The sequence below is a fragment of the Bidens hawaiensis genome, unplaced genomic scaffold, assembly GCF_021521415.1.
Source record: "Bidens hawaiensis isolate Kalapana, Puna unplaced genomic scaffold, B.hawaiensis_p1.1 tig00025587_1, whole genome shotgun sequence".
Lineage (NCBI taxonomy): Eukaryota > Viridiplantae > Streptophyta > Magnoliopsida > Asterales > Asteraceae > Bidens > Bidens hawaiensis.
This window is the reverse complement of record NW_027494093.1, coordinates 144,142-216,230: the sequence shown is the minus strand read 5'-3', so window position 1 is coordinate 216,230 and position 72,089 is coordinate 144,142. Positions and strand designations below refer to the sequence as shown.

The window sequence follows — 72,089 nt, the reverse complement described above, 5'->3', positions numbered from 1 at the left end:
ACTTGCATTGAGTTTGCTAATAAAAAAAATTCATTTTCAATATGTATTAAGATTGAACGAAAAATGTAGCCAAATTCATTATGTATGAATAGTTAACCCATTTTAATCCAATTTTTTTAACCCGACTTGTTTTGACCATACCTATTTATTGTCCGTATCACAAAGACGTCTGGAACCGTCACCAGATTCATATATTATTCACTGTTAACAATTAACACGTGTAGATTCAATATAATTAATTTTTTTATCTACTCTTATACAAGTTTGTTTCTCTAGTTATGCCCCCAAGCATCATGTTGTTAGAGAATATTGTAGAAGAATATATTATTAGAGTTTTAGTATAATAGTGTTACCATAATTAAGAGATTGTATTTGATTATGTTTCTTTGTATTTATCTAATTGTACACCTATATATAGTTGATCAATAATACATTACACATCACGGTTTATATGCTAAGTATAATGCTACACATAATAACTGTTTATGGCAAAAGTCAAATACTAGCAGCTTTGCATCCTTTAAAAAGAATAGTGAGATGTGAAGATGATCATCATCAATATTGATAATGAAGTGGTTCTTCTCAGCCTGCAAAGCAACCCAATATATTCTCATTTCTAAACAATGTCATCTTCATGGTGGGACTTTCCCTGCTTTCGACCCAATCCGGTGTTCGAAATCCTTATATTCGGGGAAATATTATAGCACCTCGAAAATACTAGATGCCGATGGTACTGAATCCTCATACAGGTTAGCAATGATAAACTGATTATTATTTTGTTATCTAAATATGAACTAGTTTGAGTCTCATGCATATGTTGTGGTTTATAACTTTTATTGTAGGTTGCGGAATGGTGATCATAAGATTGAACAGCATATTAAGAGTGTAGATCTTGAAATAATTTCAACAGAATCCATCAAACCATCTTCACCCACACCCCATCATCTAAGAACCTTTAACCTCTCTATTATAGACCAATATATGTCAGATGTGTACACCCCTTTAGTTTTATTTCTACCCAACACTAGTGTCATGGATGCTGTAACCAAAAGATCAAAACATTTGAAAGAGACTTTATCCCAGATTCTAACAAGATTTTATCCCGTTGCTGGAAAAGTTAAGGACAACTTGCAAATTGAGTGTAATGATGAAGGAATCTATTACACTGAGGCTCGAGTCAACCAAACACTTCAAGATTTTTTAGGAAATCCAGATGATGAAAGAGTGAGACAGTTGATGCCCAAAAAACCTTGCACCGCAGAATCTTCAAAAGGAAATTATGTTATAGGTATCCAGATATGTTAGTTATACCATCACCACTACCATAACTATAAGTGTAGTCATCAGTTAATATTTAATTAGTCTTGAATAACTTACACTTGTGTAAGGCCCCGATCCCGTTGCCTACTTTAGCGTTGGATTTACTTATAAACACAGTTCTAAATATTAGAGTGAATTAAAACTTTTCACGGAATAGATAAATGCCAACCATTCGTTACATAAGTCTTAAAATTTAAACAATATAAAACGTGTCTTTAAGTTCAAACATCATAAATTAAGTCTTCATATGCCAGCTTCTTTATTCTTCTGTCATGTGCCCCTCTTCAAGCCAGCTATCTCATCCTACTCACCTGCGTGCATACTAAAAGTCAGCTACGCTGATTGAGTTCTAGTTAATCAGGCAACATACAATGCGTTCACATACTTATATACATACTAGAAGATATGTGTACTTTCATACTTAACCTGTTCACCTTACTTTCATGTATACATTCATACGTCATTCTTTCATACTTTCTTTAACTATAAGTGTAGTCATTAGTTAATCTTTAATTAGTCTTGAATAACTTACACTTGAGATATGTTTGCCAGGTGAATGTTTTCAGATGTGGAGGGATTGGGCTTTCCTCGAGCGCGTCACACAAGTTCTTTGACGGACACACATTTTATACGTTTATGAAAGCATGGGCAGCAGCTGCTAGAGGTTCACCGGTGACAGTTTCACCAAGTTTTATTGCTTCTGAGATCTTTCCTAACAATCCTTACTTAAAATACTCAGTGCCTTCCAAATTATTTGCCACCACCAAAATGCTTAGTACAGAAAGATTTGTATTTGATTCTAAGGCTTTGGCTATGCTCAAGGCACAACTAGTTTTTGACAACTCAGCTAAATCACCAACTCGCACGGAGGTCACAACTGCTGTAATTTGGAAAGCTGTTGCCCAAGCGGCATCAAAAGTAAGACCATTTGGCCCAGGGTCACCTCATGCTTTATTTTCAATGGTGAATATCCGGAGAAAGGTATCACCTAATTTACCTGAAGAATCCGTTGGAAATCTTATTGATGAAGCATGTGCAATCTGCTTTCCTGGTGGCCACCTGGATCTACAAACCATGATGGGTCAACTGAGAGAATCAATAGCAAAAATAGACTCAGTTCACATCTGAGTCCATGAAAGGGGAGAAAGGGCACGGGAAAATCAATGAGTACTTGCAGAGCTTTAACCAACTAATGGATGTGACAGCCGAAGGAGACTGCTTGGTGGCTTCAAGCTTGTTGAACAGTGGAATGTATGAGTTGGATTTTGGATGGGGAAAGCCGATATGATTTTATAAGATGAATGCAGGATTCGCCAGGTTTTTGACTTTGAATGACACGCTGAAGGTGGTGGTGTTGAAGCGATAGTCACACTGACTCCAGATGAAATGGAGATATTCGAACGTGATCCAGAGCTTCTGTCCTATGCCACTGTCAACCCTGGTCTCTTTGATTAGTTATTTGAATGATATGGATTTCGTTTTACTGGTTTTGCTTTATTATAATTGTGATGTAAACGATATACGTAGCATTCAAGTTTTAATTATACCACGATATACGTAGACAACTAGCTTTTAGCGCCCCCCCCGGTATTACGGTTTTTTTTTTTAATTTACGTTTCCATTTCTGATAATAATAATAATAATAATAATAATAATAATAATAAAATAATTGAATTTTAGACCATGTAGAAGAAGGAAAACTCCAAATTTATAATATTATTATGAAGCCGACCTGAATAATATCATGACACATGGCGGTGTATTGATTCCTAGTTTGGTGACAACGAACTGGGAATTCTGCACAACAATTGAAAATTGTGAAACCATGTTGCAAGTAGTGTCAAATGCTCAATAAACACAAAGTATAACTTTATTGCAGAAATATACCTCTGCATCTATTTTAATAAACTTTAGATGACTTGTTACAAGTTTTTAAATGCTTGTCCACTATCTTACAAGATACATCATTATTATCATCTTGAAAGAAATCATAAAGTAGAAACTTTTATCATCTAAAAATTCTAAAAAAAAATATCACTTAAAGCGATAGAACTCGCGATGATAAAGTGACAAATCAACCAACACAGCTAAATGGTGTCAGATCAATGGAGAGAAACCGGTCTTAAAACAGAAAACGTACCTCAGCTCGGCTAGATTTTAAGCATACCCGTGTACTAGGCATGATCAGTTTATAGCCGAAGTAACAAATAACACCTGCAATAAAACCAAAAACCGAACTTCAATAAGAACTTGTGGCCTGCTCTCGCCATTAACTTATGTAACTAAGTTAATGGCAATATGGAGTTATGTGGAAAGCCTGCTGCTTTCACTTTAAGAAAGACAGAGGAAACAGAGAAAGAAGTTGTTGCAGGTGAGATGTGTGCATGCCGGTTTGTAGACATCATTATACAACTGGTCAACTGATCAAAGTGGCTGCAAGAACTGTTCTTCAAGCACACAAGGTTCGTGTGGCGCATTGTCATGAATCGGTTTTACTTGGCTACCCTTTTGTAGGCTGCCTTGTGTTATTATGTTACTGATGGGAGTTTGTGTAAAAAGAATATTGGCTTAAAGTTAAGTGTATGTTTATGTGGTATTTTCTTGTTAGAGGGACATGTCAACTTTTTTTTCACAATTGTCATGAAATGGCCACAAAATTTTTGTTTCGATTTAGGCCTCCAAAATCGTTGAACCGACCCTGCTTTCACTATCACCTTCATGAAGACTTAAGGAGTGAAATACCTTACGATTGAGGACTCTTTTGACCTATGGAGAACCTCAAAGATGGATTTGGCAACTATTGGTTGGTCCTAAAATTTTGCTATGAACATCTCTAGATTTTGAGAAGGCTAGCGAGTACAACTCCACTCTACTCTCAGTTGAAACTATGCGGAAAAAACATATCCAAATTTGACATGTTAAAAAAGATGTTCTCCACGTTCCACGCTTCTGATGTAGGTTGTGGACTTGTGAGTGTTGATGGAACCATTAACGGAGGTGGGGCTCATGATCCAAATCCTGGCATTAGCGGTTCAAACTAACATAGCAAGTTGCGGATATAGATAATAATAGATGGGAAGATCTTTCATGTTGCATAGAATATTTAAAACAAATTATCAGAGATTGATACAAAAATACACGATATATTCTTTGAAAAAGAAAATATCATTTCAAGTTTTGTATTATTCTAACCCGTTGGTTTAGGCGTTTAGCATGGTATAAATGTTTTTAAAAAAGTTGTTTAGCATGTTATAATTGTTTTTAAAAAAGTTGTTTATAACGTTATTAGTTAAGTTTTGTATATAGATAATTAAAGTACTCGTATAATATATTGGAGCTTTTATTTTGTAATATATATGAATACGGTCTGATATATCAATATTTATATTTATAGAATAATGCATCGACACTACTAATAATAACAATAAAAAAATAGTAATATTGCAATATATTGCATTAATATAACAAGGGGAGAGGTACATTAATTAGTGCAACCCATTAAGATTTGTTTAAAAATGTTTAATCACTCATGCAATGTCTTTGGTAAGAACAAGGAAAAAAACGTTACTAACCACAATTTTTTTTTCTCGAATAATAATTTTACTTCCATCTAAAATTCCGATAACTTTGCACTTAAAAAAAATTTAAACCCATCACCTCTATTTTGTAAGGGTGAACACCATACCACTAGACTATGTTACTACTATGTTTAACAAATAACTACTTAAAAGCCGAAAGTTAATTAACAAAATGGAGTTTAAAGACTTTAATAAAAATGAAGGTATACAATCTTTTATATAAATCCAAATAACATATATTCATATTTATTAGCAATAGTATTAATTTGTAGTGATAAATATTTGAACTTCGTAGAAATCATCTATGAATTTCCAGGATGTTGTAATGGAATTTCCGATCCTTACAATTCATAACTAATAACACACAATGCAATATATAAAAACTTAATTAGAAGGGTGACATATATGAAGCTTCCGTTTATTTCATGGATGAGAACGTACAACGCCTTTAATTTCACGTTACGCGTATTGTAAATTTGTAATTGTAACATATATGCACAACACGTTTGACCGAGTCATCCATGCAATTTGTTCCAACTTGAAAGTTCAAGGCAAAAATTTAACAATTAAGGTGCAACTACCTATACATATAGAACAACTTCAAAAGAACACACACTCCACAATATATAACCAGGGTGTGGGATCGTGCACCAAAAGAGCACAAAATGTATATAGTTACAAAACATGTTCATGTTGGCCTATATAAACCAATTTGAGTTTTGTAACACGTTAAACGAGGTGTCTCACAATGCTCTTTTCTTTCCACATGATAATAAGGTATGACCTGCCTCAAATAAAATGTGTTCCAAGCATATTACGCGCGGATGAGAGATCATGAAAACCTTGTACTTGAACGTGCTTGAGTAGGACCAATTCTTCACGCATTAGTGAGTGACCTCCTATGAAGTTTCTACGCACACAACATGGAAAAACATGGAAAAAGTAGGGGTCATATATAGAAGGCAAAACAATAAAACAGTATTACTTGGTTTGAGATGTCAAGTATTACAAATGGTATCAGCTGCACTTATCTTTTTGTTGTTTACGATGGTGGGGCAAACAATATCAAGGGCAATAGTCATAAGGGGTGTTTGTGGCACCTTAACGTGTTTTCTTATCCTTCTATTTTGTCTACACAATGGCATTGGGTTATAAGAAGCGGTCTAGCTCAAATATCGTGAACTTGTTTTCGTCATTGAAGAAACGTGGATCGACTTACTAGTAGACGATCAACTTTCATCGGGTATGAGTGTGCTATATCACCGATGGTTTTCCGGAGTATGAATTCTTCCACCTACAAAACGAGCAGCACCGTGAACTTACCCCTCAGAAAGGGACAGAGGGGTCCTCTATGGGGTAACCCTCCGGTGTGAGAATAAGATATTGTAGGAGAAGATAATAATAATCTGAAAGTGAGTAAGGATTTAGAGTGTATTTTCTTGCTTACCTCCCATTGTGGAGGTGGTGTGGTATTTATAGTGTTAGGGTTTCCAATGATTGGGCTCAGACCCAATTAGGGCCTTTTTGGCCTCCTCCTATTGCTTCGCGCCACGTGTCCTTAGGACACCTGGTGCTTTTTCATTGATTATTCTCTGACCAAGGTATTTCACCTGACCCATGTGCAATCACGTGGTAGCACATGGGTTTTGCTGAGTTGTCCACCTTTCATTGGCAGCTGTCAACATCAGCATATTCTTTATTCCTTAAAGGATACCTTCTGGAAGGTTGTCTGATGAGCACAATCATGGTTGTCCTTATCCTGATTTGGATAAGGATGTGGTTGATTATGTGCATGTGTGATATGCGCCTATCCTGGGGATGCGCGAGGTCTTCTCTTTATTCTCACGCGCAGATGTTTCATGCGCAGATGTGATATGCGCAAGCATATGTAATATGCGTGAGCATATGTGATATGCGCCACACGCAGATGCGCCACGCGCAGATGTGATATGCGTGAGCATATATGATGCGTGAGCATATGTGATATGCGCCACACGCAGATGCGCCACACGCAGATGTGATATGCGTGAGCATATATGATGCGTGAGCATATGTGATACGCGTGAGCATGTGATACGCGCCACACGCAGATGCGCCACACGCAGATGTGATATGCGTGAGCATATATGATGCGTGAGCATATGTGATACGCGTGAGCGTATGTGATGCGTGAACATATGTGATATGCGTGAGCATATGTGATATGCGCCACGCGCATAGTTTTGGCTTTGTGTCTTCATGACATCCTGATTTCAAGCCTCTTGTCTATATCTTGTGGGTTGACCCGCCTCGCTCGATGTTAAGGCGGGTGCATACCTCTTCAAGCACCCCAGTCTAATGTGTGTCTTGTCTCGCGCGAGCGAGGTAAGATAGATATTAGACTTAATAGTTTGCTCTTTTAATAGGGTTTGTCTTTTCTTTTTTATTTCTCATATGTGCGTTGCGCGAAATTCTATCCTTTTGGTTGAAATGAATCGTCCATGTACGTGGTTGGTTGGTGCTGACATGCGTCAGAGATGGAGACGTTATGTGTCAGACTTTTCGTGTGCTCAAGGTGCTACAGTGGCCTTTCATGTCTCCTCATACAGTGTCAGGAACACGTGTCGCGCTCATGTTGGCCTGCACCTGCGAGTGGGGGCGCGTGAGCGTAACTCTGATCAGTACCTGTTTCTTTCTCTCTCCTGGGCCTATAAAAGCAAGCCTTTTGAGTTGTTGTTCTTCATCTTCATTGTTATTTTCAGAGCTCTTTCTCCTTCACTTTTAATTCCGATTAAGAGCCCTTGATCTTTTGCATTCAGATTTCCGTGCTTAAAGTAACCGCTCTTTGATTCACCATTGTATGTCTGATAACCCAGACACCACAATTTCCCCCAGCAAACGCCGTGTAAAATCATTAGTTATGTCCACTTTGAAGAAGACCGGCAAGGGTAAACGGGCTGCCGAGGCCTCGTCGGAGGAGGTGGGGAAGAGCAAAACAGTGAAGAGATGGGATGAGATTCCTGCAAATTGAAACAGTCTGACTTCGATAACCTCGTCGCCTCTCAGGGTTTTCTCCCTGAGTACAGCTGTCTGCTCCCGGCGACCGGGCAAACGGCAGCAGATCCGCCCACCGGCTACATCTCTTTATACTTTCACTTTTTCACTCACTGTAACATTCGTCTTCCGATGACAAGGTTTATGGGTGCGCTCCTTCAGTTTTATGGGATTCACATATCCCAAGTCCATCCTTGTGGACTAGTGCGCATGACTCATTTTGAGTTCATGTGCAAAGCTCAGCGCGAGGAGCCCACCCCTCGGCGCTTTCAATATTTTTACAAGCCAAAAATCCAAGATTCTTGGTTCTCATTCATACCGCGCAGTCAGAAGGTTAAGTGCTGCACTGTTTCCTTCAAAAACCTTCATGACTGGTCTGAAAATTTTTTTATATTAAGGCTGGTGTGATTCCCATCCGCATGACCATGCGCGCGATCACTTCTGCGCCCGCGGATGAGAATGTTCTTAAAAACCCAACTGGCACATGGGTTAACAAGTTGACTGCTGAACCATCCCCCGCCAAGAATATTTGCGAGGAGGCGCTGGTGGGGGTTGGTATGAGCAAGAGGTGGACCGACAGCGCGACTGAGCCTGTCGTCCAAGTTGATGGCTTAGGTGAGTTATTAGCTCATTGCATTATTTCTGCGCGAATATAATTCGCTTTGCTGATATCATTTGTCTTGTTTTATGCAGTAAGCAAGGAATACGTCCATGCCGCCTATGACGAGCATATGGAGGGCGGCTCTGTCGCGCTGAGCGCTGGGGAAGTTGCTTTCCCCGATCGCTTCGATGATATGTTCATCCCTGTCGATTTAGAATTTTGCTTTGACAGCGATGCGCCTGGTAAGCCTTTGTACTTATGCTTATGCCTTTAGAATACCAAATTTGGTTAACATTTCTGTTGCACGTATTGTAGATGCGCTTGAGAACTATGAGTTGGAGCTTGCGGAAGAAGAGGTGGAGGAAGAAGCTGAGGCGCCTATTGGTGCATAATGTCAGTAGTTCATAGTCTAGTGTCTGTAATCGAGTCTGTAATGTTTAATTATGTTTTGTATGTTTAAGCGAAGTTACTGACAAGTTCGCTTAACATGCGAACTTGTTAGTCAAGCGAAGTTATGGACAACTTCGCCTGAACATGCCAGGCGAAGTTGTCGTGTATTTATATACCTAGCTTACGGCTTGGTTAGGTGAATCGTGAAGTTGTTCGTTTCAGTAGTTTATCAAGTTCATTGTAACGTGAGGACGAGAGTCTGTAATAGTGATATCGTATCACGTGTTTGAGTTATTATATAACGTGTGTTCGTTTCGTGTGTTCGTGTGATTCGTGTTCTATACTCGTAACGATCTACGCAGGGATTCCGCACCTGAGTTGATCGAGATATCTCGTGCGATCCGTCCAGGGAACCTACAATTGGTATCAGAGCATTTGCTCGATTGTGTGGTTCGGGATATTCACGCGGGTGTAGAAATCGTCCCGTTTCGACTATTCGCGGGACGTGTTTTCTGTGTTTTTGAGTCAATCTTACCTCCTACCATCGTAATCAAGCCTTTGCACCGTCAAAAACCTCGTAAAATCCAGATTTCAGATCTGCAAAAACGTCCGTGTTCATCAGGCGAAGTTGCCGTCAGGATACGTAGGGTTTCGGCGAAGATATAAGGTTAAGCGAAGTTATCCACAACTTCGCCTACCTTCTCAAGTTCGCCTAACTCAGCGAAGTTCTCTACAACTCCGCCTACCTCCTAAGTTCGCTTACCTTAAGCGAAGTTAATCATCTGCGAAGTTCTTCAGCGAAGTCAATCAGCGGCGAAGTTAAGGCTTAAGCGAAGTTATCCGTAACTTCGCCTACAGTACTTTTCAGAAAATTTTTTGATTTTTTTTCGGGTTTCTTACTTTTCGGGAAAGATGTCGTCGATTAACATCTCTGAGTTAGTGAAGATGGAAGTTGAAGCAGGGTCAGCTACTAAGGCCCCAAGATTGCTGAAGGGAACCGATTTCGTTGCATGGAAGGATCGGTTCATACAATATGTCAAGTACCAGGATGCGAAGATGTGGGTATGCATCCAGGATGGTTATATTCCACCAGTTATGGAGTATGAAGGTCGTGATCAAATCAAAAAGTATAGCAAAATGGAAGAAGAAGAGAAAAAGATGTATGAGGCCGAGAGCAAGGCTCATGCTGCTATTACTATGGCTCTTCCACAAGAGATCCTTCATACGTTTAGAAAGTACACGTCAGCAAGAGAGCTTTGGGAAGCTCTTGAGAACAGATTTGAAGGGAATGTAGGAATCCGTGCTTCAAAGATAAAATTGCTCAAAACCCAGTTCTTAGTCTTCAAGTATTTGAAGAATGAATCTTTAGATGATATTATCACTCGATATTACCATCTGATGACTGAATTGAGCAACTATTCAATTTCCTACCGAGAAGAAGAAATAGTTGAGAAGCTTCTAGATGCTCTCCCACCAAAATGGGAGATGTACACTGTGCTAATGAGGGAAGACAAAGACTTTCTCACATATGATCTAGAAACGACAGTTAACAAGCTCCGAACCTTTGAGCTTAATATGGTCAGAAAGGAGACACCTATGGATCAGGTTCAAGATCCAGGTATGTATGGAGCTAAAGTCAACACTAGCTCAGGATCGAAGACTGAATCTGCTGCCTACTACTCGAAGGGAGAGTCGGGCGCAAACTCATCACATGAGGGTCATGTGTCAGTCAACACAAATGGTGATGTTTGCTATGTAGCAGGTGGATCGAGTGGTTCTCAACCCCAGGTAAGCAAGAGTAGTTGCTCTCCATGTATTCCCAGCAACAACTACTCCAAGATGCCTATCAGTGTCAAGTCTGCTGAAGAGCAGTTTGGTCTCTATGCTTCTTTTATTGCTTCCTATGAGAACTACATTCAAGGGAAGGTTGTTGATCCAGCTATGTTGGATGAAGACTATGACCAGATTGATGCTGATGATCTGGAGGAAATGGATCTGCAATGGCAGATGGCTATGATCGTAAGAAGAGTGAAGCGGTTTATGAGAAAGACCGGGAGAAAGTTTGTCGGTGGAAAGCCAGGGTTTGACAAGACGAAGGTGAGATGCTACAATTGTCAGCAAAACGGTCACTTTGCAAAGGAATGCAGGAATGAGCGTGTGGAACGAAGTCAGGGCAGGTCTCCACAGCAAAGTGGGGGTTCTAAAGATTATAGTGCAATGATGTCCAGAGAAGATGGTGAATACAACTGGAACCTGCATTCTAAAGAAACTTTTGAGCAGGCAAATTTGGCGAAGGTTGAAACTGAAGAAAATGAGAAGGTTACCGGAGAAGAAAAAGCTCTTATGGCAGATGTTAATGACCAGCTCTCCGAGGTATGTTCTAAACCTACATGTTCTAAATGTGAAAACTTGTCTGAGCAATTAGCAACTATAACCGATCAGTATGTTAGGTTGGATGCTGAATTTAAAACCCTAAAAGAAGATCATCATTTTACAAAAGCAAGAGAAAATAGCTATAAAGTCAAAATAAAAGCTTGTGAAAAAGATGTTAAAAGTCTAAAAACAAAACTTGCTGAAAAAATTGAAGTGATTGATTTAAGCTATGAAGTTTTGGAAGAAAAAACCAAACTAATTGCTGATAGAGAAAAACAGATTGCTGATCACCAGGTAAAAGTGGTGGAACTAAATAGAAAACTAGAGCAGTTCAGAAATTCCTCTGCTATTCTTGATCACCTTGTTAGTGATCAAGGTTCCTCTGCTAAGAGAGGAGGAATCAGTTATCATGAGGTTCCACCACCTTATAATCACAATTACACTTTTAACCCTAGTGTTCAGAAATCTGTTGACTTTGAGGTTGCTCAGACAGTACCAGTTAAAGTAACTTGTAAAGAACCAAATGTTAGTGGAGGCGAAACAAGTTCGCCTGTTTCAAGTGTTAAAATTTCTGATCCAAGTCCAGTCTCATCGGATTCGGATAAGTCATCCGAGTCTGGTAAGGCAAAAGAGGAGGTGGTATTACCCAATGGTGGAGAGAAAGATAAGACGAATAAAAAGAGTACTCCACTAAACCCGTACGTCCCACCATATGTGAGACGAACGGGCGGTAATAAAGCCTCGACATCTAAAACACCGGTTGATAAAAAGGTTGAGCATAGGTGTTGTTTTAGGTGTAATCAATTAGAGCACCTAGTTGCAGATTGCCCTTTGAAGCAGCGATTCAGAGGTGTAAGGCCTACTAAAACTGAGAATAAGCCTAATAGTAATTATCATGCTGCTAAAAATGAAAACCATTTAAAATTCAAAAATGTGACTAATTCAGGTTTTCATCTAAACAAATCTCAGTTTTACACTGCTAATAACCAAACCACAAGCTATAATTCTTTCAATTCACAAAGTTTTGGAAGGCCTCACAATCAATCTTCAAGGAGGTATCCTAATAGGACTTACAGGAATTATCGAGATACTAACTTTGGAAAGCCAAAGTTTGGGATGTATAGATCCAAGACCAATTGGTCTTGGGTCCCTAAATTCTAATCTTTTGCTTTATTGTGCAGGAACAGTTGAACAGGGCTGCCAACAATCTTTGGGTTGTAGATAGCGGCTGTTCCCGGCACATGACGGGTAACAAATACTTGTTACATGATTTGAAACCTGTTCAAGGAGGGAGAGTGAGCTTTGCCGGTGAAAGTGGAGGCAAGATTACAGGAATGGGAACGGTGTCGAACGGAAAGATGACATTGGAGAAAGTTAACTTTGTGGAAGAATTGAAGCACAATCTGCTGAGTGTGTCGCAGATCTGTGATAAGGAGTACACATTTCATTTTACAAAGAATGAGGCGATTGTGTTGCAACCTGGTTTTCAGATACCAGAGGAGTGGATTGTGATGAAGGCTCCACGTGAAAGAAATACGTACATTATGGATATGAGGTCGACTGAAATGGCCACGGAAGAATCATGCCTTATGACAAAAGCGAGCGAATCGGAGTCCGAATTGTGGCATAGGAGAATGGGGCACATTCATCTTCGGAAGATGAACCATATTGTCAAGAATGGACTTGTGCTGGGCGTTCCCTTGAAGAGTTTCAATTTTGAAGATAAATGTATAGCGTGCAAGAAGGGAAAGCAGCACAAGAAATCCCATCTCACCAAGAAAGTCAATTCAATTGCCAGTACCCTAGAATTGCTTCACATGGATCTCTTCGGTCCTGTGAATGCAAAAAGTCTAGGAGGTACTTCTTACTGCTTGGTGATCACTGATGATTACTCACGATATTCGTGGGTATATTTCCTGAAATCAAAAGATGAAACGGCTCAGATGGTGAAGAATTTGATTACCAAAGTTGAGAACGTTATGGATAAAAGGGTTAAGTTCATCAGGAGTGACAATGGAACGGAGTTCAAGAATTTTGAGATGGAGATCTTCTGCCTTCAGAAAGGGATCGAACACCAATACAGCGCTCCGTATACACCGCAACAGAATGGAGTGGCTGAAAGGAAGAATAGAACATTAATTGAAGGAGCCAGAACTATGCTGGCTGATTCAAAGCTTCCTGTGGTGTTCTGGGCTGAAGCTGTTGCTACAGCCTGCTATATTCTCAATAGAGTCTTGACGGTTAAACGACTTAATAAAACGTGTTATGAGCTTATGCATGGGAGGAAGCCCAACTTGAGTGGTCTTGAACCATTCGGGTCCCCTTGTTCGATTTTAAAGACAAATTCTAAATTTGGTGAAGTAGCCGATGAAGGAATCTTAGTCGGTTATGTTGTTGGGACACCCAACAGACGTGTCTTTAATACATCGACCAGCAAGGTTGAGGTGGTGTGTAACACCGATATCACAAGTTACCAACCGCCAAAACCAAGCAACGGACCTGCTGAGTTTTTCGACTATGTTAAACTTTTTAAGTCTTTTAACATACCGTATTTGGATATTGCTGAAGAAGAAGAGAGAGTTGCTACGAAGATGATCCTTGATGAGGAAGAAAATCTATTGCAAAGACAGCTGATCGATAAATGTCAACCTTCCTCATCAAATGCTATCGATACCCCTGCTGCCTCGACTGAAGAAGAATTTTTCAATCCGTTTCACTCTCAGCATGAAACAACCATTGACGAGCTCTCTTCTAACTTGGAAGACAATTTGCATGTCGGTTCTGTTCCGACCACGAGAATTCATAAAGATCACCCTTTGGAGAATGTGATTGGTGATGTGTCCTCCGGTGTACAAACAAGACGTAGCTTGAATGAGCACACCTGTGTTTACACAAGCATCAAGGAGACAGGCATAATCAACGAATGCTTGTACACCTGCTTTATCAGCCAGATTGAACCGAAGAATTATCAAATGGCTCTCAAGGACAGCTCGTGGGTCGAAGCCATGCAAGAAGAGTTGGCTCAATTCAAGAAAATGGAAGTTTGGACTTTGGTTGAAAAACCGAAGCATGTGCATGCGATAGGCACAAAATGGGTGTTTAAGTGCAAGAGAGATGAGAAAGGAATTATCATAAGAAACAAGGCGAGGCTAGTCGTTAAAGGTTTTAATCAACAAGAGGGGATTGATTATAATGAAGTGTTCGCTCCTGTCGCAAGGTTGGAAGCCATTAGATTGTTTTTGGCGTTCGCTGCTTATAAGAAGATGAAGGTATTTCAGTTGGATGTGAAAAGTGCGTTTCTGAATGGGAAAGTTGATGAGGTAGTGTATGTTGAGCAACCTCCGGGTTTTCCTGACCCAGACTTTCTAGACCATGTGTACAAGTTAAGCAAGGCATTGTATGGACTTCATCAGGCACCTCGTGCCTGGTACTCAACTTTATCAGATTACTTGCTTGAAAATGGGTTTGAAAGAGGGAAGATTGATAGCACGTTGTTCTTCAAGAGAGAAGGAAGCGACTTCCTGCTGGTGCAAGTCTACGTGGATGACATTATTTTTGCTGCATCAAAAGTCTCCATGTGTCAGGAGTTTGAGTCTGTCATGAAGAAAAGGTTTGAAATGAGTGCTATGGGTGAACTAACTTTCTTTTTAGGATTGCAGGTTGATCAGAAGAAGGAAGGGATGTTCATTCATCAGACCAAGTATGTCCATGATGTGCTCAAACGCTTCAAGATGGAGGACAGCACTCCATTCGACACTCCAATCTGCATCAATCACAAATTGGGTGCTGAGTCAGACGGTGATGCAGATGTGGACCCAACTCAATATCGGGCTATTATAGGTTCTTTAATGTACTTAACTGCTTCTAGGCCTGATATAATGTTTGCTGTTTGTCTTTGTGCACGCTTTCAGGCAAACCCAAAAGAATCTCATCTGAAGGGTGTGAAGAGGATACTGAGGTATCTCAAGGGCAAGCCGAAGCTGGGGTTGTGGTACCCGAGAGGAGGAGACTTGGAGCTAGTCGCTTACACAGATTCTGATTATGGAGGGTGCAATCAGAGTCGGAAGTCAACAACTGGAGGATGTCAGTGTCTTGGTGGCAGATTGGTGTCGTGGCAATGCAAGAAGCAGACTTCAGTCGCAATTTCAACCTGTGAAGCAGAATACATGGCAGCATCCAACTGCTGCTCCCAGGTTCTTTGGATTCAACAACAGTTGCGCGACTATGGTCTGAATTTCTTACTTACTCCTATTTGCATTGATAACACAGCTGCTATCTCAGTAACTAATAATCCCGTGAAGCACAGTAAAACTAAACATATTGACATACGTCATCATTTTATACGGGATTGTGCTGAGAAGAAACTGATTGTGCTTGAAAAGGTGGATACGCTTGATAATTTCGCTGATCTTTATACTAAAGCGTTTGACAAAACAAGATTTCAAAACCTTATTGAGTTGAATGGGATGATCAATCCCGAGTAACCATGCTTTTTATGTTTATTAAAAAAAAAAAAAGGTCACTATCGCTTAGAATTATGTCGGTTACCTCAGTTTGAAGGACATGTCTTCGGATATGTTTTGGTCCTCATTTTCTACTTGTAGAATTTGAGGATAGCCATTAACCAAAGGACTGAAAGTGACCGGGGCGGTTTATGATGAGTTTTCATTCTTTCGCTTAAAATTAGTCGATCATACTTAGTTAGAAGGACACATACTTGTATGTGGTCGGTCCAGCTGATCCATTGGATCTTCGGGATAGCCGTTTACCTGAAGACTTTGTTTTGGTCGGGGCGATTAATGTTAAAATTTTTTTTAGGGAAATGAAATTATTTTTCAAGTCTGCTACTTCGTAAGAAGTTCGTTTGCTATGTTTAACAGAAAATTGATCCAACCTTGGAAAATGATAAATATACTGATTCTGTGTGCTTAACTAGTGAAGTTATTAGGCTTAAAAGGCTTTAGGACAGTTATTGTATGTCATGGTAGCTTTTTATGGTGCGTAAAAGTAGATGTGATACAAACTAAATCTACTTGATTTTACGTGGAAACTCCTTACGAGTTTTGCATGTCTCCATATATATCTTTCCGAATGATAGGCAGAAAAGCGATTATCCAGTCATACACGAGCCCGTACGTGTTCTGATTCCCGTAAAGATAGTGTGTGAAGAAACTGCAGTGATCCAGATTCGGGACTTGCAGTTGTTTACTACTCTGAAGTCTATGTAAATGTTTATCATAAAAAAAAAAAAAAAAAAATTTAAATTAGGAGTTATTGAAACATTCTATAGCTGAAAATGTCAAGACTTCTCAATCATGGAGTAAGAAAGAGAACGGGAACCAGATGAAGAGTACGTACAAACTTAATCAGACACTATGGGTCGAGGTCAGTTCGGGGTGACTTGGGGAAAGCCAAATACGCTTTGAGAATAGATAGGAGGCATCATAATCTCTGAGTTGTTGCCCACTTAAATTTTGAGGCATAATTGAACCTAACTCGTATCACAGAAACGATGAAAACCATCTTAAGTTATTTACCTGCTTACAACCTGTCTCTTTATGTCATAATACAGCTAAACACGGATCTATGTGACAGTCACGTAATTAGTATGATTCCTGTTCGGATCTTTTCTAAAACGTAGTAGTCCCTATCGAGACTGAAATTTGATCCCTTATACTTTAATTTTTTAAAAGTTTTTTGTACTTAGGTAGTTTTATGATTTTGTATATGGTTACTTGGACTTGATCGTATCATTTAATTCTTAAAGGGATGTTTTTAAAAGTTAATTGAAAAATGTTCAAATTATAAGGTTTGATTTTGTAAATATAGGCGAGGTTGTTAAACAGGCGAACTTGTGAATAACTTCGCCTAGGCGAAGTTAACCGTAACTTCGCCTAGGCGAAGTTAACCGTAACTTCGCCTGTGTAACTCCGCCCCTATATAAAGAATTCTTAAGGTCATTCGTTCTGTATTTTCAATATCAGCGAACTTATACTCTCCGTTTATTCAGCGAACTTATCGATCTTATCTTTCGATCTTCATTGTTATCTTTCTTCGATTTCAATCAGTATTCAAGGTGTGTTTGGGTTCTTAAATATGATAATCGATGTTCATTGATGTTAATCTGAGGTCGTTTCGACCTGTTTCGTGACCTCGGTCGATCGACCTTTATTACCGATTTTCATAACTTGTTTTTACGTGTTCATAATCATTCTGATCGTCTACATATCCTTAAAATCTTGTGTTTTAGAGTCCTCAATCGTCAATCTAACCAAAACATCAGATTTTCCGGATTTTAATCGACCTTACTGTCGCCGATTCAGATTCAGGCGAACTTAAGGTTTGGGCGAAGTTATCCGTAACTTCGCCTGAGGCTTAACTTCGCCTGAGGCGATGTTGTGGTGAGGCGAAGTTAACATTAACTTCGCCTGGACCTTTTAACTTATTAGTTATCAGACGAACTTAAAGATGAAGCGAAGTTGTTCCCAACTTCGCCCCAACTTTAACTTCGCCTATACAGATTTTATCACAACTTCGCTCATGGTAACAAGCGAAGTTGTGTTATGCTTTAACGTTTATCTAACTTGATTCGTTTGTTGCAGATATGGCTGCAGTAGCAGGTGCTGGAGGTGCTGGAGGAGATGACGGAGATAATCAGAGGCAATTCTTCCCGGGTCACAATATGTTTATCACCTTAGACCCGGAAGCGAGTGGTGTGGAGGATTACCGCGAGATAATCACATTCCTCCTTCGCTCGAGGATATTCCACGCAATCACTACGACTCTGCCGATTTCCTTACCCAATATTGAGGATTTCTGGCAGACAGTGGAATACGATTGCCGCGTTGAGCCCCCGGTTATGCGAGCAACCGTCAACAATCAAGAAGTTCAGTTCTCGTCTGAACAAATTCTGGTGGCTTTACGTTTTGGAGAGGAGACTAGGGATGACCCTACAGAGTTTGTTGCTCCGTTCCGCGATGGAGAATTTCTACGAATGGGCTATTCTGGTCCATTGGGCGATACACAACGGAGGAAGGGTTTCCTACTTGATCAGTGGCGCTTCCTCATGCACGTAATGATTGTCTGCATGTCTGGGAGGAAGGCGGCACTGATGGTATGGGTGCGACCATGCAGTCAGCAATGACTGCTCTGACTTATAACAAACGTTATAGCTTTAGTCAGATGGTCTTTTACGAGATCGATAGACAGAGAAGAGCGATGGCCCGTGAGAGGTTCATCATGTATCCAAGATTCATTCAGATGATCTTGAATCATGTTGCTTCCACGTTGCCTCAACGACGTCCAATACGATACGTGGAGAGTGTGAGCAAACGTATCTTCGCTCAATGCCGAACATCCAGTGCGAGGAGCAAGCCTGAACTGCGTCCAAGGCATACTCCACTCTTTGGGTACTTAATAAACCCGGGGTATGTGCCAGCTCGTGGGGGTGAGTTCAGAGACCCGGCACCACAACAGGCAGGAGCATCTCAAGCTATACCTGCTGCTCCTGTTGTGTCACCGGAGGAGGAAGTGGACCTTGATGCAGAATTCGGAGGTCAAGGATTCTTCGATATGGATCGGGTGGATCCAGAGGAGAACGTTCAGATCCCAGTTGAACGTGTCTCGACTGTGCGTATTACTAGAGCAGCTACGACGGTGGCTGACTCAGATCTTGATGATGTTATGGATGAGGCGAGAAGGATGTTGGTGACTCAAGAGAGAACATTTGGGAAGAGAAAGAGGACAGTTGATGATAGCGAGTCAGAAGAAGAAGAGGATATTCACAAGTTGATTAGACGTTCAAGACGGGAAAGGACAGGTGCAGGTATGGGAGCTGGAGAGACTTCAAGAGTTGTACGTTTCGCTCCGCCCGCACTGTCAGGTATGTCGATTGTTCCTACATCACTACAGGTCACAGGTTTAAGCGCCGCAGATGTTCCCGTGGTGGCTACATCATCAGCTTTTGGCATCCCAATCACTACTATCCAGCTGACGACTCCGGAGATTGTGTCTTTACCACCTCCAACGCTTACTCCTTCAGAGGTGGTTGCACAATTTGTAGAGTCCACAGTCGTTGCAACTGCAGGGTTGTCGGTCACGATACCACCTGCGGTTACGTCCACAGCTGCTTCTGATGTCCCGGTTTCATTCGAAATCCCTGCTGAGTATACTCAAGACACATCTCACATGAGGTTTGATTTCGATGCAACCCTCTCAGACTCGGAGAGAATAGCTGCACTTGAGCGGGTCGTGGCAGAACAATCGAGGGTGAATCTTGTCCAGACCCAGGCTATTCAACGCCTAGTAGCAGAAAATCAACTACAGTCGTCCCTCCTGGTTGAACATGGGAGAATTATAGATGCTATGAAGGAGTTCTTGGCATCTCAGGGGGAGACAGGCTGTAAAGGCGACGAGTTAAGGACAAAGAAGAGAAATGATAGAGACGATGATCCCAATGCATCGAAAGGTGCAGGTGGTGAGTTGCCAAGAACTACTCAAGCTCTTGGGACTTCCACAGCTCAGGGGGAGTCTGCAGGTGCGGCTGGCAGTTCTGGTGGTGATGGTTGATGATGAAGGAATGGGAGATGATGTGATTGATGCTTTGAAAGAATTAGATGATGATATGTTTAGTGATGATGTGTTGTTTGATGATGATGTGCTGCCAATTGAGGAGATTGAGAAGATTGGAGCTCAGATTGTGATTGAAGAAGATGTTGAAGAAGGTGAAATAGTTGAAGAGAATGTGGAGCATGACATTCCAGGTGTGGAGAAAGCAGATATGGGTAATGAAACAGTAATCGATGAGACTGAATGGGAAGAGCAGCCTAGGTGGAAGGAAGGCTATGCTCAGTGGTTCGTCAAAACGAAGAAACCAGCGGTCCCTACAATGTTTAAGAAGAGTTACAATATTAAAGGCTATGCTGAAGCGAAGAAAGGGATTATTTGCTGGATCTATGATGAGCAGTTGAAGCTCTTTGTGATTAAACGGTATGACGGCGTTCAGTATTTTAAAAGAATGTTAAGGTCGTTGAATACACTGCCGGAATGTGAAGTGAAAGACTTAGCCAGATTGGGGTTAATCAATCGAAATGACGATAATATGGCTAGAGTCATTGAGAAAATTGTATGGAGAGAGAGTATAAAAGAAAAGAAGTTTGAGCTGTTGAAACCGCAGAAGGGAAAACTTGTTGAAGACAAGGATAGAGGTTTGAGAGCTGATGGAAAACCTTGGATGGTCATGAAGTATAAACCGATCCGGTGTTTGAAAGAAGTACCAATGAAGCTTATGCCCAAGGATGTGCTTAAAGACCTAAAGTGGTGGTATGTGGATTGTGAGACAGCAGAGGCAGTGATGGAAGACGAGGATGAACAAGAGCTCCTAAGAGTTTACGATCCGATGCATTTGGTAAACTTATCGCAAGCTGATCTGCAGGTGCTCAATGAGAAGAAAATCTTTTATATTCCTGCTTGGAAGGACGAAGCGAGGAAGTATCAAAGAGTTGTGTCAGTTTGTGTTAGAGAAGGAGTGCATGCGTGAAGATACAAGATTGAAGATTACAAGACAAGTGCTTAAAGATCAAGATATGAAGCTACTGCCAAGGGGGAGTCTGTTGGTGCATAATGTCAGTAGTTCATAGTCTAGTGTCTGTAATCGAGTCTGTAATGTTTAATTATGTTTTGTATGTTTAAGCGAAGTTACTGACAAGTTCGCTTAACAGGCGAACTTGTTAGTCAAGCGAAGTTATGGACAACTTCGCCTGAACATGCCAGGCGAAGTTGTCGTGTATTTATATACCTAGCTTACGGCTTGGTTAGGTGAATCGTGAAGTTGTTCGTTTCAGTAGTTTATCAAATTCATTGTAACGTGAGGACGAGAGTCTGTAATAGTGATATCGTATCACGTGTTTGAGTTATTATATAACGTGTGTTCGTTTCGTGTGTTCGTGTGATTCGTGTTCTATACTCGTAACGATCTACGCAGGGATTCCGCACCTGAGTTGATCGAGATATCTCGTGCGATCCGTCCAGGGAACCTACAGCGCCACAACTCAAGCGCAAAGCTAAAGGCAAAACTGGCGCAGGGGCCAATAAAAAACAGAAGAAAAATGATGCCCTTGTTGCCCAGGATCCTCCTACCCAAGCGAAGGGACTTGAGAAAACCAAGGGGTTTACCTCCAAGTTTTCCTCGTCTTCTTTGCCTCGAGGTGTGGGCAATCCTCCTGTCCACACGAGGTATGGTGCCGCCACCTCATCTCTTCGCGCGGCGGACAAGGGAAGCGGCGCTACGCCTGCTGTTTCATCTTCTCCAACAGGTATACTTTGTTTATATTTTGTGGTTTTATGAGCGTGATTCCGATAGAGTTATTAATGAATCTTTGCTCACTCAAATGTTTGTAGAGCCGGCGACTTTGGTGGCTCAACCTCAGGCGCAGCAAGGTACCGAGGCTGCGCCGAAGGTTGCTTTGAAGTCCCCTGTTTTACCCTCGAAAAGGGGGAAAATGGACTTCATGGCGATGCTCAATTCGCGGACGGCGGTGCGCCAAGGTATTTATTGCGCTTTGATTTTCTGACTTTTTTTCTTTAGATCAAGTCATGAATCATTTCTCCTTGGTTTTTTCATAGGAATTATAGCTGGCACACAAGCTGCTGGCGGCACTGCCGGCGCCGTTAGTTCTGCTCCTGCTCCGACAAGCACTGAATCTCCTCTCATTGGGATTACTAAGGAGCAGGAGACTATTTTACGCGCTGATCTAGCGGCGTCAAGGCCTCCCTCACCTCCTCCTGCGCGCAGCCCTCCTCGCGAGACTGTTTTTGATTTTTCCAAGTCGCAGGAGAAAAGACCTGTTACAGAGGATGATGAGGAGGTCAATTTTGAAGATTCCGATGGTGGCCGCGCAAGCCCTGTAGCGCAACGAGATTTCGTGGCGCAGCCTTCTTCTCGTGGGGCTGGCGCTGACTTTTCTGCCGGCTCTCCGCAGGTATAAGTTTGTTTTGCTCCGCTGTGCGGACTTCCAGATTAGTGTTTAGATGACTAAAACGTTGCTTTTGCGTTGCTTTGTGTTTGCAGGAAGCCGATCACATATACTGCCCGAGATGGAATATTACTGAGGATAGCTCATTTCAATCCATGGGCGTGTGTGAAGACTTCTGGGCTCACTCTGTGCCTCCGGCTGAAAGGAGGTTTCAGGAGGACCGCGCTCGCGTGGACTTGCTCAACGACCACCTTTTTGCTGGGTCTGCGTTCTTTGCTGCCTCCCAAGAGCTTCGCAATGATTATATAAAAGTGCGCGATGCCCTTGCGGAGGCCAAGCAAGAGGCTAAGATTTCTGCTTGGAATCTTTCTGACGCTCGAGAGAGAGCTGAGAAACTCCAAGAAGAACTTAGCGAGAACCGAGCAAGTGCCAACGCTGCCTTTGTGAAGCGTGGGCATGAGCTACAGGCTGCGCGGGAGAAGCTGCAGGCGGCAGAAGCGGATGCGGCCAGGTACGCGCGGCGAGCGCGTGATTTGGAGTTAGAGGCAGAGGCGCGTGATCAAACTCTTGTGCAGGCTATCACTGACAAATCTTTATTAGAGAGTGAGGTTGCGCGCCTGAAGAAAGAGCTCGAAGCTGCGCGAGCAGAAAAGGATCAAGCCCTGGCGGCAGCAGCGTCTAACAGAGAAGAGCTCGATGCTGCGCGAGCGGAAAGGAATGAGGCCTTGGCGGCAGCAGCGTCCGACAGAGAAGAGCTAAAACAGACCAAGGAAATTGTTGAGTTGTTAAACTCTCAGATTCCTGCTCTTGAGACGTCTGTTTCTTCCCTCGCGCAGGATCGCCAATGGCTAGTTTCACAGGGTGTGACTCGTTGCGCTTATGCGATGAAATACTCAGACGAGTTTCAGACCCTTGTGATGGATTGTAATGCTGCGTCGCGCTTGGTGGGTCGAGCTGAAGGGTTTAAGGATGGCTATGAATATGGCATGCTGAAGAAGAATCCATCCGACTACCCTTATCAGCTCGACGTTGTCTGCGCTGACATGGCCGAGGTGGGGGAGAAGTACTTGAATACTCCAATTCCCATCCTTGAGCAGGTACTTTAACCTTAATGAGTTTACTTTGACTTATTTTCCTATTCTTTTGTACTCATACTTTTCCTTGTGACTTGCAGATAGCCGCGCTTGCTGACCAGCCCGATCTCGGCGCGCTAAAGAAATTACTTGACGAGTGTGAAGGGACTGGTGGCAGCGATGATGGCGCGGGCAATGCTGCCTCTGCTAGCGGCTCTGGCGTGGCCAAAGGACCTACTCCTGACACTATCGTGATAGAAGACGACTCCATTCAAGACGAACAGCTTGATTATGGTAAGTTTGGAGACGACGAGGAGCGGGCTGCGCCAGATGCTGAGGGTGGAGGTAATGATGAGGGCGATGAAGAGGCTGATGTTGATATAGAGACTTGAAGAGCCCTTCATGTTTTTTTTTTTTTTTTTTTTTGTTTGTAGTTTTTATCTCATCATTTTGTAAATTTGTAAACTTCTATGTTTTGGAATGAAATTTTGTTTTTCCCTTATTCGCATCTTGCGCATTCCCAATTCATCTCTTTATATTGCATGTGTTTGCTTGTTGAATATAAGATATGCTTGCACATTGAAACTTGAACAAGGTTGTAAGGAAATTATTTTACTTAATCCTTGTCATATTTCAAGTTATTTTTGCAATATTCTGAATATGCTGACACGTGCCTTGGCATTTCATTATTCCTCTTTTGCGCGACATTATCGCGCATTTATTATAGGGAATTATGAATGAGTTTTTTAACCTTTACGTGTCAGTATGTGTTACTCTGATATCCATTACAATCCCATGCGCGACCTCGACCTGAGACCTTAACAACTATGTTTTGGCATGTGCTTTGCCTTAGCTGTGCTTAGGTATTTTTATGGTCTAGCTGCGCAGCATGTAGGATGGATGTTGTGAGTAATTTGAGCTAAGGCTCGTATTATTGGGCTAAGGCCCTGAGCTAAGGCTCATATTATTGGGCTAAGGCCCTGACGTTTTAGAGTTAAAACTCGTTAATGCGTTTGAGCTTGAAGCTCGCGCATGTATGTTTTACTTCGTTTTATTTTTAGTTTTGATGTCAATACAATGTTGTCATATTGCTCAAAATTAATAAAGGGAAGTGTGAAACATGTATGCAAAAGGTAATAGAACACATTAAGAGAAAATAGCGCGTATCATTATTCATAATGGCTTAAAAAGCCTTGATTACAAACTTGACAATTTTTACATGAAACATTTTCTAAGCTGCGCTGCGTTCCATGTGCGCGGGATCTTCTTTCCATTCAAATCTTTTAAAGCGTATGCGCCTTTTCCCAATTATTCCGAGACTTGATAAGGTCCCTCCCAGTTGGGGGACATTTTTCCCGGGGGTATCGCGCGACTAGCTTCATTGTTCCGAAGGACAAAATCATTCTTCTTGAAATGGCATTCTTTCACGCGCTGATTGTAATATTTTTCTAGTTTTTTCTTGTATTTGGCTTCACTAATGATAGCCGCCTCTCTGCGCCCTTCAAGTAAGTTGAGATCCAACCTCCTTTCTTGCTCGTTGTCTCTTTTACTCATCATGAGCACTCTATAGGATGGGCATCCGATCTCTGCTGGAATCATAGCCTCCGTTCCATAGGTTAGGCTGAACGGGGACTCGCCATTGCTGGTTTTGCTTAATGTCATGTGCGCCCACAGGACATTAGGTAGCTCCTCGACCCATGAATGGGATTCTCCCTCCAACCTTTTCTTCAGCCCATTCAGCAGGCTTTGGTTCGCGCGCTCCACTTGGCCATTCCCTTGAGGGTGGTATACTGAAGTGAAGACTTGGTTAATGCGCAATTCCTTAAGCCAACTGGATATCTTCCTGTCAATGAATTGTTTGCCATTGTCGCTCACAATTTCCATGGGCAGGCCAAAACGGCATATGATGTGGCTCCAAATAAACTGCTTCATTGCCTCGGCTGTGATTTTTGCTACTGGCTTGGCTTCAACCCATTTTGTGAAATAGTCTACTGCTACTACCAAAAACTTTACTCGCCCTTGCGCTTGTGGTAAGGGACCCACAATATCGATTGCCCATTTGTGGAAAGGCCATGCGGAGGTCACCGGAATCAAGTTGTTCTTTGGCCGCATGGTGTTTGGCGCATAGCTCTGACACGCTTTGCATTTTTGGATCTCTTTTAACGCGTCCAAGTACATGCCTGGCCAATAGTAACCTGCGTTCATTGCCTTGGCAACCACCATGCGCGGGCCAGCATGTATTCCACAGATTCCCTCGTGTATCTCTCTGATCACATAGCTTGCTTCCTCGGCATCCAGGCATTTCATGAGCGGTCCAAGATAAGAGCGTCGATATAACGTACCATCAAGCAGTTCGTAGTTCTGCGACTTGTGTCTTATCTTCCTCGCCTGTGCGCGATCGTCCGGTACCTTTCCCTCCTTCAAGAATTCCATTAATGGAGTTATCCATGATGAAGGTGTTGTATGAATTACAAGGACAGACTTCGCTCCCACCGACGGGTTGCTCATTACTTCCACCCTGACATCTTTGCTAAAGTGATCGAAGCTGGTTGATGCCATCTTGCTCAGCGCGTCGGCAGACTTGTTTTCACTGCGCAGAATATGTATGATTCTGAAGAAGTCAAATTGCTCGGTGAGTTTCTTCGCCTGCTCTAAATACAGAGGCATAGTGTTCTCCTTGGCATCATAAAGGCCATTGACCTGTGCTGCTACCAAGTATGAATCGACATGAGCCTCTAGCTTTTTAACTCCGAACTTGTGCGCGATGCGCAGACCAGCCAGCAGGGCTTCATACTCAGCTTCATTGTTGGTGCTCCTGAAATCCAACCTGATTGCGTAAGTATACTCATGATTTTCTGGATCCACCAGTTTGAGGCCTGCGCCGGACCCTTCGTTGTTTGAAGCTCCATCAGTGAATAATCTCCAAACATTTTCTTCATTATTGGCTTGCGGAGGGTCTACCTCGCGCTGAGCCTCTTCAATTTTTCCTTCAGGGATTTCTGCGATGAAATCAGCTAAGACTTGTCCCTTGATTACTGGACGAGGCTTATAGGTGATCGTGTGCTCCCCTAATTCCAGCGCCCATTTTGTCAGCCTTCCTGAGAGCGCGGGACGTCGCAAGACTTGCTGGATGTTGTAATCAGTCAGGACTTCAATGGGATGACCATTGAAATATCTATGAAGCTTGCGCGACACATGTGTTAGTGATAAAACTAACTTTTCTATGATGGTGTAGCGCGTCTCAGGATCTGTCAGCACCCGACTTACATAATAGATTGGTGTTTGGATTCCCTTGCGATCCACCAACAACACTGCGCCAATGGCGCGCTCTCCTGCTGACAGGTACAACGTTAGAGTTTCGCCAGGTAGTGGAGCTGTGAGCGCAGGCAGATTTATCAGACATTCTTTTATCTCACTGAAAGCTTGCTCGGCCTCAGGCGTCCACTTGAATTGGCTTTTCTTTAAGCAATTTCTCAATGTGTTAACGAATGGGGTAGATTTGCTTGCATGGTTCGCTAGGAACCTGTTAATTGATACCAATCTACCACTCAACTTTTGAACTTCCTTCATGGTGGATGGTGAGGGCATGTCAAGGATAGCCTCCACCTTCTCTGGATTTACCTTGAAACCATCCTTGGTGACCATTACACCGAGAAATTTCCCTTCTTCTACGCCGAATGTGCACTTGCTCGGGTTGAGCTTCATGTTTACTTCCTTTAGGCGCCAAAGGGTTTCTTCGATGTCTTTGAGCATTTGTTTTTCCTCCCTGCTTTTAATCACCAAATCATCCACGTAGACTTCTAAGTTTCTTCCAATTTGCTCGTTGAAAACCGCATCCATGAGTCTTTAGTAAGTGGCTCCTGCATTCTTCAAACCAAAGGGAATTTTTGTGTAACAGAAAACACCCTTGTCAGTTCTGAAGGCAGTCTTGTCCTCATCTTGTGGTGCCATTTGAATTTGGTGATAGCCCTTATAGGCATCCAGGAAACATTTGAGCTTAAATGGCGCCACAGAGTCCACCTTCGCGTCAATGTTTGGGAGGGGGTAACAATCTTTTGGACACGCTTTGTTGAGGTCCTTGAAATCAATGCACATTCTCCATGACCCGTTGCTCTTCTTTACCATCACAGGATTGGCTACCCATGTTTGGTATCGTGTTGGGCGGATGATATTTGCGCGCAGTAGATCTTCTACTTGCTCATTCATGGCCTTTGCCTTCTCATCCCCCATGACTCTTTTCTTTTGAGCAATTGGCTCTACAGACTTGAATGTGTTGAGAGAATGCTGCGCCAGGTCTCGCGGAACCCCAGTCATATCAGAATGTTGCCACGCGAAGACCGATATATACGTTGTGAGCAATCTTTTCATTCTCACCCTTGTGTCATCTGATATTGTAGCTCCAATTGTGATTGTTTGTTCTGGGAATTTTGGGTTGAGAATCCATTCCTCTGGCGCGTTGTTTGCCATTGGGAGCTTCATTCTCCCTTCTCGCGGTATACTTGTTACTGCGCACAAATGATCTCGGTATACAAATGTTACACCTGTTGGTGTTGGGAACCCCAACGCGCCGTGCGCTGGTGACGGTATAGCGTTGAATTGGGCAATCGTTCCTCTACCCAAGATCATATTATGGCATGAAGTGGTGGGCAAGACCAAGAAGTTGACAATTTCAGCTCGCTTGTGTTTCTCATCCCCCATAGTTAGTTCGAATTGTATCTGACCTAGGGGGTGAATGATTTCGTTTGAGACACCCGAGATTGGTGCATTCACAATTTCAAGCCTTGCTTGGTCTGCTGGATCCAACTTCCTGAAACATTGCTCATACATGATGTCTGATTCACTGCCGGTGTCCACCAGGACTTTTGACACCTCATAATGAGCGATGTGTGCAGTGATGACTAGAGGACTGCTGATAGACGGGCCTCCTCTGATTCTTGGGAAGATTACTTGTTGCTCGCGCCAATCCCCTTGGACTTGCGCGCTTCTCTTCCTCGAACTTTGCCCTTGCCTTCCTCCTTCAGCTACACAGATTCTTTTGAATTTTTTACTGGCTGAGGCTCCATCTGGTTGTTCATTCTCTGGTCTTGGGTTTTTCACCAGGTGAGCCAACTTGCCTGATTTCACATCTCTTTCAATCGCATCCTTCAAATGGTGGCATGCATCGTTGTTGTGCCCTGTGGACTTGTGAAACTCACAATACTTGCCACTGTTTGGTGGTCCCTTATGGAGTAATGGCTTGGGGCTTTTAAATTGGACATTCTCTGTGCTTAACACTTGCGAAGGCGTTTTGGTGAGGGGAGTCCATATTCTTGGTAGAGGTCTGTTAGGCTCTCTGCCGCCTTCCCTCTTGTCACCCTCTCCGCGATTACGAATGTCTTTTTGGGGCTGGGGTGAACTTGGTTGCGCTTGCTTTTCTGCGGAAGAATAACTGGTTTGTTGCAACCTGGACCATACGGAGTTTTGTTTGCCCCTCCTTTCATTGTTGCATGGTGCTTCTGTTTGATGCCCTCTGTCTCTTGCTCTGTCTTGGGCAATTTGTTTTTCATTTCGCGCGAAGACTCGCGATGCTTCCATAAGCTTAGCCCAAGTGGTTGGCATGCCATCTCTGCTCACGAGAGCTCTACGGAGTTGATCACTGCGCGCACCTTGTATAAAGGCAACGCGCAAGAGTTGTTCAGTGATACCTCCAATTGCAAGAGATTCCTGATTGAAACGAGTTATGTAGTCTTCAATGGTTTCATCATTCCTGCGCACGCAGTGCATGATGTCATCGGGGTCGCGCGTGTGTATGCGCTGCTGTACAAAGTGAGCCTGGAACTTCTCCAATAGCTCTTCGAACCCATCGATTTGTCCTGTCGGCAAGCTTTCGAACCAGACACGCGCTGCGCCCGTGAGGCAGCGAGCAAACATGTGACACCATGTTGGCATCGTCCAGCTTTCTAGGTTTCCAGTGTTGTAAAAACCTTGCAAGAAGTCATCTGGATCTGTTGTACCATCGTACTTGCCTAGACCACTTGGCATCTTGGTTTTGTGTTGAATGGGAGCCTTCGCAATGCGCTCAGTGAATTTTGAATGCTTCAACAAGATGGCTGGCCTATATGGTGTGGTTACGTCCACTTGCCCTCTCGCTTGTGGGTTGTACGGTGTGTATAGATCCATATCGGCTTTGGCTCCAGGCGCTATGTTCATGTGCGCGCGGGGCTGTGACCCTCCTGCATGAGTATCTCGCGTCTTCCTCATGCTGTGCACCTCTTCCTCATCACTAATATCAGCGTGTTCGGTGTGAACAGAGTGACCATCTTCCGGCGCGCGCGCCCTTTTTGTTGTTCCCTGAATGGTTTGTTTATCAAATGCGAGCCTTTGTGTTAAGTCGGCTAACTTTTTGTGTTTGACCAGCTCATTGTATTTGTCCATCAAACGCCGTTGTTCGTTTATGAGCCATTCTTTAGGGTCATTGGTTTCAACTTCTGGACCCATTGGTCCTTTTTGTTTTGCACCAGTCAGATTTTGGAACGTGAGATCGTCTGGAGGAGTTTCAGTCTGGCTATGAGGTGTTGTGATGAAGGGATGGTTACTGGTGGTGCGCGCAGTATCACGCGGCGCCCTCAGAAACTGCTGTCCCTCATTAACATCCTCAAGCTCATTATCCTCCAGAACTTGATCGCTGTTTCGAACACCGGAAACCATGGTGAAGATTTTCAGAGAGAACTGATGAGATAGTGGTTTTGTTGCCGTTGTAACAGGTGATGGCGCCAATGAAGAAACGTGGATCGACTTACTAGTAGACGATCAACTTTCCTCGGGTATGAGTGTGCTATATCACCGATGGTTTTCCGGAGTATGAATTCTTCCACCTACAAAACGAGCAGCACCGTGAACTTACCCCTCAGAAAGGGACAGAAGGGTCCTCTTTGGGGTAACCCTCCAGTGTGAGAATAAGATATTGTAGGAGAAGATAATAATAATCTGAAAGTGAGTAAGGATTTAGAGTGTATTTTCTTGCTTACCTCCCCTTGTGGAGGTGGTGTGGTATTTATAGTGTTAGGGTTTCCAATGATTGGGCTCAGACCCAATTAGGGCCTTTTTGGCCTCCTCCTATTGCTTCGCGCCACGTGTCCTTAGGACACCTGGTGCTTTTTCATTGATTATTCTCTGACCAAGGTATTTCACCTGACCCATGTGCAATCACGTGGTAGCACATGGGTTTTGCTGAGTTGTCCACCTTTCCTTGGCAGCTGTCAACATCAGCATATTCTTTATTCCTTAAAGGATACCTTCTGGAAGGTTGTCTGATGAGCACAATCATGGTTGTCCTTATCCTGATTTGGATAAGGATGTGGTTGATTATGTGCATGTGTGATATGCGCCTATCCTGGGGATGCGCGAGGTCTTCTCTTTATTCTCACGCGCAGATGTTTCATGCGCAGATGTGATATGCGCAAGCATATGTAATATGCGTGAGCATATGTGATATGCGCCACGCGCAGATGCGCCACGCGCAGATGTGATATGCGTGAGCATATATGATGCGTGAGCATATGTGATATGCGCCACACGCAGATGCGCCACGCGCAGATGTGATATGCGTGAGCATATGTGATACGCGTGAGCATGTGATGCGCACCACACGCAGATGCGCCACGCGCAGATGTGATATGCGTGAGCATATATGATGCGTGAGCATATGTGATACGCGTGAGCGTATGTGATGCGTGAACATATGTGATATGCGTGAGCATATGTGATATGCGCCACGCGCATAGGTTTTGGCTTTGTGTCTTCATGACATCCTGATTTCAAGCCTCTTGTCTATATCTTGTGGGTTGACCCGCCCCGCTCGATGTTAAGGCGGGTGCATACCTCTTCAGTCATATAAACTATTAACTATGGAGTATGGATAGTGTTGATGCACCTCACAGAATTTTTAGTCTCGTGAAATTGTTTTCGCCGTATTAACTATTAACTATTGAGTATGGATAGTGTTGATGCACTTTAGGGAAATTTTAGTCTCTGGCCTGGTACAGTGGTGCACACAAATAGTTATATGGTTTCATATAGAAAAAAAATCTTGTTTTGATGTGTCAACTCAACACATAATACAACAATTACCAATTGAAATAAGTTTATTCAATCTTTTTTTATGATACTTATGAATTTATGTGGTTTAAGAAAACTCATATCTTATTGATCTGGTGGTATGGATATTTTCCTTACAAATTATATGATGGTGGGTTTAAATCCTTGAAAGCATAAGGTCTGAGAAAATTTTAATTTGGTTTAAAAAGTTTTTACCAAGAATAGGATGTGTTAGCAAGCTACTTTGATTGGATTCAATATAATACTCCGTATATTGTTTTCACATGTTTAACTTTCCACTTGGACAATGAAAATACAAAGAAAATTGTGCGATACTAGTCAACAAATAAAAAAAATGTTTTATTATATTTTTGGCTAATGGGTATTTTGGTTTTATGCAACATAAATTTACATATTGTTTCTTATCATTTTTTTATTTTTATCCTGATTATATTCCCTATAAGTTCTAACTATTTTATTATTTGTTCTTGTATCCGTTAATTAATGAAAAAGGGGGTTGCGGCGCAGCTTGTTGCCCGCTTACCTGCCACTTCATTGTAAATCGTTTGGATGTTTCTATGATATTAAATGGTGCTTATTTGAAAAAAAAAATTAATGAAACATACTTGGTTGTATTTTCTTGTTCATGGTAAGTTCACAAATTATTCAAGGCCGGTAGTGACATGAGAGGATCTAGAGCATCATGAAGATAGTTTTTTTATTATTATATTGTAATCAATGATTTAAATTAAGGTACCTGAGATTTCTTTCGGTTTTGTATATTGAAGCTTCATTATTAAACAACATGATTAATTTAATCGATCACTAATTAAGTTTAACTAATAACTATTAACCAAACAACAAAACTAAATTAATTAAAGTTTAAAGACTATAATAAAATGGACATAAAATCGTTTTTTAGAATGCATAACATAAAATAAAATAGATAATATATGCATATTTATTGCCAAAAAATTAATAAAACAACATTATGTTTCATGTATATATTATTGTTGTAATAAATATTTAAATTTATTAAATTCAATTAATTTCCTAGATATTGTGGTTGAATTACATTGTAATTTAAAGTAAATAAATAAAAAGACTATACAACAAGCCGTGTGTGGCATAGCTCCATATCCTATATATACAATTTTCAAACAAGCATCCAAACCATCTAACAATTCTCTCTCTCTCTATCTTTCTTGTGAGTTGATAATTATTTCCTTTAAGGTATTTGATTCATCAACCAAATCTTATGTTAAATGTGGTATCATAATCTTAATTTGTACAGTTTGTGTGTTTGCACTTTGCAGCTGGATTTGTGATCATATGGACCTTGAAGAGCAGCCATTAACATCAGCACCCGCGGTGAGCCATGGTGGTGGTTCCAGTTCAAGACAAATAATGCAGTCAATGCAAATGTTTCTTGCGGGAGCTAGTCACCAATCTCCGCCTGTTTCCAGGGTTTCTTCATCTAAAAGCGTTGATGGGAGTCCTGAGCTAGACAAAAATGTTAAATCATCACTCCCACTTCGAATATACAATACATAGTTTCTGCTTGCATACATATATATAGACATATTCATTATGCATTTATAGATGGTCATTCAGAACCATTGAACCAAGCATATACTGACATCTGCGTGTTAATTAACACCGATTTCATTTTCATACAGTATAGATATGTAGACATTGAAGAGGGAGTTGTTGAATGTGTCAATTCTGATCAAACTGCCCCTTTGCTCGTGGCAGCAGATAATACTTCGCAATCTAAGAAGCGGATGAAAACACTTGTCAGGGTCATCCATTCAGTCCAAGCTTTTAAAGCATCCGTAGCCACTGCTTGCGTTCATCGTGGCAGCACTTGCGCAACTGAAGAAGTAAGAATATGTTACATAGTAAAACCAACCCCCCTCCACAATTCTAAAGGCAAATCACTAAAGTTCAACCATATATAAATATAGATATTTAGGGTTCAATGAGTTTCAACACCGCTAAAATGAATTAATCGAAGTTCATTTGTGTTAGTTCCCTATTTTTTTTGAGTTTCCCAATAATATATATGCATGTAGCGCATGCATTTCAGAACCAAAAATGTATTGACTGTTAACATGGCTTTTATTATGTACAGGCTAGATATGATTATAAAGACATTGAAGAGGGCGTTGTTGAATGTGTCAATTCGGATCAAACTTCCCCGTTGTTGCTGACAGTAGATAACACTTCTCATTCAATCCAAGCCTTTAAAGCGCATGAAACATCATTAGCCACTGCTCGTGTTCATTCTGGAAGCACTAGTGCAACTGAAGGAGTAAGAATATGTTTCCTAGTAATGCTAAAAAGTTCATTTTCCCTACTAATCTGATATGTTATTAAAGAATACAAAGATTCATATATGCATATCTTACTAACAATAAGCATAATTCAAAGAAGTTGTTCAATGATAAAAACGTCGAACAAAAAAGATTCTATAACCACTCTTTTCGCGACTCTTTTATTAACAATAAACCAGAAAACGACTTTTACCAAAATATGTGATTACCATGATCTCCTATTTATAAGACTAAACAGTAAACATAAACTCCTACTTTGTCCTAATTTAAATACTTCAACTCCTGTTGATGTTTATCTGACTTATCAAATTCGTCTTTCTTTCAGAATTATCTTCAACATCCACAAGTTGATGAAGCAAGTGATAGCTCAGCGACTTCATCTGAGCATCATGAAACCATCAAAACTTGCGCAACTGAAGAGGGAGTTGTTGAATGTGTAGACATTGAAGAGGGAGTTGTTGAATGTGTCAATTCTGATCAAACTGCCCCTTTGCTCGTGGCAGCAGATAATACTTCGCAATCTAAGAAGCGGATGAAAACACTTGTCAGGGTCATCCATTCAGTCCAAGCTTTTAAAGCATCCGTAGCCACTGCTTGCGTTCATCGTGGCAGCACTTGCGCAACTGAAGAAGTAAGAATATGTTACATAGTAAAACCAACCCCCCTCCACAATTCTAAAGGCAAATCACTAAAGTTCAACCATATATAAATATAGATATTTAGGGTTCAATGAGTTTCAACACCGCTAAAATGAATTAATCGAAGTTCATTTGTGTTAGTTCCCTATTTTTTTTGAGTTTCCCAATAATATATATGCATGTAGCGCATGCATTTCAGAACCAAAAATGTATTGACTGTTAACATGGCTTTTATTATGTACAGGCTAGATATGATTATAAAGACATTGAAGAGGGCGTTGTTGAATGTGTCAATTCGGATCAAACTTCCCCGTTGTTGCTGACAGTAGATAACACTTCTCATTCAATCCAAGCCTTTAAAGTGCATGAAACATCATTAGCCACTGCTCGTGTTCATTCTGGAAGCACTAGTGCAACTGAAGGAGTAAGAATATGTTTCCTAGTAATGCTAAAAAGTTCATTTTCCCTACTAATCTGATATGTTATTAAAGAATACAAAGATTCATATATGCATATCTTACTAACAATAAGCATAATTCAAAGAAGTTGTTCAATGATAAAAACGTCGAACAAAAAAGATTCTATAACCACTCTTTTCGCGACTCTTTTATTAACAATAAACCAGAAAACGACTTTTACCAAAATATGTGATTACCATGATCTCCTATTTATAAGACTAAACAGTAAACATAAACTCCTACTTTGTCCTAATTTAAATACTTCAACTCCTGTTGATGTTTATCTGACTTATCAAATTCGTCTTTCTTTCAGAATTATCTTCAACATCCACAAGTTGATGAAGCAAGTGATAGCTCAGCGACTTCATCTGTGCATCATGAAACCATCAAAAAAATCTCAACGATTGTAAGCCAGAAGAATTTGCTGGCCCTTCAAGAATTCGGAGACTTAGGCAGAGTTAAATTTGCATTGTGTACAGATTTTGACAATGGAATCTCTGACAACGAAGCTCTAAACCGTAGTCAACAACATGCCTCCTCCAGAAATCCGGCTCCTACAAAAACGTTCTTTCATTTCGTATGGGAAGAAGTGAAGAAGAAAACTATTATCCTGCTTCTTGTGAGTGTAGCCCTCTCAAGTGTACTTGGGATCTTGCAAGACGGTCTAAAGAATGATTTTTTTGAAGAGGTAGTTATACTCATCGCGATCGTTCTTCTAGTTTTATTTGCTTCAATCCGCAAGTACTGGCAAGAGAAAAGAGCACAAAAGAAGTTGCGAAATCAAGAGCCCTTCAAAAGGGAAGTGGGAGAAGTCCAAGTTAGAAGGGGAGGTCAAAGTAAAGTTATTTGTAAATCAGAGCTAGTCCCGGGTGATATTTTGTTATTAAAGAAGGGCGATGAAGTCCCATGTGATGGCTTGTTTATAGGTGGTGAACCACAAGAACTGGAGTCTGGGGATGAATCATGTATAGTTAATGAGCAGAAGCCATTTTTGTCACATGGTGAGAAAGTGAAAAATGGGGATGCAAGAATGGTCGTTACATCGACAAATATGGAATCCGGATGGAGTGAGATGATGAGGAAAGCCATTTGTGAGCCAAACATGAAGTTCAGATTAGTAACACAACTCGACAAATTGAACACTCGCATGCACATTATTCAGATTGTTGACGGTATACTCCTCGTCGTTGTGTTAATAATTCGCTATGCAGCTGGACAAAGAGATGGCGAGAATGGTAATGGACCAGAATCAGTTGCTGAACCAACTGGGATGTGAAGTATTTCAGATACTTTCATGAATATCATTAAATCTAAGTACACAACCAAAGTTCTAACAAAATTACTAAGTGTATCATTGGTTGGTCTAACTGAGGGGGTGCCTTTTGTGGTTTCAATCGCAATTGTTTACTGGAACGACAAAACTCTATCTGGGAAAGCCACTGAACAAGATCCACATGGTCTTGTAAAGATGGCACATGTTACACGAGTTTGTACCGACACTTTTTTCACTAAAGATGTGATGGAAGTTGAAAAAGTCTTCATTGGAGGAAATAGTTTGGCACTATCTCCGGATGTTATTGATGTATCACATGATGGGATTGACACATTGAGCCAGAAACCATTTCGTCAGGTGAAAGTTATGTTCCGATCTAAAAGAAAAGGGATATGGAGAGGTATCGAGATGAAGGGTGCAATGTCGTTTGAAGAACCTTGTGGTGTTTTGATGAGGGAAACTGAAGAAAGTGAAGAGTTGGTGTGGCATTTTAATGGACCAGTGACGGAAATCCTGAAACAGTGCAAACATTATTATGATATTAACGGAAACATAACACCATTGAATGACGAAATGACCCGAAAGTTTGTCCAAGCTAATCAGGACAGACAAGATAAACATAAATTCACAACAGTTGCCTTAGCATCATGTGCGCAAACACAAGATGTTAACGACTTGATCTTAATAGCTTTACTAGTCCTGAAAAACAAGAACAATGAAGATACAAATGCACAAGTGATCACGGCGTTAAGAGAACGTAGAATTGAAACTGTGATTGTTTCAAGCAAAAAGATACCGGTAATTCAACAAGACATTGCATGTGAATATGAAGTTATCACCAATTGTGATTCAGAAGAACCATTTGTGGTTACGGGAAAGGTTTTCAGGAACTACACAAATGATGAGAGACTTGATAAAGTAGACAAGATCCACATTCTCGGTGAGGCGCTCCCATCTGATCAATTACTCCTTGTTGAAACTATGAAGGAAAAAGGTGAAGTGGTGGCGTTTCTAGGACAAACAACAAATGAAGCCCCTGCACTAAAGACAGCCCACATAGGAATAGCTGTGGGAACTTGGAGCTCCGAAAAGGCGAAAGAAAACTGTGACATCATCATGAATGGGAGTTTTGTTGACTTAATCAGCATGGTTGATTCTGGAAAATGCATATATGACAATATCGAGTGCTTTCTCCAGATTGTTCTGATCACAACCTGTGGCAGCACACTCACAGGCTTAATTGAGATAGCAGTTTTCGGTGATGCTTCTTTAACAATATTTCAGTTGGCGTTGGTAAAATTTGCGGTGGTATTTCTCGGTGGTTTGGCATTTCTGACAAAAGAATTAACAGATAAACCGTCTAGCTCGGTTCCAATTAGTTGTGAACAGTCAGTTACAACTACAGTAATGGCTAGAAACATATTATTCCAGGTTTTGTATCAGGCTATATGTTCAGTTGTTATTCAACTTATAGGGCCTGCAGTCATGGGTCCAGATCAGGACATGAAAGCCGTGGTTTCTAAAATCTTTATTTTGTGTCAGTTCTTTAATCTCTTCAATTCCAGGGAGCTACAAAAGAAGAATTGTTTCAAAGGTATTCATCAGCATAAAGAGTTTTGGGTTGCTATAGCTATGTTTATAGTTTTACATGCTGCTTTTTCCATGGGTCAAGATTTCCTTGGTTTTGGGACAAGAATGAATTGGAAACTATGGACTTGTGTTCTACTTGGTGCAATATCGTTGCCTGTTGATTGGCTTGGAAAATACATTTGGAGGATCATCAAGATATTTTGTCAATATAGACTAAGTAAGATATTGTGTTTACATGACATTTATTTTTATAGTTTTGTGTTACATCTATCAACTCAAATATGCAAAATATATATATATATATATATATATATATATATATATATACTTGTTATACTAACTGTAATTTAAATTGTTTTTTCAGGATAATTCTTTGGGATTTATAAAGCTGGATGTAAAAGTTGGAAGTATAGAAAATGGTCAAGCTAGGGCTGATATCACAATCTGGTTAGATTTGTGCTTCTTGCTAGTGTTTTGCCGCAAATAAGAGTTTTATCTTTGATTGAGTTCTTATCGGTTACGTTTTATATATGCGTATTTTTCATGTACAGAAACAAGGTATATGGTTGTACTAGTTAGTCAACTTTAATAAGTAACTGATTTTACAGATAGCCTGAGTATCATTTTTGTTTCTGTATATGTGTGCCTTCCAGGCTTTCACTTATTGTCCTGTGCTATTACCCTGTTTTCAACATAATCCAAATATTTAGCTATAATAATATAAGTTGTGCTAGATAAATCGTAGTATATTCAAGGTAAATTTCAAATAAATTTATGATTATTTATGTAATTTAATTCTAACTCACATCTCTAAACGTATAAATAAACCGTGTTATTGAATTGAATTGATATTGATCTCTGAATGATTAATTACAATAGAGAGCATTGATATATATAGGCCTAATCTATATTAAGTAAGTAAACTAGGGCCGGCTCTATTATGTCTAACATTCCCCCGCAAGTTGAGGGCGGGGTACGACCTGCAACTTGAACCGTAGAAGTAAGAAACGTTGAGATGGCAGTGGTTTGGTAAAGATGTCAGCGACTTGATCATGAGTGGAAATAAACTGAACCTTTAGCTTCCGTTGGGCCACTTTTTCTCTAACAAAGTGAAAATCAACCTCTACATGTTTTGTCTGAGCATGAAAGACAGGATTGGCAGAAAGGTAGATTGCTCCAAGATTGTCACACCATAATGTAGGAGACGACTTTGGGACAATACCAAGTTCACTGAGAAGAGCCTCTAGCCATGTTAATTCAGCAATAGTGTCAGCAAGCGCTTTGTACTCAGATTCTGTTGAAGACCGGGAGACTGTTCGCTGTTTTCTTGCATTCCAAGAGATTAAGTTCGATCCAAAATAGACTGCGAATCCCCCCGTGGATCGACGGTCGTCCGGACAACCAGCCCAGTCAGCGTCCGAGTATGCTTTGAGACTATTCGACCATTGGGAATCAGTAAAGGCATGAAGATTTGTTGAGGAAGCATGTCGAATAAACAATCCATAATGCGATGTGCCTTTGAGATAGCAAATGATACGTTTGACCGCCGACCAATGATTGTCCGTAGGAGCATGCATATATTGGCAAACTTTGATAACTGCATAGGTTATATCAGGCCGTGAAAGAGTGACATATTGCAGTGCTCCGACGGCTTGTCTGAATTTGGTTGGATCGGATAAGGGAGCACTATCACCAAGAGATAAAATCTGAGAACTGCTCATCGGAGAGGGTACGGGCTTGCAGTCCGCTAAGCCGGTTTTGGTGATAAGCTCCGAGATGTATTTCCGTTGAGAGAGAATAATGTTCTTCCCTTGAGGTACAATTTCAATCCCCAAAAAATAGTGCAAGGCACCCAAATCTTTAACCGCAAAGGCAGAGCTAAGCTTGCTTATTACCTCGTTGATGGCATTAGGATTATTACCTGTGACGATGATATCGTCAACATAAACAAGGACATACACCAGCGTACCGTTGTTTTTCAAAATGAAAAGAGACGGGTCAGTTGTCGACCCATTGAACCCGATGGAGTGAAGAGTGCCAGATAGCCGATGAAACCAAGCTCTAGGTGCCTGCTTAAGCCCATATAAGGACTTATGAAGAAGACAAACGTGATTGGGTTTGTCCTTATCAACAAAGCCCGCAGGTTGGCGCATGTATACGGTCTCTTCTAAGTCTCCATGTAAGAACGCATTCTGAACGTCAAGTTGGCGTAGTGGCCACTCATTTGTCACTGCCAAGGAGAGGAGAACCCGGATGGTGGTAGCTTTTATGACGGGACTGAATGTCTCCTGGTAATCAATTCCGGGTTGTTGACGATAGCCCTTGGCAACAAGGCGAGCTTTGAATCGAGTGACTTTTCCATCCTGATCTTTCTTTAACCTGTACACCCACTTAGAGTCAATAACATTAGTATTTCGGACAGGTGGAACAAGAGACCATGTGCCATTTTTCGCTAGCGCGGTAAACTCTTCGTTCATGGCATTGCGCCACTCCGGCGACTTGTTGGCGGCGGTAAAGGAGATAGGTTCAGAGGTGAGAGAAGAGTAACATGAGGTCTGAAAGGAAGCGGGAGAATAACGAGTTACAGGGGTGGGATTTGGCCGCAAATTGGCAGGCCGAGGGCGAGGTTGGGGAGGCTGTTGGGGCTGATTTGGGGCTGAAGGAGCAACTGAAGGGGTGTGTTGGCTTGAAGCCGAGGGTGAAGAGGGTGGGGATGGGTCATTAGGAGGTGTAGAATGGGTTGGAATTGTGGAGGGATCCGGGTAAGTAGAGTAATAAGGATCCGGGTTGGGGGTAGGTTCCGGTTTGGATTTCTGTGCACACAGGAAGAATTCCTCATCAAAACGAACGTGTCTGGCGACATAGACCCGATCAATGGCTAAGTCAAGGCAACGATAACCATGATGAACGGGGCTATAACCAAGAAAGAGACAAGGGGTAGAACGGAAGTCCATTTTGTGAGGATTGTAGGGACGGAGATAAGGAAAGCATTGACAACTGAATACGCGAAGAAACGAGTAATCGGGAGAGCGGTGAAAGATATGTTGGTAGGGAGACTTGTTGGAATTTGAACGCGAGGGCATGCGATTGATTAGAAAAACCGACGTTTCAAAGGCAAAGTGCCAAAAACGTTCTGGTAGGTGGGATTGGGCTAGAAGGGCAAGACCCGTTTCAACCACATGGTGGTGACGGTGTTCAACCGTACCATTTTGTTCACTCGTGTGAGGGCACGAGCGACGATGAACAATTCCAAGGGACGAGAGAAGGGGGGATAAGCTTCGAAATTCAACCCCCCCCCCCCCCAATCAGTTTGAACGTTCTTAATTTTTGTGTTGAATTGACGTTCTGCCATGGTAATAAATGATTGAAAAGTCTTGTATACGTCTGATTTTTGTGCCAACGGAAAGTACCACATGTATCTAGTATGGTGGTCAACACACAAAAGAAAATATCGATGACCATCTGGTCCCCAAACATCACAATAAATCAAATCCAAAATATTATTGCTACGAAAATTAGAAATAGATAACGAAAGTTTAGACGACTTTCCCATTTGGCAGGGAGTACATAAAGAAGAACAAAGTTTATTCAAAACAGGTAAAGAGAAAGCAGAAACAATTGATTGAAAAACACGAGCATGCGGGTGTCCAAGATGATTGTGCCAGATGGTTGACGAAGCTTTAGTAGCGGTAAAGGAGACACGTGGAATAGACTTCAGTTGTGGTAGGCTAACCGAGTATAAACCATCTTTACTTGGATCCATGAGTAGGATATGCCGTGTAGACTCGTCCTTCACAACAAAAAAAGACGAATGAAATTCAAAGAAAACATTGTTTTCAGTACAAAATTGTTGGACGGAAAGAAGATTCTTTTTGATTTGAGGAACATGCAAGATGTTAGAAAGATTTAACGCTTTGTTTGGAGAATAGAATTTAGAAGAACCAACATGAAAGATAGGAAGAGGATTACCGTTGCCAACATGGAGTGCTTCATTACCAAAGTATGGTTCAGAGTTATCCAAGCTTGTCAAATCCGGTGTAACGTGACTGTTGGACCTTGTGTCAGGAAACCATGGGGAGTGGCCGGATTGAGAAGCATTTTCCGAGAAAGAAGCATAGTTAGCCTGCGGTTGTTGTCGAGCATTGCCTGGCCTGGACTGATTTGGACATTGAGATGGAATGTGAGCAATACCGCATCTGTTACAATGTCCATAAACTGTGTTTTGGGTGGATGCCCAAGCAAATTGTTGGGTGCGATTGTTGCTTCGACCTTCGTCGCGGTTGCGAGAATAGTTTCCTCGGTTGTTGTTGTTGCGATAGTTGCCTCTTCGGTTGCCACGGTTGCCACGAGCTACATAGAAAGCTTGCGGTTGAGGATTAGGAGAGGCCGTGGGGCTCAACTGAAGACCAAGTTGAGAGGCAATTTGTTGCAGTGATTGAAGTTGTGATGATTGAATAGCATTAGGACGAATCAAGGAGTCCGTAGCTGCTGTGAAAGCTTGTGGCACAGCAGGGGCAGATCTGGAATACATGAAATCATGATCATTCAACAAGCCATGGAGTTCAACGAACGATACTGGTGGTACTCGGCCAAGCAGGGAAGACTTTAATGGGTTGTATTCTGGTCAAAGACCAGATATGGCGAGCATGACCAATTCTTTATCTGGTACAGGAGCGTTGATATTGGCAAGGGCATTAGCATACTCTTGAGCACGAGTCAAATAAGCAATTGGAGTTTCATCACCTTTTTGTTCAATGGGCATGAGTTGAATCCGGAGAGAATACTCGCGTGTTGGATTACTCGGCGCAATAGGCACGAGCAAGGGCAAGCCATAATTCTCTGGAAGTCGTGCCTTGAACATGTTGAAAGGACGCTTCAGAGATGGTTGAAGTAATAATCATTCGAACATGAGCATCATTAGTGATCCAGTGGAGATAACTAGGGTTATCAACCGAGGCTGCATCTGTTGTAGCGGCTGTAACATCCCGAAATTTCTAAAGTAATATTTAATATATTATTTTGTCGGGTGAATAAAACGAGTTAGTGGAACGATAATAATAATAGCAAAATGGGAAGACTTAGTAGGATAATTAGATGGGATTAGATATGGACCAAATGGAAATATGGGACTTCGGTCCATGGGCTTAAGGGAGTATAAATACCCCCTTAAACCCCAATCCTTTCCATTCCATCCATTTATCCATCCTAATCTCTACACACTCCAAAACACACACACACACCACACACCGCCATATACGGCCGGCGGCCGAGGGAGAGAAACGAGCAAGATCCGAGAGAGAGTAAACGATTAGTTGTGATTAAACAAGTTAAACGAGATCCAAACGAGCACAAAATGTATGTTCTTGACCTTTAAAGTTTATGTTTTATTGAATGTCCTTAAGCTTAAAGATCCAAGCTTTATAGTATATACGAGATATATATACGAACGAAATGGTTAGGGAACGTTAGTGGGTGATGTCGAACCATAACAAGGGTATTAAAATCGCCAAAATGCGTGATAAAAACCAAACCCGTAGCGAACTGGGCAACTTCGCCTGCGAACTGGGCAACTTCGCCTGCGAACTGGGTAACTTCGCCTTCAAAGCTTAACTTCGCCTTCAAAACTTAACTTCGCTTACGGCCAAGTTCGCCTAACTGGTAACTTCGCCTACGGCCAAGTTCGCCTAATTGATAACTTCGCCTACGGCCAAGTTCGCCTAACTGATAACTTCGCCTACGGCCAAGTTCGCCTAACTGATAACTTCGCCTAAAGCTAAGTTCGCTTCAGGTTTAACTTCGCCTAAAGCTAAGTTCGCCTAAGGTTTAACTTCGCTTAAAGCTAAGTTCGCTTAAGGTTTAACTTCGCCTAAAGCTAAGTTCGCCTAAGGTTTAACTTCGCCTAAAGTCAAGTTCGATTAGAAAATAAATTAAAAACCTAATGGAAAATGTGTTAAGACAGTTAATGTAAATAAATTAAAAACCTAATGGAAAATGTGTTAAGACAGCTCGACCCCAGCCAGGGGCTCTGCCCCTTGGACCCTGCTAGGGGCTGCCGCCCCTAGACCCCCGCTGCCAGGGGCGCTGCCCCCGGACCCCCGTTCGTTGTGGGTACTAGTTAAGACTAGAAAGATGATATGAGAAGTGATAGTTAATTGATACGTATACTTGTTATACAGTCAGCCGTGCACAACTGAAGAAAGGGATTACGATTAACGGTGAACGTAACCGAGTTCAGGTGAGTTTCTAGCCCCATTCTTTGTTATGTTTTCGGGGCTGTGTGCATACTTGATGTGTTGTTAATACATTTATCCTAAGTGATAAGTGTATGCCATATGTGATATATGTGATGGATATGAATGATTGCTTGTCGGTACGCGAACGATCTTCGGATATTGCGCGTACTGTCAGGTTAAAAATAAAGGTACGAATATTATATATCGAAGATGTATGAACATTACAAATGAATACTTGTCGGGGAGTGAACGATCTTCGGATATTGCACGTATCGACAAGGGGTATGGTTGTTAAATGAATGATGTAAAGAACGCCTAGAGTGTTCTTATGCTATAATGTAATTATTGTATATGTGAAGTATGTGTATACAGGTACACGAATGGTATGTGAGTTCTACGTTCGACATAGTAAGTTAGGATGGCAAATCCCTCTAGCTTCTGTCGGACATAGACTCGGCTGGTGATGGCGTAGTTAAGGACTGCGGGCCTTATACGTAATGTAGATGATAGATGTAAACGTAGATAGGGACGGTGGGCCTTATACGTGTTACAGATAATAGACGACAACGTAGTTAAGGACTGCGGACCTTATACGTATTATAGATAGGCATCAGCATAGGAAAGGACTGTGGACCTTATACATGCTGTATTTGTGTTGTGGTAGCATAGGGGAGGACTGCGGACCTCGTACGTGCTATGAATTAGGTTGCAACATAGGGAAGGACTGTGGACCTTGTACGTGTTGTGGATGTAGGATGGTATAGGGAAGGACTGCGGACCTTGCACGTACCCTAAATGGTGAACATAGGTAAGGACTGCGGACCTTTTACGTGTTCACGACCTTGAGTACAGGTATAGACGGAGGACTATGAACGTACTCTCGGTAGACTGAGGTTAGTGATTGTAGATATGAATGTATGTATGGTAGTAAGTATGTATGTAGAACAGAAGGGTAACTAGTTAAGTATGGATATGTATCTTCGGATATGTATGTATTGTATGGCGTCCGATTAACTAGAACTCACTCAGCGTAGCTGACTTTTAGTATGCACGCAGGTGAGTAGAATGAGACAGCTAGCTTGAGCGGGCACATGGTGGGCGAATAGGAGACTGGCATCTGAAGACTCAAGATGTTTTAATGTAATTGACGTTTATTTTGAAAGACAAGAATGTTTAATTAAGGCAAGTTTTGGATTGCTGTAACGTTTCATGAAAGTTTTTATATTCCGCGAAAGTTTTAATGAACTCTGATTTGTAAGAACTGTGTTTATGAGTAAATCCGACGCTAAAGTAAGGCTACCGGGTTCGGGGCCTTACAGCGGCTGTCTTTGAAGGTGGACACTTGTTTGTTCCATCCACGTAGCCAAAAAGGTTATTGGTTATGAGAAATGGTTGAATCATCTCCTTCCAGAACCCATAGTTGGTGGGTGTTAAAGAGAACGCGAACTTATGTGAGTTGTGAGCAGTTTTCTCTGCAGTGGAGAAGGAACTAATCATGGCCATTGGTAAAGAAATCGAGAAGGAAGAAGGCTGCTTGGGCAGCGATTGAGTGTTGGCGTCGGGGTTGGGATTAGGGCCTGTGACGGCAGAATTAGGGTTAGGTTAATCTTGGCTCTGATACCAAAATAAACCGTGTTATTGAATTGAATTGATATTGATTTCTGAATGATTGATTACAATAGAGAGCACTGATATATATAGGCCTAATCTATATTAAGTAAGTAAACTAGGGCCGGCTCTATTATGTCTAACACGTATTCTGAAATCAACACAAATGTCCTCTATGGGACTAGAACACTCAATAAACTGGGAAGGTACACCTTCATGGCACACATCTATACCGTTAGGCTACAAACCTTTTGTTAGGATTTAGCAGGCTCATGAGTCTAATATAGGCTTTTCTTCGGTTTTTCGTGTGTATATATTGAGGATTCCCCTCTAGAGTAATCATTCAGAAATCATAGAAAGCTCATGAGTCTGAGATAGTTTCTTCGGTTTTTCGTTTGTGTATATTTAGCGCAGAATGTTCGCTATTCCTAAACTACTAGCCTAGATGTCACCTCTCCGCTATCACAAAACTATTGTCGCTCTTGCCAACACCACCCCAAAACTATCACGTAACGCTAGCCGTTGCATGTTCACTATCCTGAACACAACCACCATTGTGAACTGCTTCAAAATTGTCGCTCTTATTTCCTGCTTGATCACATTTCGCCATTTGTTTTAATTCCTAAACTTCCACGACCTATTTCAACTAGTGTTGTCTTACGTATTTTTCTAGAACTATTTTTGTAGCATCCGACCTGTCGTGCCATCAATATTGTCCGTTTTGCCCTTGGCTATCCAAGAACTCAAATATGTGTTTGCTAGCCCTAGTGGAAGAGGGTCAACCATCTTGGTACTACTCCTACCACAACACGTTTAATTGTGGAGTTTTCATTTGCTCCTAGCCACGATCGATATTGTCTGCTTTGCCCCCCGATGAATTGCTCTTCCAGAAACTCATGGATTTTTTTATTGCCCCGATGAAGACTTCCCATGAGGTCACCTCCCATCTGAGCACGCTTAAGTGTGAAGTTTTCATCTGGTTGACAGCCGATAAGCCAAAACGCGTCAATAATATTTGAGGCAAACATTACTTATGAACTATGAATCTATCTTTGCCAGGACCGATGTGTAACTTGGCTATGGTGTAACAATTGTAGTCTTATGTTAATCTTTGTTGAGGTTATCCATTCTTATCTCCTATTATTTCCGACAATTCAAAAAAAAAAGGTCTTATTTTAAAAAGCTAAGAGGTTCTAGTGCATATATCTATGGTATCTTGCGCGGACAACCCGAGGATCATATCAAAGTCTGTTATAACACCATTAATGTTACACGTTAAACGGGTTGTACGTTCTAGAAGCATCAACGGAGCTTGCTTATCCTACAAGATAATTTCTACTCTAAGTGTCGCTGCTATAATTATCCTTAACTAAACATGACTAACTCGGATCCATGTCTTATAATTTGTTCTTGAAATCCTAATTATCAATAATCGGATATTGTTACACGAGAATACTAATTTATACGAACCACCTGTACAATCTAAGTGAATTTGTAGCTTATGCATGATCACTGGTTTAATACTTATGTTAAATTCAATTGTTTGCTTTAAGAGTTAAGATTAATACTATACTAGGTACACAGGAAGAATGGCAACCACAATCAAGCTTATCTTATGTAGACATAAGTTATATGGCAATTATAAACTAGAGCAGTTCAAGATTAACATGCAACGAATAAAACCGCAGACTATATTCAAGGAAAAAGAGGGTGTGAGAATGCGTACCTGGCCAAAGATATGCATTAATCTTGGAAGACATTTATAAAGCCAAATATGTAGAAGGATTACATGAAGCTTCATGTCGTGGATGATGACAAAACTTTAATTGGTGGTTCCAGTTGTCAAGTCTCTTTCTGGCGTGGCGTGTACCATAATATGAATGCGTTGTCTGGGTCTTTTAGTCAATTACTTACCTGGTAAGCGGAATTGAATGGTTCAAACATATATGATGAATTATATATAAGGATGTGGGGTCAGTCAGGTTTTGGGTTCGGCTCAAATTGTTGACATGGAGAACAAGGGCTCGGACTCATATTTGTTTATTGTTCATCAAGCTGTTAACCCTGGTTTAATCTGTATACCCTTGCTATGTAATTGTAATCTTTGCATAAAAAATATAATTAATTAAGTAACCTAGTCGCAGCCTGTGAATGTATGTAGGTTCATCACTGAACCAAAATTCTGTTGTCGTTTATCGTTTATTATTTTTAGTTTACTTTGTTAATTGATAATCGTGTGTGCCACGCCGCTTTGTTCCTAACCGGGTCCCCTTCGGTAAGACGACAAAGAATTCAATTGTGTGTGTTGGCTTACGGTCAATAGTTATATATGTTAGATTGGAAATAGCAAATCTAGGAAAGAAAATCCTTTGCCGACAATTTTCATGAATAAGCATTCAACTTGGTACGTTATATGTAAGGTGGCCCACATTTTGGTTCTTTTCATAAAGAGAGATGGAATTTTCAAACAAAACTGCTGTGCAAACTTGGTACGTTATATGTAAGGTGGCCCACATTTTGGTTCTTTTCATAAAGAAAGATGGAATTTTCAAACAAAACTGCTGTGCAAAACTAGTGACGACCACCAAACTCCAGTGGCGAATCCAGGAATTTTTTTTAGGTGGTTCCCTCTTAATATATAAGGTGGTTCCTCTAGTATTTCTATATATCCGTACACTATTATTTCGAAACTCGGGTGGTTCCGGGGAACCACCCATTTACTAGCTGGATCCGCCAATGCCAAACTCTTCAATGAAATCGCTACGAAATTCCTTTATCCATCTTTTGACTGTAGAGCATTCTTAGCATAAGAACATTCACGTCTGCATTTGTATATAGATTATACCATGAAATTTGAAGGGAAAAAAGAGTTTGTTAAATTTTGAGCATTCACATGAGACTTCCCACATCACCACTAACCATATAATTCAAAGAAAAAAAAAGCATTTTTATTAATTATTCAATCCATCCAACCTCTCTTAAAATATGATACACTAGCTTTTATCCTCCCGTATTACGGGGTTTGTTTACATTATTCGTTTCTAATATTTATATATATTTAAATTTTAATTTTATTTATTGTAAGAAAGTCAATAATATACTTCAGATATGATGTTTTACAAATAAATAGGATATTATAACCCTGTTTAAAAAGTATTATTTTATAGGATTTTCATATCAAATGTTTGATAAGATTAATTTTTAATATAATAAGATGTTCTAACCCGTTTAAGGGCTATCTGGATTTGGTGAAACTCATACCCATAAATTTAAATCAAATACATGAGAAGCCTTCATTTACAAATAAAGTAATCTGGTGACTTTAGAGAATTTATGAGGTTTCGTTTATATATATATATATATATATATATATATATATATATATATATATATATATATATATATATATATATATAGTGATTCACTATTTATAAGGACGGGAATGTTCAAATAAAAACTCTCTACTTTTGTGAATACAATTAAAACTACTTTTGACCGATCAAATTTCCTTTTTGTTACATTTTTCATTATCTAAAATAATATATTATAGGTTAGGCTAACGTAACCTACTTTTATAAACTTTTAATTTCTTTAATAATTTTATTTGGTATATTATTCTCCTAATACATTTTTTTTATTATAAGGTCTCGCTTTAAAATATTAAATCACAAACAATAACGGCTTTATTTTTATATTATTTTATTTTTGTTTTTCTCTCATTCTGTGTTTATCGTCATTGATCATAATAACAATATTTATTATTATCAGTGTCGATGAGATATATATATAATAATATTCATACTGTTAAAAATTAAAAAAAAATATATTAACAATATTTATAATGACAATAATAACTTAATAACTTTAATTTAATATATTTAGTGAAGACTATTAAGTAAAAACGAAATGTAGCAGGGACTAATACGCGCATGTATAATGTTAAGGAAAATGGTAATTTATGTGATAAGTTTAGAGGGAGTACATTCAGTAAAAATTGTATGAAAATGTATGTTTAGCAATATCATAGATTAATTAGTTAAATTGGCATCCTTTTAATTATGATAGTTATTATGTTTTGAATTCCTTGATTCTCTTTGGATATATATTTGTTTAACTAATTATAATTATATTACTATAGTTTAAAACCATTATTGGACTACGTAACCACGTGATTGGTTCACGTGGCCTTACGTGGTTGGTTGCTTATGTTGGTTTTCTATTTTTATATTAAATTTAAAAACACATTTCTCTTATGATTTAGTGTTAATATCGGCATAATTCACGCCAGTCGGCGGCCGTAAAGCATAACTTTGTCTTTGTTGCGTTTTTTTTAATCATGTTAATTTGTTGTATTTGTAATTGTATATTGACCGAATTTAACTTTTTGTTTGGTATCGGTGTCGTAACCGGAACTGACTGATTGCACGTCAAAACACATAAGTATAATGGACCAAAATACCAACTATAGCTAGCTCTTGTTCAGATAAAGTTCAATGAGATGAAGGACCTACTAGTTAAACTGGAAGATATTCGACTTAAAAATTAAGGAGTGGTTGTTTGGCAATTTCCAATAAATGGCTTGGGGTACAAGTTTGGTACACAAGTCATAGTTCATACCAATAGGAATGAAGGCTATTACTTCTTAAACGAGTAATTGGTTTATGATGTTAAAGTAGGTTCATTTTTCAAATTAGTCTTATTGTTGTCATCCTAGTTAACTGTCTTAGCCTATGTGTAGTGGAGAGGCTACAAAATGGGACGACTTGTGTCATGTGGTGCCCCGTCAGCAAAGAGTGAGTTTGTATTTTAGGGGTGTAATGGTGTTGTAGCCCATATATATACATATGTGTGTGTATATATCACACACACATATATAATAATAATAATAATAATAATAATAATAATAATAATAAATCAAAACCAAAAGCAGCAACGAATAGTAATCCCCCCCCCCTATCGCCCCGTTTGTCGCCCGGAAGGGGGGGGGGTTTGTGATGTTCCAAGTGAAAATCGCCCCAGTCGCCCTCAAGATGTCGCCCATTACGGATAACCCATAGGGGTTGTTCATAAAGAAAAAGTTAACCGTCTTAGGGTTAATCATTGTAATCAACTTTTAAGCTAGTTTCTTGGTTATAACAAAATGTCTAGGTGTTAGCCAAATATTGTGTTCACCAATTCTTATCTTAACTTTAGATCTCTTAAGTGGCATTGATGTTTACTATTTGATGAATGAAATACTAGAAATGATTGCAAAGCTTTGTTTTGGTTCTTTTCTAGATTTCTTGGAAGAATAACCATCTTGAATCGGTTTCCATCAATGGTGCTTTCATTGAGAGGCGTCCTTCCCGCCTTGTATCACTAGAACTTGAGGCCTGGTTTGTCGTAAAGGCCGCACATTTATGTTCATAAGTGATTGTTATGTCTCCAAAGTGAGTGATACCACGCCACCCAAGCTCGAACCATCACTACCACCACCAAAACTAATGTTGTCGCCTCATTCGTTCGCAACACACCAACAGTCACAACACCTCCACCAACACAGTCCCTGTCATTGGGTGTACTTGACCCACCACAATCGTAGGTCTTGACGAGATTCAATGGTATGGAACCATTTCTTTCAAACTTGAAAATGGTTCGAAATTGATCTTGTGAATGCTAACTTGCGAAGTTTGATTTACTTGGTACTTTTAAAGTATGAGGAAGTGAAGAGCCATAATTGTTAAAGGATCTATGACACAAAAACTAGAAGAAGAATAACATCTATTTCGTTGCTTTAGAGAAGACAAATACTAAGGCTATGTTGTGGCACATAAGTACTCAAGGTTTAGTAGTATTAAACAAGCATCAAGTGGTTGGAGGTTTAAAGGATTAACGCAAGGTCCTGTGAACATTGTGTATTGGGCAAGTGCAAGTCTCATGGAGTATGTGTAATCGTTGAAGAACGATGATATGAAAAAGGAATAATCTTGTAACTTTTCTTACGATTTTCTTACATGATCTAAAACTTCTCTACATAGCATTTTATTCAAACTTTTGAGTTTAGATGGTTGCTTTTTCTATCTCTTATTTTCAAAGCATTTTCTCATCAACAAATATTAAGTTCATGGAAGCTATTAAACTTATTATAGACATTAGTACGTTAATAAGACACATTGAATTGGAAATTTTCGCATTTGTTTCAAAAGCCATTAAACATATTTTCTTATTTATTTTACAATATCATTTTCATTTTAACCCGAGCTTTGAGGATCAGAATTTTGAAAATCCAGAACTTTGTACAATTGTATAGATCCTTATATGGCCTTATACATACAACCCTAAAAACATGGCTTTTCGAATATTATATTTTGAATAGGAGATATATGCAGGTCGTATACATGGTGTATATGAGTGCATAAACTTATACCCCATTTACAGGCAGACTTGTGTGGGTTTACTCATTAATAGTGTTCCTGTGTAAAATCATGCCTGAAGCGTTAAAATTAGTGTAGAGGTTGACATGTTGTTTTAGGAAGGCTCACGCAAGTATTTGTGGTAATTTTGAATGTTGTTAAAAAAATAAACATTAAGATAGTATTTATGTAGGTAGCCAATACGTGGTACGTTGTCAAAGGCTATAGATGCACTCAAAGACGCAAAGGCCTCACACGTTGCGTGAATGCAAGACACAAAGAAAGCACACTCTGAGATAAGCAAGATGCAACAACAAAAGGACAAGAACTATATTAGCAATTAAAAATATATAAAGAAAAAAAGAATTAAAACTGATTAAAAAAAGTAGATTTAAAAAAATTCTTAACATATATAGCACTATAAGAAAAAAAAACAATAAAACGTAGGTTTTAATAAAATCTTAAAATATATAGTGCTATAAGGGCGGTGGGGGTGAGTTGTGGGTAGTGGTGGGCTCCGGTACGTACCCTGTCTAAGCACACCGTCACCACCCCACCCATTTTTATTTTCGGGTAGCTTTTAACAGGTGGTACAACCAGAAAAAAGGAGAGAGAGAGAGAGAGAGTTATACCATGGTAGATAGGAACACCATTGGAAATTTGTGGGGGTTCATTGCGGGTTGCACACTCACTCCACTACTCTAAAAACTTGAAACATTTTGAAAATGAAATTTAACTATCTAGCGTCAATGACTAGCTATTATAAAAATATTATAAAAAGTGTACATGTCTTTTCAGCGAAGCAAGATTGTGTATACATAGCTTTTTTATGTTGACTTTGGGTCAACTTAACTTGAATGGAATAAACATAAAAGTAAATTGTCATTTTCGTCATTCTGGTTTGGCAAATAATGCGAATTTAGTTCAAAAGGTTTATTTTTTGCGTATGGATCCTCCACATTTTCCAGTTCTTGCCAATTACGTCCAAATCACTAACCCCGTTAAATTTAATCGTTAAGTCAGGGGTAGACATGTTTTTTCCCCCTTTCTTTATTATAATATTTATTTTAGTGAATTGCGGTTTTCGTCCTTATGGTTTGTCCAAATCTGCGGTTTTAGTCCAATAGTTATAAGTTTGCAATTTTCATACTTGTAGTTTCATTTGATCACTTGCAATTAAACCCGAGTTTATTAACCTCGTTAATTTTGGTCGTTAACCCATTTGCGTGCCCCTCACGTGGTGACCATTTTTGTCGTTTCTCTCACTAAATAAACTTCAATCTTAATTCGCAAGCCCCCTCACGTGAGGGGCCGGGGTGTATTTGGGGGAAAATGAAAAAAAAACAAGAAACAAAAATGTCCCTCACGTGAAGGGAACACTGATGGGTTTAACGACCAGACTTAACAATATAGGGAATTTGGGTTTAATTGCAAGTGAAATAAAACCATAGGGAAGAAAATTGCAAATTTGAAACTACTGGACTAAAACCGCAGATTTTGACAAACTAGAAGGACAAAAACCGCAGTTCACTAAAATAAGTATTATAATAAAGAAAGGGTGAAAAGACATGTCTACCCTTAACTTAACGATTAAATTTAACGGGGTTAGTGATTTGGATGTAATTGGCAAGAACTGAGAAACGTGGAGGGTCCATATGCAAAAAATAAACTTTTTGGACTAAATTCGCATTATTTGCCAAACCACAATGACGAAAATGACACTTTACTCTAAACATAATGAATTCCCTATCTAATACACAAATTTATATGCATACAATAACTACATGATTATCAACCTAGTGGTTCATGAGCCAAATGCCCAAGCAAACAGATTTGAAATGCTATTTGATTCCGTATGTGAAGTCAATCGGCCTGTTGAGGAACCGGGCCCGTCATTTTCGGTAATGGACTTCAATTTGAGTGTTAAACATAATAAATTAGTGGTTGAAAAAGATAAAATTAATCAGTCGGATCCTATGTCGGTGGAGGAGATTATTGATAATTGTATGGTTGAAAAACATATCCAGGATGATGTGTTAAGTGAGGAAGGGCTTGATGATTTCCAGGGTGTTGTTAACGAGTGTCAAACGGTAGGTGACAACACAAAGGAGGTTGAGGCTACGATTATGATGGCTCGTGAATTGGGGATGAATTTTGAGGGTATGGAAGATCTTGTTTCGAAGGTTATAGAGGAAGAAGGGTTTAGATCCCGAGGATGAGGTTTGGTTATCTAGGTCTCTTTGCTTGATGCTTGTTCAGGCGTTCCCTTGTTAGATTTCTAAAGGTTTTTTTGGTGTTTAGGCAGTCTTGTTTGTTTCTTTGGTTCTGTCTTGAGGTTTTTGCTAATTTCTCCGCTAGCCTTTCTATAAATTTGCCGTTCAAAAAAAAAACAAAAAAAACAAACCTCAATTGAACTGTTCCCAACAACCTTTTGGATACTTGTTTCATCCATCCCACTTATTATCTTGAGAATATATATTTGATAATACCACATGAGTTTATAGTAAAACTATTCTCCTAGTATAGCTTCGTCAGCCAACTCAACATTTTCATAAACCTTACACGCACCAAGAACAGTTCTCCAAATTTCTACATCTTGTTCAAACGATATCTTTCTAATAATATTTCCGGCTGCAAATATACACCGTACTTGACACAGGATATCAACCATAACCATAATGTTCAAGTTCCGGTTCTAGCCCATATTCAGCGCTCATAGAGTTATACTTCCACTCGTACGTTGTCAACTAGACCCGTGTGAGTCGTGTGACTACACACGCTCAAAACACCTATAAAACTAATCCCATCCGGTTTAACTCATTAGGATATCATAATATGGAAATGATCAAGTGTCATGTCACCATATCCATGGTTTCCTAGTCCCATTATCATTGCACTCCATAAACGCACATCTTTATTTTTCATCGCATTAACAAAATTTAACTCGTTGTCAATATCCCCACACTTTGCATGCATGTTAACCAAAGAAGTTGCAACCTTTATATCCATTTTGATCCAGTTTCTGGATCTCTATGTATTTGTGAACCGTCTAGTCACTTGGCTTTGCTAATAAGTTATTAAATGTGTGTGTTCAAATAATATGACATGAAAAAGAGTGATCAAGTCTCTGGATGAGAAATACCGAACAAATTCTGAGTCAAATTGTTTGTTTATAAAATACTTATCGGCTTACATATGCTAAGGTCTTAAGATACTACTCCACTTTTAAATGTGCATAATGTTTATATAAGTGACAACTACGAAGTTTTATAAAAAGTTAATGTCACTCACAATGTTTAACGCCTCTGGAAAGCTTGGGACCTAGTTTTGATATGTCATACAAAATTGTTTGTCGAGAATTTTGTGTATTACACATATCATAGAGTCATAGGTGGAATTATAGTAAAGTAGCCAAAGGTACTACATGCCTACATGGATTGTTGTCGTCAATAATAACCAATACAATTACGAAATTGATGATAGAAGTAGAAATATTCTTCTTTAACATGGCAGACCCTTGGATCCATAATTTTTACATAGCCTTGATAATCTTTAAGTTAATTACACAAATAGTATATAAAAAAATGATGAGATGACAACCATGTGAAATAAACACACGAGTACATGACTAAATTTTGAAGATAAATCTAATATGCATCTATAGAGGTAGGGTACCAAAAAGACCCAAATACCTTTAAATGATACGCGCAGGTCAGAGGAACTCTTCTCACAAGGCACCTGCGGGACATATGGATCACCCGCATAACTTTGTAAATGAAGAACATTCTTATATCACACGCGGAAGCATCCAGGCACCCTCAGACGTCATCCGCGTGATAGCACATTCACCCGCCAAAATGACCTGGAGGCAATGCAATCAGGACTGCTGTAATTAACCAATTGCCTTCTAGAAGATTTACCAAGATGCTTTCTTGAACAATACGCGATCTCTTAGCCAATAAATAAAGGATATCTGACCAGGTTGTTATAACCGTGCACATGGTCAGAGCTACATAGCGTCCTATCATATTATGACACGTGTCCAAGTTGTTATGCCCATGCACATGCAACGTATAGCTCAACCTATCATATGAGGGCACGTGTCCAGGTGGTTACGAGAGCATCTTCTAGAAAGGGACAGCTGGCCCAATTACATTCCCACACTCTTCGGCTATAAATACCCTCTCAATCTCTACGAGGTATTCATTCACTCCCAACTATCTATACTTAAGTACTTTTTTCTCTTAAGAACGGTACTTATTATCACGCCGGAGGGTGGTTACGGGAAGACCCCCCTCTTGTCTTTCCCGCAACGAGCTCGTAGTGTTTGTTTTGCAGGTTCCGGTCACTGGACTTTGGGAGATTGAGCTCATATCGTTGTTGGTTGTTACTCGTATCTTACCCTGTGGACTCATTGGATCTAGGATCCGTTAAGGAGAGTAGATCCGTGTTTCTTCAGCATCTAACAAGAGTTGCTATATATTAAGCAACCAGCATCACAACACGGTTTGGCATGAGTCGGCTTTGGGATAAAGCCAAACTAAAACCAAAACTTTTGGATTTTTGAAACCGCTTAATTTCAAATTTTTCGGTTTCAATTTGGTTTTGGTTTTGCAGATTAAGCTTGAACAGTGGCAAAGCTTAGACGAAAACTCCCGGCCCTTGACCCTCACTATACTTTGCCACTAAACTTGAATACTTTAGGCCGAAAAAAAGTTGGCCAAAGATAATGCATTTAGGTATAATTAATTTTTTAAATTATTATATATTTGGTCAAAAAAATTTGAGTTGCATATTTATTAACGTCTTATAAATTATTTAAAATTAAACATAAAAAATCTAGAGTCTCAGTCTAGTTCTGGTTTTATTACATGCAAAATCATAACTGAACCATATGTTTGGTTTTTATAAAACTAAACCGTTGGTTTTTGTTTACGTTTCAGATCCAACCCTTGTTTCAATTTGGGTGGTATTTATGGAAGTTTGTCTTACTGGTAGAATGAAAAATGGAAATATTAAAGGTAATGTCAATCAAGTCATATGTTTGGTTTTTATAAACCATATGTTTGGTTTATATATGTGTGAACCTTCGGGTGGGCAAAAGTGAAATTGCACTAATTTTGACGTTATTTTACTAATCTCGTGAAAATAACGTTAAAAGTGACGGACGGTTAATCAGGCATCATGTAGTGGCGTTGATAGCCGAAAGACAAGGGTACATGCACCGATCAGCCGGTGTCCCGATGATTGAGTGCTATGTGCCTTATGTCCAAGGCTTGATGCAAAACTACTATCGAGCCGGGGGTCTCACCGGAAGCAGCCTCTCTATCCCTATGGGGTAGAGGTAAGGCTGTCTACATCTTACCCTTCTCAGACCCTACCATAGCTTTGCTATTGGTGGGATGATGATGATGATCAATCAAGTCATAATTCAGGGGATCTTTATAAAAGAGATACAATTGTAGAGGGGGTTATTTGTGAACATAAAAAACAAGTCAAATCAATATTATCACCGGCTGAGCCGGTCATTGCATTCACCAATGACTCCTACAAAAAGGTCAAAAGGGGAAAATATCACAAAATTAGGGTTTCTGTTCGTATGCATAGAACCTCAAAATTGCGTGTTTCTATCTCTTCGTTGACTCGATTTTGAAGTTTATACGTTAAATTTCTTTTCAAATCGGTGAATTTCGTGTTCAGGTGAGCTTAATTTCATCTAGATTTGTTGATTTATGCATTTTGAGCTTGATCTTTTGGATTTTAACTTAGAAAAGCTTCGATTGTTGAAATTTTTTGTGTTCTGTAATGATTTTATGTTATTTGAGTACCTGCCGTTGGTTGATGTCTTGGGTTTCAGATATATATGCAATTGAAATTGAAATTTTGACTTGAAATCGAAAGTCAACTGCTAGTTGTTTGTGAAATTTAGGGTTTTTTGATAGTGAAAATTGATTGGTCACTGTATTATTAAGTCGGATCTTGGATTCAATTTCGAGCTTACTGGTGACCACTCATTTTGAAGCTAAAGTGTTGACTGAGAATCTTTTGTTATGTAAATTGACACTCGTTATAAATGAACAAACGTAATGATTTGCGTGTGATAGAAGTATCGTTAATGATTTGTGATGTTTTCAATGGGATTAGCGGATTATATTTGAGCCTGGAAGCTGATCTGTACCTTTTGTTAGCATAATAGATTGAATTGTAGTTAATACGGATTAGAACATTTTCAGCTATCTGACAGTTTTAATTAGTGGCTGCTTGTTTCATGGAATGCATATTTTTTTGACTATGAAAAATTGATTTGAATATGAGAATTTGCTTAGAGGCTTAGATTTTCTTAAACGCTATGTGCATTTTGTGTGTTTGCCTACTGGTATTTATGTCTATATTTTGTTTTTGATGTTATTTATGTCTATTTTTTTTACATTGTTACTCTTTCATCACTTATTGTTTTATTGGTAGCTCTTTGTTTATTTATCTTTGGTTCTGGTTTTATGTCGGCTGTGTGTTTTAAACCCAAGGGTCTCTTTGGACGCAGCCTCTCTATCCTTCCGGATAGAGGCAAGGCTTGCCTACATCCACCCTCCCTAGATTCTACTAATAGCTTGCTATATGTGGGATTTACTTGGTATGGTTGTTGTTGGTTGCACGCAGCTGCTTTACCTTTGATGGTTTTTTCCCATGTTTGAAGTGACTAATGATGAATAGATGATTGCTCTCATAGCTCAGTCTTCATCATTATCAGCCTACGTGATATCTAATTATGTTTGTCTTGGTTTACCAGTCAGCAGCCATCTTTCCCTAATATGTTACCACCACGTCAACAACCAAGGTCGGGAGTACTGCACACATCACTGTCCCTTGTTCCAGCAGATGGCTCAAACTCAGATCAGATCCGTGACTCGCCCACCGAAAGTGCCAGTTCACGTGAAACCTGGCCTACATCAGATGCTTTAATGCTATCCAAACAGCAACAGTTAGAGAGAGAAAAACCAAAGGACCGTGAAAACGGGTCTGCTGAACACTCAGTCATCCGCCACATATCAACCTCGGATAAAATGTCGCTCAGAGATATTTCAAAAGAACGAGTTGACATTATTGCTGAACGTATGCATCGTCTTCCTGATGACTATTTAGATAAATTGAAAAACGAGCTCCGTGGGCTTATTGAAGGAATGGGTGGTCATCAACATAGAGAAGAATACATTTCTCTTCAAAAAGCAGTTTTAAGCAGACCCGACTTAAACGAAAAGACACTCGTGTTAGCACATCGTGGCCAGCTTGAAATACTAGTTGCTATCAAAACGGGAATTCAAGCATTTCTACATCCAACTGTCAGTCTATCACAAGCTTCACTAATTGAGATCTTTCTGTACAAAAGATGTAGAAACATAGCGTGTGGAAACCCGATCCCGGCTGACAACTGCACTTGTGAAATTTGCTCAAAAAGGAACGGTTTCTGTAACCTTTGCATGTGTGTGATATGTAGCAAGTTTGACTTTGAAGTCAACACATGCAGGTGGATCGGGTGTGACTCGTGTTCACACTGGACGCATACAGATTGTGCGATACACAATGCACAGATCGGGATGGGGCCCACTGTAAATGGAGGTTCGGGTGAGATGCTTTTTAGGTGTCGGGCGTGTATGAGGACATCTGAGTTGTTTGGGTGGGTTAAGGATGTTTTTCATCATTGTGCTCCGTTGTGGGACCGGGAAGCTTTGGTTAGAGAACTTGAATATGTGAGTCGGATTTTTCGTGCAAGTGAGGAATCGAGAGGACGGAAGTTGTATTGGAAATGTGGTGAGCTTGTTGAAAAGTTAAAGAGCGGGGTAGCTGAACCATTGGCTTCTAAAGCGATATTGTTGTTTTTTCAAGGTAATCTATATCACAAAATGGGCTATATAACATGTTTTTTAGTTGTGCTGCTATTGTTTGAAGCTGTGATAATAAAATAATTTAATGATTTGAGTTTTAGAAACTTATTTTTTTAAGAAATCAATAAATAAATTGACCAGAAAGGACATTTCATCTAATGTGGCATTCTGTTAAATGAGTTTACTAATCACTACATGCTGTTTTAAAAGTAGTTAATCAAATCTAATGATTTTGAGTTTTAGAAAGTCAAGATTTTCTAGGAAATCAATAGATGAAATGTCCAAAAAGGACAGAGGGAGGGCCATCAAACCTCATCGTATAAACAATTAAGCAAGCTAGCATGTATAACCATCACAGCTGATGGTACGAACAACTTAAGCAGCATGAAAATGAACAGTGAAATATGATAGTATGAGAATAACTTAAAATGAATATATATAATAATTTATCACATAGCCTTGATCGTAGTTGTTCCCGTTGTTAAATTAACAACGAACGCTAATATAACGAATCCAATGGCCGTCAGAACAATGGCATTGGCAAGAAGCCTCAGCCATAATGGGGCTTTACGTGTGCTCAACACAATGTATTTGTGGGCAAAAAAGCCCAGGCAACAGAATATGAAGACTCTAAAATAATCAGGCTTTTTACCCTGAAATACGGGGAAAAAGCGGGTCATCGCCAGCAGGGTGAGGTACATAACCATGATTATTTTAGTCTCTTTCATATTCTTTTGCGCGGGCTTTTTTGCCCACACATACATTGTGCTGAGCATACATAAAGCTCCATTATTGCTGAGGCTTCTTGCCAATGTCATTGTTGTTATTGTTCTGATGGTGATTGGACTTGTTATGTTAGCACTTAGCATTCGTTGTTAATTACGGGAATGACTACGGGCGAGGCCATGGGATAAATTGTAATTATATATTAATTTAAGCTCTTGTAATACTCTCCTTTTTCAGTATTCATTTTCATACTTCTTTAAGTTGTTTGTACCATCAGCTGTGATGGTTGAACGTGCTAGCTGTGACGGTTGTACATGCTTAAATGTTTGTAAGATGAGGTTTGATGGTCACCTTTATACTCCCTCTATTTGCAATCAAACCTGGCTCCTGTCTCTATTCCAAAATAGTTTTAAAAAAATCATTTTTCTTGATAACTTGTGCAGAGTTCGACATAGACCCGACAAAACACCAAGAACCCGCTGAAGGCCGACTAATGGCCCCACAAGAAGCATTCAATCGAATCGCAGATGTAGTCCAAGAAGCAATAAAAAAGATGGAAATGGTAGAAGAAGAAAAAATCCGTGTCACAAAAAAAGCTTGTTTAGCCCTCGAAGCATGCGACCAAGAACTCAAAGACAAAGCCCTTGAAGTATCCGCCTTAAAAATGGAACGCCAAAAGAAAAAGCAACAAGTCGACGAACTCGAAAGCATTGTTCGCCTCAAACAAGCGGAAGCCGAGATGTTTGACCTCAAAGCGAGTGAAGCGAGACGCGAAGCCGAACGGTTACAAAGAATCGCACTTGCAAAAGCTGATAAATCAGAAGATGACTATGCTAGTCGGTATTTGAAGCAACGGTTACATGAAGCGGAAGCTGAAAAACATTATTTGTTTAAGAAGATGAAGTTGCAAGAGAGTTCATCAAGAGGCTCACAAAGTAGTGTTGGTGTTGGTGTGAGTGAGCCTTCACAGATGATGATGTACAATAAGATTCAGGATTTGCTCAAGAATATGTATACTGCGCCTTCTAAAGGTGATGGTCAATCTGGTGATATCAGGTCACTTGGTTCTGTTTAAGGTGGCTGGTGTTTGTTGTTTTTATGTCTGTTTTTTGGTATTTGTTTTTGATGTTTGGTATAACTTAAAAAGTGAAGTTTGGAGTAACTTTGTAGTTGTTGACTTGTTTATGTTGTTTTATAAGTGTTGTGATTAATCTTCGGACATAAGTGAAGGTTATCTGAATTAACGGTTTTTTATTTTATAGTTAAGGTATTTTTTTTTATTTGTTAAATATTGATTTTTTTGGGTTGCATGTAGAGGTGTACAAACCAGTTTTTTTCAAACTGGTTCTGGTTTTGAACCGAATCTGGTTTAGGTAAGCAAAAGTTAAAACTAGTTTTCAAGTGGAAAAGGATCAGTTCGGTTTCAAATCAGTTCTGTTTGGTTTTAACTAGTTACAGACAGGTTTCAAAGGATGGGTTCACATTCACAACCTGATTCTAAATTGGTGGTTCAGTTTGGTTTCTAAGTTTAGAGTTAGATCTATAAATATGTGGTTTGGATGGAGACTTTTGATGGGTGATTAACAGAGAAGAGTTAAGTGCAAAATGCACCCCCTGTGGTCAACCACGCTTTACGCCATGAGTACCCTTGGTAGCATTTTTCCACTCTGAGCACCCGAACCATGTTTTTCAACGTAATCTGAACCCAATTGTTAAGTCAAACGTTAGTTGACTGTTAAAAAAAAAATAGGGCCGCAGGTAAAATCGTCATTTCACACGTAATAACAATAATAACCGAACCCCAGCCCTTTCTTCCCCATCACCATTACACCACCCTCTTCCTCCATTGTATGTCTTGAACTTGTCAATCACACTCAGAACTGGAACTTTTGAGTGAGATTTTGAGAAGAGTTGCTCTTTGGAGAGCACAGTACGATGAAAGTTGTAAGCTGTGTTCGGGGGGAGTTATTGTCTATCGTTGGCCTCTATGGTAGAATCAGTCGGGGGACCTGAGAGGCGGTGGTTTACCCTGCGGCGGATGTCAGCGGTTCGAGTCCGCTTATCTCCAACTCGTGAACTTAGCCGATACAAGGCTATATGATAGCACCCAATTTTTCCGATTCGGCGGTTCGATCTATGATTTATCATTCATGGACGTTGATAAGATCCATCCATTTAGCAGCACCTTAGGATGGCATAGCCTTAAAATGAAGGGCGAGGTTCAAACGAGGAAAGGCTTGTTGACCACACAAAAACCTTGTCGGACTAAGCCAACCATGGTGGCAGCCAGCGACAAGAACACCGCCACAAACTAGCGCAAAGGAGAATGCTAAGTCAAAGGCGTATAAGCAACATCAAGACGTGAGGGCATAAGTTTTTCTTTCTTGAATTATTAAACCAATTATTTATCTCTACGTAGCCAAACAACCACATCTTAAATTTCACCCTATCATAACACATCCAGTTTAGTGTGAAATATGAAAGCCTCGAGTGTCAACACTATATGACAATTGCACACCTCTCGTAACATAGTTCCAGAAGTTGCCAGACGCTTCCAGTTCAGTTCAGTCGACTGGGAAAGATACGAGTACTCGGCCAAATCAGTAAGTACTCATAAATTACTCGAACTACTCGTCGAGCACTTGGCCGCTTAGACCGACTTTTAAAACACTTCCCGAAATACGTACAATAGAGACTGAACAAAAGCGTCAGTAAAAGTCGTAACTTGTGACTTGTGAGCACGCATTTACACGGTGTAATTATCATAGACCTCTAACGACGGCGGACGGCCTATACATACAAATATACAATCCTCATCACTTTACGATCGTCGTGACGTTTCCATAATCTCGACGATCAAATTTGAGTCTGAATCAGAATCATCACCCAGCAATCGACTCGCAAATATGTCGGAGAAGTTCTCGGCAACACTTCGAATCGGCGACCTGAACGATTTCATCGCACCGTCACAAGGCTGCGTTGTTTCCATGAAGTCTGGTTCCGCTCGCCTTGCCGATAAACCAAAGGTTTCTAGTTCTATTCATTCATTCATTCTTTATGCTTTCTAAACCCTAGGTCGTTACTGTTTTATGCTAATTATAAGATGATTTTAGTTAGGTCCTGATTATAAACCCTAGGCCATGTTTACCTGATTATTATTATTATTATTATTATTATTATTATTATTATTATTTATTATTATTTATTCATCAAGAGCTCTGTAGCATTTCCATTGATGTTTAATTCACTCTTTAAATTGAGCAGGACTTATATTTTATTATTATTATTATTATAATTACTACTACTATTATTATTTTTATGGTTTAATTAGCTAGAGCTCTGTAGCATTTCCATTGATGTTTAATTCACTCTTGAAATTGAGCAGGACTTGTATTTTATTATTAACAGAAACTTCTCTTTTAGCAAGTAGAATTATGGTGTTTGACGTGTGATTTTAGTAAGTAATTTCTACCACAGCTTAAACTTTTTATTATTAGCTAACCTTCGGATCCAGAAAGTAGCGGTATGCCACATATGATTTTAAATTTACTCTATTTTACAAAAACATTGTTCATCGGTTATTTTTAGGTTTATGATTCTCTCTACTTCCAAATAATGAAATGAACCTCATTTTGTTGTTTTACACACAAAAACTTTGCAAATGAAAGTGTTATTAGTTGCAGATTGTACACCACCAGTTTTGCTATAATATCTGATTTATGTGCCACAAATTTCTGAACCCTAGGCTGTTAGCTTTTAGACTTCTTTAGTATGCTAGTCATAATCCCCTTTTGCGATGCTTTTAGTTATGTCATGGTCGTATCGCCGAGAATGTGTAAAAAACCAGAACATTGATTGTTATTGTAATTTAACTGTTAATATTCTTACCCTAGTTCATCAGTTGTAATGCTTTTTGGCAATTCCTCACTATTTTAAGGAAAATGCTTGCTTCTAGATGTATTAAAAATGACTGAGAACATGAAAACAGTGATGGCTTGTGATTTTTATTACAATTTACAAGGAACTGGTAGCCCAGTAGCCTTTTACCATATAAGAAAGGGCTCTGTTGCATTTCAAAAGATGTTTGATTCACCTTTGAAATTGATCAAGAATTATAATTTTTAGCAGAAGATTAAGCAATTTTAAACACTAACAAGTCCCGCAAGTAGAATGATGGTGTTTGACAGGCGAATTAATAGATAACAATTGCACATTTAGGTTCTGTTGAATTTAGTAATTTGAACCAAGGTCAGTCACCACATTTGAAACTTGTGATTAGCTATCTTTGGAACATATGACTTACACTTTACTCTATTTCACAAAAAGATCATAAATTTGTTTATTTTAGATTTATGATTCCCTCTCTCTCCAAAGGTTAAACTAAATTCAGTTTTTTTAGACACCAAAACTTTACAAATGAAAGTTTGATATGAATTTTGTTGCAGACTTTACACCTCCAAGTTTTCAAGTTTACTATACTTTTAATGTCTGATAAATTTTAGCAGTCACTTAATATAAAAATAAAAAAAGTGTGCCTGCTGGAAATTGTAAGGGATTTGTAAGCACTTTGACTGAAACAGAGGCACTAATCTAACTTATAGCTTTTAGTCATTTGTAAAAACTAGTTCATGAATTAAGTTTGGATATTAGAAGCAACTATTTCATCTAATCAATGTTTAACAGCTGCATATGAAGAGTTCTCTGATTTCATCTTCTAATTTATCGGAATAATAGTGTCTTTTCTTGCACTTGCTGTCAGTGTGTGCATGTGTCACCGAATTTAGGCCTGCCAACTACATTACTTTAACCATTTATGCTACAATATCTGATTTACGTGTCACATAAAATTAGACTCGACATTATGCAACCTTTTTTTTCAAAATTAATCCACCAAGTGATTTCTCTTGGACAGAAACAAGTAAAAACAGCACCTGCAAAAGAAACACTTCAAACAGATCCAGTAAAAATATCACTCAAGGATTGTTTAGCTTGCAGGTACTTCTACCTAATTTTCATTGACTTTGGTTAACTTTTTAGTAGAAGTTTTCAATTAAATTGGTAATATTGTTGTAATCATGCAGCGGATGCATTACTTCTGCAGAAACTGTTATGCTAGAGAAGCAAAGCTTAGATGAGTTTCTTTCTAATATAAACAATGGCAAAACCGTTATTGTCTCTCTTTCACCCCAGTCTAGGGCTTCTATTGCTGTGCATTATGGCCTCTCACCACTTCAGGTAATTATCAATATTTGAATTAGATGCGCGTTCAGTATGTCTAGTGGACTCGAAGGTAATTATGGATGGTATATTTTCAGGTTTTTAGGAAACTAACCACACTGTTCAAGTCCTTAGGAGTTAAAGCCGTTTTTGATACCAGTTGTAGTAGAGATTTGTCTCTTATTGAATCATGTAATGAGTTCATATCGCGTTATAAACAAAGTCGTCTGGATGACAAAAAGGAGTCTAAATCATGTCTACCTATGATAGCCTCTGCATGCCCTGGTATGCTTTATCTTTTTAGATCCAACTATAAAAAACATTGCATCTTTAATGATAAATGATTTTAATATGTTTTTAGGTTGGATATGCTATGCTGAGAAAACACTTGGTACGTTTGTTCTGCCATATATTTCTTCAGTGAAGAGCCCCCAACAATCCATTGGAGCTATCATAAAACACCATATATGCCATAAATTAGGCCTTCGGTGAGCGTCCTTTTCAATTATGCTTGTAATGGTATAAACGAGCTGAGCCTGAGCTTGGCTAGGCTTGAGCTTGGCTCGTTTAACTTACGAGAGCTCTAGCTCGGCTCTTGAGAGCTTGAGTTCGGCTCGTTTCAGCTCTATATTAAAGCTTGAGCTCGGCCGTGAGTAGTTTCCTCGAGCTTAGCTCCCTTAACTTACTAGAGCTCGAGTTCTGGCTTGGCTCTAGCTCTATTTCTAAAGCTTGAGATTAACTCATTTAACTTACGAGAGCCTTTTCTAGCTGTATTTCTAAAGCTGAGTCTCTTCGCGTGTATAATTTATTAGTTAATTCATATAATACTTTAATCTTTTGTACATGTTTTAGCTATTTTTTGTATATGTAGCATGATAGATATTATTTAGTTAATTTTATCATAGCTTTATATAAATATTATTATCATATAAATATGTATTTAATATATTAAATAAAATTTATATAACGAACAGGCTCGTTTAGGCTTTGGGCTTTGAGCTATCTTGAACTCGATAAGCGAAGCTCGTGCTCGTTTATCAAGCAAGCTTATATTTAGGCTCAAGCTCATTTAAACTCCGCTCGATTCAAGCTTTTAGCGAGTCAATCTCTAGTAGCTCAGCATATGCATGTGATTAGTTGCATGCTTTATTTCCTGTGAGTATAGGCAGTTGAGTTATATATTATTTATATGCTTACTCGATCATGATTTTTATTTGCATCAATTTTACAGGCCAAGTGATATTTATCACGTGACAGTAATGCCTTGTTATGACAAAAAACTTGAAGCTTCCAGAGATGACTTTGTTTTCCAGGACCAATCTGATCAAATGACCACAGAGGTAGATTCCGTGCTGACAACTGGTGAAGTTTTAGATCTAATACAGGTAAATCAATGTTTTATTGAACTCATAAGGGTAAAAAGGTAAGTTTAACTTATGTTTCTTCTCTGTTGGTTGTGTGCAGTTGAAAGCAGTAGATTTCAGCAATTTGGACGAGTCTCCTCTTGATAAACTGTAAGCAGAATAAACATTAGCTTCTTCAAACTCCACCCTTAGGGCTGTAAAAAACATTTAAACTAGATATTATTTAGTTATATTCATGAAAGTAAATAAATGAACTTAAACAAACATAAATGTACGACCATACAAAATTTAAATGAACAAACATGAACAAGACGTGTTTATGTTCATTCGTTTAATTAAGTGAACAAATGTTTTTTTCATCTTCGTTCGTTTACTAAACAAACGAACATGAACACGCTTCCCGACGATGCGGTTTGTTTTTTCATCTATTCACCCTCTTTGAAGAAAATAAAATCATGTTACAATCTTGCAGATTATCTAATGTCAATGAAGACGGGAATCTTTTTGGTGTTCGGGGGAGCTCAGGAGGATACGCAGATACAATCTTCCGTTATGCTGCTAAAACGCTTTTTGGTCATGATATTATCGGGCTTTTGGATTTCAAAACCGTAAGGAACTCTGATTTCCAGGAAGTTACTTTAGAAGTAAGTTCTACTTTTGATGAGTTTAACTTTAACAAAATATTAAAAATGAAAATGTGAAATTCAAAATCAATATAAATTTGCAGGTAGAAGGAAAAACCGTGTTGAAGTTTGCTCTATGTTACGGTTTCCGAAACTTGCAAAATGTAGTGAGGAAGCTTAAAATTGGAAAATCTGATTATGACTATTTAGAGATCATGGCTTGCCCTTCAGGTATCTTAAAATTATCATTAATCTTTTTTTTTTTAAATTGTGTTTATTTATTTACTTTTTGTAAATTCAGGGTGCTTAAATGGGGGTGGTCAACTGAAGCTGAAAGCTGGTCAATCCGGTAAAGATTTGATTCAAGCATTGGAGAAAACATATATGGAAAATGTAAGCATCAAATATTCACCATATGTTATCTTGATTGTTGTCAATTTAACAATATTAATTTGTATGACATGATAATTGTTGTTAGGTTTTGGTAGCGGGCCCGTTTGAGAACCCGATTGTGAAAATATTATACGATGAGTGGTTGAAACATCCTGGTTCTGAAAGGGCTAAACGATACATACACACGGAATACCATCCGATCATAAAAAGTATTACTTCTCAGCTAAATAACTGGTGATATATAGCTCTGGACCTATTTCTAGTTATAAAATTTTGGTGAGCCACTGATTTTAAATACTGCTTACTTTTATTTATACGTTTTGCTCTTGTAACCTTTGTTTTGTTACATATTTTAGTAGACTTTAGACTCTTGTCATGTATAATAATGTACTATGTAAATTTTGTCACTTGATGTGCATGTCACTCTCATCTTTAAAATTTTATTATCACATTTTTTTTAAAATATAAAAAATAAAAATAAAGTATTATCTTTGATTGACTTGAACTTGACTTGTTTGCCTAAACGTATTTGTGGGCTCAATCTGAAAGTGACTAGAATAAAGCGTATAAATAACAATTGATATATATTCGATACAAATATAACACAACGTCTCAAATAAAGCGTAGCAAAATGGACGCGTTAGGTAAGCAAACTGGTCGATACGAGTGTTTTCTAAAATCTATCAATTTGGTTTGGTCAAAATAGGTTCTGACAAAAATAGGGTTTGCGATGACATGTTAATGGGGAATTAAACCAGCGGTGATTCTTCAAAATCGACGTAATGGAAGTTTTGAATACTCCATGAACAGGTGATGGAAATAAATAACCATAAAAGAACTATCCAATTATCTAGCTAACTGAAGCAGGAGATGAGAGAGATTGTAAAACCTCCACGAACTGTTGCTTATAGAAGATATTTAGGTAATTTGAATGGTCAAGATTAAAAGTTTAATGCTTTTTATGGTTGAGATTTTCTAAAACAGTTATCATTAAGGGGAACAATATATTATATAATTATTTGCAGTACTCACCTAATGTACATTATTATTTATTATAATTGTACACATATGTACATTACCATTCCCCCCACCCCCACTTATCGCCCCTTTGTCGCCTAGGGGGCGGTGTTCTCGCCCTCGTCGCCCCACTACACATGACCTTAGAGACGATATATTAAATATTTTATAGACCACGTAAAAATTAATAAATGAAACCTGTGATATCAACATTAAACTTGGTGTGATGGTTAGAACCTTGTGTTATATCTAAGAGGACACGAGTTCAAGACTTGTATCTCTTTTTTTGTTATTTGTTTTTGGTTTAATCCCCCCATTAACATGTCTTCGCAAACCCTCTGGTAACTGTTGGATTGCATTCAGTTGTTGTACGTATGCGTTCATATTTCAACATCCTTGATTGTTGCTACCTGCCTTTCTTTGTTAAATGCAAAATGTGGGTATGAACTGTATAGGTTTGTCAATAAATACTCTTGTTTTTCATCATCATCATCATCATCATCAAAAGTTTGGTATCAATATTAAATTTGGTGTAGTGGTAAATCCTATTGATCAAAGATGTATTGTGTTTGATAAAGTTTAATTTCATCTGGAGCGAGTGTGACTATCGCTTCAACACCACCACCCTTCAGTGTGTCATTCAAAGTCAAAAACCTGGCGAATCCTGCATTCATCATAGAAAACCATATCGGCTTTCCCCATCCGAAATCCAACTCGTATACTCCACTATTCAACAAGCTCGTAGAAAACACAAAGTCTCCCTCACCTATCATATCCACCAGTTGGTTTATTCTTCGCAATATAACATTGAATGCCTCACGCCCATTCTCCTTTTTCAGGGACTCGATGAAGTCCGAGTGTAATTTTGCTATTGATTCTCTAACTTCACCCATCATGGTTGGCAAATCTAGATGCTCACTAGGAAAGCAGATTGCACCAGCCGCATCAACAAGGTTTCCGATGGATTCTTTTGGAAAAGGAGGCGATGCCCTTGTCCGGAGATTCACCATTGACAATAAAGCATGAGGTGACTGTGGACCAAATGGTCTTACTTTTGATGCTGCTTTGGCAGCAGTTTTCCAAATTAAAGCACTTATGGCCTCTGTCCGAGTTGGTGGATTTGCTGAGCTGGCGCTGGCAACTGGTTGTGCCTTGAGCAAAGCCAAAGCCGTGGAATCAAACACAAATCTTTGTGTGCTTAGCCTTTTGGTAGTCCGTAGCTTTGAAGGCACTGAGTATTCTAAGTGAGGGTTGGTAGGAAAGATCTTAGAAGCAACAAAACTTGGTGAAACAATTTGTGGTGAACCTCTAGCAGCGGCTGCCCATGCGCTCATAAACATGAAATAGGTGTGTCCATCGAAGATCTTGTGTGACACGCTCGTTGAAAGCCCGATCCCACCACACTTGAAAATGTTCACCTGACAAACATATATTTAGACTCAAATCTTAATCAACATGGTATATAATATATACATATATAGCACTTTTTAGGATACCATTATAATTTACCTGAATACCTAGAAGACAATTTCCTTTCAAAGATTCTATGGAAAAGAAGCTTTCGGGTATCAACCCTCTCACTCTTTCATCATCTGGATGATCTAGAAAATCTTGGAGTGTCTCGTTGACTCGAGCCTAGTATAAGAGATTCCTTCATCGTTACACTCGATTTGTAAGTTGTCCTTAACTTTTCCAGCAACAGGATAGAATCTTGTTAAAATCTTAGACAAGGTTTCTTTAAGATGTTTTGATCTTTTGGTTAAAACATCCGTAACACTAGTCTTGTCGGTACTAGGAAGAAATAAAATTAAAGGCGTATAGATATCGTACATATATTGGTCTATAATACAAAAGTTGTAGGTTCTTAGATGTTCGGGAGTCGGAGAAGATGGTTTGATGGTGTCTCTTGAGATTATCTCAATATCTACCTTCTTAACTTCATTTTGAATCATTTTACCATCTTGAAACCTGAAATGATAATAAAAATCTAAAAATCATAACCTATGCATGAAAATTGAGATACATGTTTTAAACTAGTTTATATAATTATGTTCGGACAACAAAGTAATCCAGGTTGGCCTTTTAACCTTTGTGATGATTCAGTAGCATTTAGGACTGTGGAAGTGCTATAAAAGTGACCAGAATATATTGACAAAGAGTGCATTTGATCACGTTTTGACCACACTAATGCTGCACCGAAAACATGACGACTAGAACCTCTATGAATACGATACCGTTGAGAATTGAGGAACCGTCGGGTTGCTTTGTGTGCTGCGGTCAACCACTTCATTATTGATTAAGGATTATCTGTTTCACAGAACAATGCTTTTTATAAAGGATATACCAAGCTGCTGTTTTCTGACTTCTGTCATAAATAATTATGTTGTTTAGTATTATGATTTTGTTTGATTAGGCATAGCATCCACTTTTCTTGCAAAACTTAAACAATGTATTGATCACTTATTATAAGTACCATACTACCATGTAGTTCACACATGTTTACCTTAATTATACATATAAACATGTCTCAACTACATCATATGCATAATAAATAATCAATACATTGTTCAAATTTGTCACCTAATATAACTACCCGCACTAATGAAATATGCATACGCGTCGTTCATCATCCTTATCGCACATAAACTTATTAATTTATATTTGTAGTTTTGTTGCAGATAAGTTGTGTTTAATAAAATACAAATGCTAATAGATCAACAAAATTTGCTCTAATTATGTTTTCAAACGTTTGTTATTTGTTAATTATGTAGACAACCTCTACTTTGTTTTTGCTGATGTATTTGCTTAATGTTGAATATTCATTAGCGGGGAGTTTAAGGTGCTAATGTTTAATTTTGTTGTATATGACGGTTAATTTGTTTTGTCCTTTGTGTCATATATGTTAGTGTAATCTTGCGTAAGTG

At 39.4% G+C, this 72,089-nt stretch overlaps 2 protein-coding genes and 3 pseudogenes across 7 annotated transcripts; 4 read left to right on the top strand and 1 right to left on the bottom strand.

Moving 5' to 3' along the window:
- The first annotated feature begins 567 nt into the window (after positions 1-567).
- Positions 568-2,775, top strand: LOC143571849 (epi-neemfruitin B 7-O-acetyltransferse L7AT-like; annotated as a pseudogene).
- An 843-nt stretch (positions 2,776-3,618) lies between these two features.
- Positions 3,619-38,081, top strand: LOC143571847 (calcium-transporting ATPase 12, plasma membrane-type-like; annotated as a pseudogene).
- Positions 38,082-57,446: 19,365 nt separating this feature from the next.
- LOC143571834 (OBERON-like protein) lies at positions 57,447-61,836 on the top strand. 3 transcript variants are annotated; one of them, XM_077057160.1, is made up of 3 exons: positions 57,447-57,645; positions 58,740-59,826; positions 60,995-61,835. In XM_077057160.1, the coding sequence occupies exons 2-3, from the start codon at positions 58,755-58,757 to the stop codon at positions 61,624-61,626; spliced, it is 1,704 nt and encodes a 567-aa protein (XP_076913275.1). In that variant the 5' UTR covers positions 57,447-57,645; positions 58,740-58,754; the 3' UTR covers positions 61,627-61,835. The 3 variants fall into 3 exon arrangements, with proteins under 3 accessions (XP_076913275.1, XP_076913274.1, XP_076913276.1); XM_077057159.1 differs by having other exon boundaries at positions 58,737-59,826; XM_077057161.1 differs by lacking the exon at positions 57,447-57,645 and having other exon boundaries at positions 60,995-61,836.
- A 1,608-nt stretch (positions 61,837-63,444) lies between these two features.
- On the top strand, positions 63,445-68,682 carry LOC143571833 (protein NAR1-like). 4 transcript variants are annotated; one of them, XM_077057155.1, is made up of 11 exons: positions 63,445-63,577; positions 65,464-65,546; positions 65,633-65,786; positions 65,867-66,053; positions 66,130-66,256; positions 67,000-67,153; positions 67,233-67,282; positions 67,605-67,776; positions 67,860-67,986; positions 68,057-68,148; positions 68,234-68,682. In XM_077057155.1, the coding sequence occupies exons 1-11, from the start codon at positions 63,458-63,460 to the stop codon at positions 68,384-68,386; spliced, it is 1,419 nt and encodes a 472-aa protein (XP_076913270.1). In that variant the 5' UTR covers positions 63,445-63,457; the 3' UTR covers positions 68,387-68,682. The 4 variants fall into 4 exon arrangements, with proteins under 4 accessions (XP_076913270.1, XP_076913271.1, XP_076913272.1 ...); XM_077057156.1 differs by having other exon boundaries at positions 67,605-67,780; positions 67,864-67,986; positions 68,234-68,681; XM_077057157.1 differs by lacking the exon at positions 63,445-63,577 and having other exon boundaries at positions 65,107-65,546; positions 67,605-67,780; positions 67,864-67,986; positions 68,234-68,678.
- A 1,028-nt stretch (positions 68,683-69,710) lies between these two features.
- On the bottom strand, positions 69,711-71,455 carry LOC143571846 (epi-neemfruitin B 7-O-acetyltransferse L7AT-like; annotated as a pseudogene).
- Between the last annotated feature and the right edge of the window lie 634 nt (positions 71,456-72,089).

Excerpts from the sequence above, each read along its gene's own strand:
- LOC143571834 (XM_077057161.1), top strand. The coding sequence starts at position 58,755 with ATGTTACCACCACGTCAACAACCAAGGTCGGGAGTACTGCACACATCA. Across the intron at positions 59,827-60,994 it reads GATATTGTTGTTTTTTCAAG|AGTTCGACATAGACCCGACA; the intron begins GTAATCTATATC and ends TAACTTGTGCAG.
- LOC143571833 (XM_077057155.1), top strand. The coding sequence starts at position 63,458 with ATGTCGGAGAAGTTCTCGGCAACACTTCGAATCGGCGACCTGAACGAT. Across the intron at positions 63,578-65,463 it reads GCCTTGCCGATAAACCAAAG|AAACAAGTAAAAACAGCACC; the intron begins GTTTCTAGTTCT and ends TCTCTTGGACAG. Across the intron at positions 65,547-65,632 it reads AAGGATTGTTTAGCTTGCAG|CGGATGCATTACTTCTGCAG; the intron begins GTACTTCTACCT and ends GTAATCATGCAG.